Source organism: Protopterus annectens, chromosome 5.part0 (genome assembly GCF_019279795.1).
Source record: "Protopterus annectens isolate FY-2018-M chromosome 5.part0, PAN1.0, whole genome shotgun sequence".
NCBI lineage: Eukaryota > Metazoa > Chordata > Ceratodontiformes > Protopteridae > Protopterus > Protopterus annectens.
This window is the reverse complement of record NC_056735.1, coordinates 158,354,809-158,426,897: the sequence shown is the minus strand read 5'-3', so window position 1 is coordinate 158,426,897 and position 72,089 is coordinate 158,354,809.

Below are 72,089 nucleotides of genomic sequence, written 5' to 3'. Positions count from 1 at the left end.
ATAAAATCATCAAATATATATATATATATATATATATATATATATATATATATATATATATATATATATATATATATATATATATATATACTAATTCAAGCACTTGTGAACACATAAAAACATTGCTTAAAGCATGCTTAATAAAATGTGCTAAATAAAAATACACAGTATGAACATATAAAAACACATATTATTTAATATTTCTCCTTTGTCTCAATTTTGGTTTAATTGAAGGTCTTTCATTCAGCCCATGGTCTTTATCAGCTTTCAACAGAATAATCCATTCTGTTTCTTTTGCTTCAGTATAGGTTTTTATATCACCTCCCCTTGGATTAGGGACTATTACTTCCAATACTTTGAATAAAAATGTGTGCTCAGAATCATGAGTTATAAAGTGCTTAGCCAGTGCATTATGTAGAGTGCCCTTTTTCAAATGATACACATGCTCCCTCATTCGATCTCTCAATGGGCGATTGGTTTTGCCTACGTAGAATGAGGAACATGACTGACAGATAGCTAAATATATGACGTGTGATGTCATACAGTCAGCTTGGGCATATATAATAAATGTTGTTTGCAAATCAGGATGAAAGAAATGCATTGTACTGTCAATAAGTGAACAAAAATTACAGTTGCCACATGGCTTAGTGTAACCTTCATGTTTGTCTTTACAGCTAGACGTAGGATAGCAAAGCCTTCTTTTTAAATTATTCTTATTTCTATATAGAAATTTAGGTTCATCCCCAACAATCTGCTTGAGATCATTATCTACATGTAGAATGTTCCAATATTTACCAATCACTTCCCTAACCTCTGAATAATCAAAAGAATAATATGTAGAGAATTTAACATGTTCTTTATGCTTCATACGTCTATCAAAATTATCATTAAAATTTCTAGGCCCAAAATAAGGTTCTGCCTTTGAGGAACGTAATTGGTATACATCATTTAGTTCTAGATTAATTTCAGTAGTATTATATTCTCTGTCAGTTAATCTACCTTTAAGGCCCATTAATTCACTTTCAAAGCCTTCATCTAATGGGTTCAGCCTAGAGGCTCTAATAGCTTGGCCTCTCATAATATTTTTAAAAACATAATGCGGATGCATACTAGATCTATAAAGAAGGGTATTTGTATAGCATGACTTCCGATGTACCCCAGTATTAATGAGATTATCTAGCCACTCAATGTATAAATCTAAAAATTCAATTTTATACAATGAATAGTGCATAGTAAATTCAAGATATGATGTAAGATCATTCATAATAGTATACATAGATTGAAGTTCATCCAAAGAGCCTTTCCATAGTAAAAACAAATCGTCGACAAAACGTCGATAGAATATCACATGTTGTTTAAACATATCATTACAGAATAGGACATGTTCTTCCCAATATGCAAGAAACATGTTTATAGCTATTGGCACAAGGTGTGCCCATAGCCACGCCTCTCTTGCTTGTAGATGTTGTTCATAAACATAAAGAAGTTATTCTCCAGTACTAGCTCTAAAAAATGCACAATCAAGTCAATGGATACAGCAGAATAGTCACTGTGTTGCTTCAAATATTCTGTAGTATAACTTAATCCCAGTTCATTGGGAATTACAGTAAAAAGAGATTTTACATCAAAAGTGACGAAAATGTACTCCATTGTAATTGTAATGTCCTTTATACATTCATAAAAATCAATTAAAAATTGTTTAGAGTCTCTCAATACCATCATATTAGTATTCAATACAGACCTGAGATGTTTTTCAACATAAACAGAAAGATGTTCTGTTACCCAATTCTGACCTGAGACTATGGGTCTCATAGGAGGGTTGAGTGGGTCTTTATGTATTTTGGGTTGTCCATATATGACTGGTATGACTGGAGATGAAATAATAAGATAACCAAATAGGTCTTTATTTATTAAATTACTCTTAAAGATGTCATTAATTGTCTCATGCACATATTTAATAGTATGTTGTACATTCTGCATAGAAGTGGATATGTAAAAGTCATCATTTAACATATTTTCCATTTTCTCTATGTAATTAGACATGTTCATAACAACAATTTTGCCCCCTTTATCCGCAGGTCTTACTATATATAATATCAGGGTTATTCTGTAGTTTCCTGAGACTTAATCTTTCTTTAAATGTTAAACTGTCTCTTTTTCTAGCTGTTTTTTTACTACTGTGATAAATGTGTAACTCTTCTTCAATAAGTTTCATATAGGCCTCCACTAAAGGATGATTTGATGGTATAAATTCACTTAAATTCTTGAATTTATGCATTTCCTTATTATTTAAGTTACTATTACAGTCTTTATATATTCATTTAAGCATAATATTTCTACAGAATAATTTAAGATCTAAAATAGTGTCAACTAATTGACTTTGACATCTAGGAATGAAGTTCAGTCCTTTACTAAGTAATGTCATGTCATCATGTGTCAGTATAATATTAGACAAATTGTGGATTAGCGTTTGTTTGTCCACATCTTTTTGAGTGTCTTCTGAGGTACATATTCCTCTGATAACTTCCTCTTCTGTCTCCCCCTGCTCATGGAACGTGATCTGTATTGGCCCTTCTCTGTTCTCACTGGCAGGGGAAAAGACAACTGGACTGGTTCATCAGGGACTAGCCCTTTAGAATTTATAGTTGTTTTAGGTCTAACTACGACATCAGTATTATGCTTAGATTGAACTGATTTATTCTTAACAATCTGCACATCTGGGTATAAGTTAGTATCCACAGTTTCACCAGAATGTACAAGATGTATAACATCAACTGAATCTTTACTATGGTCAGTATTAGCAGCATTCACAACATTCTTAGATATATTGCTATGTATCAAATTATTATCAGTATGAGTTACATTAGAATCAATACTAGCTGTGTCTAAATCATGCTCACAAATTTCATCAGCTCTATTAATATTAACCACACAATTTTTACTCGCAGTGTTAGTAGGCAAGTTAACTCTATTTTTTAAGTTCTTATGAGCAGGTGCATCCTGTTTTTGAGCATTTAAATGCAAGGGATTATTATTATGTTCCATTAATGTATCTATTGCAGACCCTTGGTTGTACCTAGGCCACATAAAGACATGGCCTTTTTTGAAATCATTAATGTCCCTGGTGGTCTTGTGGCGTTTCTGCTGCAAGAGTTTCCTTTCAAAGGCTAAGACACTGTCCAGTAAATTTTCAAATAATGGCTGCACAATTTCAGCAGGAAAGTCTGTGAACAGCAGTCGCTGTTTGGTATTAATGTCTTCTGTTAGTTTTGCCTCTATTGGTAAAAAGTCTATCAGAAGGTTTAAATACTGACTTACCTCTATGTTAAGTCGCTGCCATTCTGCTAAAAGATCCGGATATTCCCTTCCTTGGCTAGGCATCGTAAAAATGCGTAAGCCTCTAGGAATTATATTACGATCTAAGCAGAACTGAAAGTGCATTCTTTGTGTTTGTAGGCGCTTTAATTTCATAAAGCTTCTTTCAATCTCTTCCATCAGAGTATGCAGTTTATCAGAGTCAACGGAGGCATGTATGGCATCATCATTAGCAGCCTCACTATCGAAAAACCAGGAAGTGTTAGTGTTATCTTTCAAATATAGCTGAAATCTTGCTTCTAAGGCTTTGTTTTTTTGGTATTCACTTCTTTGATCATCAATTCCATGGTGTTCACCTCTTGGAACATATTCTAGCTCTATATCAGCCATATGTATAAAAAGAATAAACAAATGTCCTGCTCCTGCACACAGAAGTAAATAAAATAGAAATAATCAGAATACAATGTCCACAACTGTGGCAGGTTAGCGCGTAGGTTCAGAAAGATGCTGAAAATAATCTTGAACAAAGGTAAACCACAGCGTTAGCAGGAACCAATCACCAAATGAAAAACTCCAAAGGTATATGATGTAAAAACTCCAGCTTTAATCCAAAATAGACAGGAAAACAGACAGGATAAGCGCTTTCGCTATGTAGCTTCTTCAGATCCAACACAGACAGGCATCAAAAGAGCTCTCACCTTGTCTCCTGCCTTGCCTACCTTTTGGGACTGCTCACAGGTCCTGCAGTACCCTGTTACATCTCTGGAAATTCCAGGCCAATAGAAGTTTTGCATAGTATGCCTCTTTGTACGTTTTATGCCCATATGACCTGCACAGGAATATCATGTGCTATGGCTAGAAGTGCCAGATGGTAAGCTCTAGGCACTACTGACTGCTGTACTCTCTCACATTCTAGCCCCCAATCAGGGGTTCACTCTCTGTACAGCAACCCTTTGTTCCAATATACAGAGTCCCCCTTCCCTTGAGAATCAGATGCCTCCCTAGCTACCTGCCTCAGGCCTTATAATGTAGGGTCTGAGAGCTGAGCCTGTCTCAAGTCTCTCCTTGTAACCCTTCCCGGCTCCCCTTCCACAGGAAGTCTGGCATCCTCTGACAGCAGTGCCTCACTGTCAGCCTGGGTAATACTACTCACCTCTACCTTTGCAGTTACCCTGTCCAAGGGAACATCAGTACCCACAAGCAGCTGTGGCTCACATTCAGTCTCACTGCTACAGTGTAACTCACTCCCTGAGGTAATCACCTCAGCAGTCCTGGCTACAAGTATGCAGTCTGTCTGGGTCTCCCCCAGGCTACCAGACCTGCATGCTTGTCTCCTAGCCTCACTGCATGTAACTGCATAAGTACACAGTACTGCCTCATCCAAATCCTTCCCTCTCAGGACATCTGCAGGATGGTAGTTCCATGCCCCTGTTGTCTCAAGACAACACACTGTTGGCATTTTGTTTTTCCCACTTACTGGCTCTTTCACCTTTGGTGGGGAACCTTGCCTCTGTGGACATCTGTATGCCATATGGCCCCACTGGTTGCATTCAAAACATTTAACCCTAGCTCCTGGATGTGTATCTGGACTACTGGCTTCCCCTGCTACTGGCAAATTCTGTTGGGTCAGTCTGTGCTGCCCACTATGGGTTCCTTTAGACCCGTGAGCAGTACTGGGGTCCCCTTCCTGTGCAAGGCTGCCCTGCTGGCCAGGTATAGGTCTCCCTCCTTCCCCAACTCATCTGAAGTAGCACATTGTCTATCAGCTAACCAGATCCTCATGTCCTCAGGCAAAGTGCTAAGGGCTTGTTCCCTCACCAAAAGGTCTGCCAGTCCTTCAAAAGTGGTGACCTGACATCCACTCACCCAGCTATGAAAATAAGTGCTCAGTTCAACAACATATTCACATACATTTTTCATCTGCCTTGTGTCTATGCTCACAAAACTTTTTCCTATACATTTCAGGTGTTAGCTTAAAACATTCCAACAAGTGTCTTTATACAGCAGTATAATCAAAACAGTCAGTGCCATGCATTTTTGCTAAAGAAGTTACAGCTTTACTATGGAGTAAGGCGGTCAGGAACCATTCCCAGAGCCCTTGGTCAACTTCATACTGTTTACATACCCGCTCAAACATATGAATGAAGCTATCAAAATTATCCCCCTCTTTAAACTGTAGAAATTTACTGACCTTTTGTGCTTCTGGGATCCAGTTACTCCCTTCCCCATTACATCCATGACTCTGGCAAAGAGTCAGCATTTCCTTCTCATGCCTTCTCTGCCATTCATTTTCCTCAGCTTGTAGACTCCTCATTTTCTTGGCTGCTTCTAGTTCCATACGCCTGGCCTCCAACTCAAGTCTCTTTAGATCCAGCTGGATTTTAAGTCCACTGCAGAAAGGTTGAGCTGTCCATTCTCTGAGGATACTGTATCTCCACTGTCAGTCTGATTGTCCTCCAGGCTGCTGTTTTCTGATGCAGCTGAAACCAAGGCTGCAATCAGGTCTACTTTTGTCATATTTCCATGCACCTGTCCCCTAGCCTGGCACATCTCCGCCAGCTGGCTCCTTGTCAGCTTTCCATACGCTTCTGCTGACATACTGCCTGCTCACCCTGACTAACACTAAGCTAACAAAAGAAATAAAACAATTGTGATCTGAACTCTGAGTATACACTGCATGGCTGTTTTAGAGTACAAAACACTTTTAGAGATCACTGTACATAAGCTACAGGAATTCGCTCTACCCACACCACTACAAGCCAATTAGTATGTGAAGTAGAGCCCACCACTGCCAAACACTTGTGATAGGATATCCCACCACTGCCACCAATATGTGATGACCGTGCCCTGGCCCATCAATCAAGGAGCCTCAATCCTCACCACTAACACCAGGGAGGTTGTCTCATAGAAGAGAAAAGGATAACTAATACACACAGTAAAGTACAATTTCCCTTAAGTGCACACAGAGATCGCAGTCAGTCTGGGGCTGGTTGCTCCTTTGCTCACCAGGTCCCCAATAAGACTCCCCACTGGCACAGCTATAGGGTCCAGGTCTCAGCCTAGCTGGGCAAGCTAGAACCTCCAGTACCCTCTCTGTTCAACCAGTGCTTCGTGTCCCTGCCAAGTAGCTGACACAACACATACACATTTTGAGATAAGTATTTATACAACTTCAGAGACACTCCTGGGAAAGGCTGACACAGATTCTCCAGCTGCGCCCCTTTACCCAGACCATACGGTAGTAATCCCTGCTACCACCCAGCTAATAATATCAGCTGCTAAAAGGCCCTTAAAAGGGTGTCCAATTATTACTGTGCAATATTATAACCCAATGGTAATGTGATAAATTCAGTCTAGGCTTTTGGAAGGGCTTAGACAGTAAACTCTATAAGTATATAATGTACTCTAAAGCATAATGTATCTCTGCATAAACCAGCCACAGGTAGAAGGTTTTAAAAATATTTAATAATAAATAATTAAAACACAAGACAAAACTACTACACCACAGAGATATCTAAGAGTTCAGAGATCACACAGAAACTTAAAATAATACAATAGGACAGGTCTGATTTCAAAGAAAAATACCCAATTAATCTTTACTAGCTTTAACTATTCCTACAAGAAATCACAGTGCTAGAAACTTACATGTGAGCTTAAGGCAGAGTGCTAAGTTGGATATCTAGATCAAAATGCATTTCAGTCTCTCACTGAATAATAGTTTTTAAACACTAACCAACAGCTCTGCTGAGGCCCTCCCAAATTACATCATTTTGACACTTAGGTTTTCCCAGTATTCATATTGCATCATCTTGACACCTGGTCTGAGTTCCCAGGCCACAAACTGCATTATTTTGCAATCTAACACCTGCTCAGAAACTTACAACAATACAAGGCATTTCACATATACACTCTAGCAGAAACCAGAGCAATAAAGCACTTTCCATATGTAAATTCTCGTCATAAACTTTAGCCTTAAAACAATGGGCATGAAACCTTCATTCAGACTCACTGGAGCAAAATTCTAACATGAAAGGGTCACAACATGCTTCACTGGGCCAGTAGAGTAAAATGTTGTCACATATTTTGCAGTTCCACATTTCACAGTATTCTTTTACACTCAAGAAAACATACCTGTATTTTTACATTTATTTACAAATGCCAGAATTATATGTCAAATTCTATTTGACTGGGCTGGCAGCCTTCGCCCATCTCTCCCCAATCGTCACACTACCATGGGGATGTAAAAGCAAATTTCCATTCTGCTGTTATGAAAAAAGTGGTCGGTTATGAAAATAACAAAATAGGCATACATTCTGCTGTTATTGAAAAAGGAAGACTGTTTTGATGTCATCATGTGTGTCTCTTGATATATTTCTACAGCTGATATTTATAGTTAATCAATACTGGGGGACATTCATTATTCTTGAGGGCCCTGATCAAGTAGAACTCCCACATTGTGAGTAAATATAAGAATTATCTGCTACCCTGCCATGCTGTACTGTTATTATAGAATGACACCATTAATGCTGAATGCACAACTAAAGAATTAAAATCCACAAAGTGAAAAGTCATGTACATTCAGAAGCCATGTAGCTGAAATACTGGTATGTCCTTAAGGGGTCATTTTTGATTATTTAATAGAGATCCACCATGGGTCCTTATCAAATAATCAAATGCTCACATGGGCATAACCCACATGCTGAGCCAAAAAACTTGAGTACTGAAACATCAAAGGTTAAAGAGAACAGAACTAATACTATGCTAGATCATTGCACAGTGGGGTATGCTATATTGTTTCCTTCCTCAATGTGGTGAGATCTTGGAGTTGGTATATATAATTAGCAAGGGGTGTGCGGCCCTGCAAAAAATGGGTGCTTTGCTTCTATTAATCATTTGATGTTTAGGTGTTTAAACTTTTTGGCTCAAGTATGTGGGTTATGCTCATGTGAGTGTTTGATTGTTTAATATTGATCCATCATATGGCTGTATATCACTAGAAATTTACTGAATTAGAAAGTGAAGAGTCTAACTTTAGTGGTTATTTTTAGAGTCACTATTAAGAAAGCGAAATCTCAGTTTATTATTTTTAATCGTACCATTGTACAGCTCACTCTTATGGGTATTTATATCTTTCTGTAGAGGTATGAATGGCTAGAAATGGCTGATGGATGCTCTACATATTCACATGCCCATAAATATGGTGACCTATTCACAGTACATTAATAAGGGAATAAGTGACTGGAAATGGCTGTTGGATGCCCTACATATTCACATGCCCATGAACATGGTGATCTATTCACTGTACATTAATAGGGGTATGACTGACTTGAACTGGCTAATGGATGCACTACATATTCACATGCCTGTGAACATGGTGAGATGTTCACTGTACATTAATAGGGGTATGAGCGACTTGAAATGGCTAATGGATGCACTACATATTCATGTGCCTGTGAACATGATGACCTATTCATTGTACATCAATAGGGATATGAGCGACTTGAAATGGCTAATGTATGCACTACATATTCACATGCCCATGAACATGGTGACCTATTCATTGTACATTAAGAGGGGTAAGAATGACTAGAAATGGCTGATGGATGCATTACATATTTACATGCCCATGAACATAGTGACATGTTCACTGTAGAAATCCAAAATGTAGCAAGCTAGCAGGACAGAAGGGACTCAGTACTCAGGCAGTAAAATTCAAGCTTTTAATGTGAGCGCTTTCGTGGAGATCAATGTCCCCACTTCTTCAGACAACTTTTACCACATAAATAGCAAGCTTTTTATATGCTTGCCTGTGATTACTTATTTAATTACCAATCATTTGCTACTCATAAAACAATTAAAAGAGCTTTCAATTAAGCTAACCTTCTAAAATTTAACAAAATATGCTTTTCATATATAAACCATCAGTATAAAACCTTTATTTACAATCTAAATATCACCAAGTTCCTACTTAAAACATTGCATGTATATGTCTACACACTCAAAAATAACACTATATTATCATATTAGGTTTTCATATTTAAATAACCATTTGTTGCTAGCTTTTAGTGGCTGCTTGCCCATCTTGCTAACATATTCTATGTATTCGACAATTATCTACATAATGCCCTAAGCTTCAAAATACACTTAACAGACGTGAACTCATTTAAACCTGGGGGGGAGTAGGCTGAGGTCCTTATATGCCAAAAAGTTTTCTGTTCTTCAAGGATAAGTTGCCACGGCCCTCCTCTTGGGTCTAATGGAATTTGTTGCAAGAGAGAGAAAGTGAATTTATGCTCAGGGTGAGCCATAACATGCTTTGCTAGTGCGTTACTCATATTGCCCTTAAGAATACCATATTAATGTTCATATATCCTTTGCTTTTTTTTTTTTTGGTGTTGCTACATGTTCACTGCACCTTAATTTGCTGTTCTGTCTGCTTTTAAGTGTTCAAGTGCTCTTATTTGATTTTTCATAAACTTGTTTTTGTCATTTTTAACGTATCTGCATTTATTTAAACTGTATTTGCCTTAATATTGCTACACACTCAAGTGTGCTAGCTTGTACTGCATTTAAAGTGTTTTTGCTACTGTCATTAGTTCATTCTTTCTAATACAGAGAAAACTTTTTGAGAAAGCCAACCCACTTAACTAAAAAAATATATATATATATATATATATATATATATATATATATATATATATATATATATATATATATATATATGTATATGTGTATATATATATATATATATATATATATATATATATATATGTATATATATATATATATATATACGTATATATATATATGTGTGTGTATATCTATATCTAAAATTAACCACACTCAAAAAAAATTGAACAAAGAGAAGAAATTTTAGCTAAGAAATGAACTTCGTGACAGTAACAGCATTCAAAAAATAGTAAATCACACTAACAACTCTTATAGTACTTTAGCGCTTTCGTCTTATTTATTATCAAGACTTCTTCAGAAAAACATGTTTCATAGCGTTATGAAACATGTCTTTCTGAAGAAGTCTTGATAATAAATAAGATGAAAGCGCTAAAGTACTACAAGAGTTGTTGGTGTGATTTACTATTTTTTAAATGCTGTTACTGTCACGAAGTTCATTTCTTAGTGTGTATATATATATATATATATATATATATATATATATATATATATATATATATATAAAAATATTCCAAGCATGTTTTCTGCCTTTCCTGTAAGTAGTTTAAACAAGATACCCATTTAATGTATCCAAGACTGTTTGTAAGCTTCTGTGCCCCAAGCCTTTCTGTGTTGGAGGGAAGACTTCTAGCTTATCAGTGGGAGTGGCCTATCTACCACAAGAGTGGTTTCTGGCCCAGAAATTGTAGTTTATTGGCTGTCTGGGCAGTTTTTCCATCTCTTTCAACTTTCTGGTTTTAAAGCCTGCAGTTGTGCTTGTTTCCCACCTTTCCTGTAACTAGTCTAGTCCAGATACAGATTTGCTGTATCCAGGACTATTTGTAAGCTTCTTTGCCCCCAAGCCTTTCTGTGTTGGAGGGAAGCCTTCTAGCTTATCAGTGGGAGTGGCAAGCACTAGGCAGCCTATCTAGAACAAGATCCAGATGCAGATTCTTAGTTTTAGCACTTGAATTTGCTTATCCGTGCTCAGCACTTTTTCAGAACTTGTTGTAATCACTAAATAAACTACAAATTACTATAGCACTCACCCTTCTTCATTACCTAGAGGAAAACAGTTTTGGTACATACTTTCCTTACTTGCTTAGAGAAAAACAGCTCTTGTACTCACTTTCCTCACTTGTCTAGAGGAAAATATATTTTTATTCAGGCATGTCCAAGGGTCAGCTCCCAGTGTTCTCTCCTGTCTATCTGATGAATCTGGGCATCTTGGGGCAATGTAGCAATTGCCTCATGTACACAGACAACCCTCTCCTCCTACCACCCAACACTACAGCCTGTGAGAGATGCACTTATCTAGCCAAACTGGAGGTAAAGCTCTCTCCAACCAAGACTGAACATGACAGTCAAAAGGAGAAGGTAAACACATGCACCACACCACACTCATCACATAGTCCCTCTAAACCTACACCACCACAATCCACACATGGAAACACAAAAACATTCACGGAGGCTCTCAATAATAATCAGCTCAAGCAACAGAGACCTCCAAAGCAGAAATGCAAGCAACCTCCCACCACCAACACAACCTAAATTACACATAGCCCACAGACTCAGTGTGCCACTCAACCACAGCCCATAAGGCAAAACAACGTACCCAACACACTAGTCATAGGTGACTCTATAGTCAGGCACACTGATGTCCCATTCACCAGGCTAAACAAGGAGAAGGTCACTGTCAACTGCCTGTTGGATGCCAGGATCTACTACATAACCCACGCACTCAGGTCACTCCACAACAAGTACAAATATGATTCTGTGATTGTCCATGTTGGTGTGAATGACCTGAGACATACCTCCCTGGACTACATGAAAAGAGACATGGAAGAACTCTCGGATCTTGTAGCCCAGGCAGGTATGACCCTAGCCCTGAGTAGCATCCTGCCATCGCCCAGAATGATACCGCAGTACAAGGACAAAATTATTGACTTCAACAATTGGCTAAGCTTCTGGTGTCATTCTAAGGGGATCCAGTATCTGTCTGCCTGGGATGACATGCTTGACAGACCACGATGCTTTGCCAGAGATGACCTGCACCTGTCACCCCTAAGATTCCGTATACTGGCAAAGGCTCTTGCCACCCCCATAGTGCCTTTTTTAGGCAAGGTTCAAATGACAAATTCACCACCATAACAGGAACAGGCAAGAAAAAACTGAGGGTAATGCTACTCAATGCTAGAAGTCTAAATCTCAAAATGCACTCACTCAAGGCACTCCTTAAAATGGAGAACATTGATGTCTGTACAGTGACTGACACCTGGTTCAGGGCTCCAGAGAGCACCCTTGCATAACTCATACCACACTTTTTGGCCATCTAACCTGGACCGGAACACCAAAGGTGGAGGTGTGTCCATATTCATTAAGGATATCCACACCTCCAGGCTAGTTGCTCAGCATAATGCATCCGAGGTTATTCAAGTGCAACTAACTCTGAGCAAAACTGCAATCCAAATTGTAGCCTGCTACAGATCCCCCACCATGCCCCAGAATTCCCACCCCTCTTTTCTTGATATCCTGGAAAATATCAGGGTTCAACCAAACACCCTAATATTGGGCGAGTTCAAATACCCCACCATTAACTGGGAAAACTACTCATGTACCAACTCCTTTGCTCAGCGCTTTCTGGGGTTCATAAATTCCAATGCCCTGGATCAACTTATCCACACCCTCACCAAGGGCAGCAATATCCTAGACCTAGTCATTACCAACATGAGTGACCGGTGTTTCACACCTGAAGTCAACTCCTCATTGGTCAGATCTGACCATAAGCTAATCACCCTAGATATCCACATCCCGCCCCCACCCCCCATTAAGGAAACCATGGTAAAAAATTTCTCCAAAGCCAACTTCATACTTCTTAAGACAGAAGTGGCAAACTTCATGACACCCATGCAGATAGACAATACAGTTATGACTGCTGAATCCTACACAAATGCACTCTATAAGCACTTACACGGGTGCATGGATCGTGCTTTCCCAAACAGAACCAAGATGTTATCCTCCAAAAAAAGGAAGCCAATCTGGTGGTCCCCTGCCATAAACAAACTCTACAACAGAAGGAAGAAATTGTTGCAAAAGAGAGTAAAATCCCATGAGTGGAGGAGCTCCCTGGTCAGCCTCAGCAAGAAGCTGAGATCCCTTATAAGATCCTCCAAAGCTAGCTATGAAAACAAGATTGCCCCTTATTCTAAGGACAACCACAAAGCATTCTATAGCTATGTCAAGAATCTCAATGGCAACACCCAAATATGCTCTGAGTTACAGCACAATGGCACAAAAATTACAGAACCAACTGATATTGCCAACATCCTGGCAGATAGGTTCAGTGCTAACTTTACCCACCCCCTCACCCCATAATGGGCCCATATCTATACAGGAAGAATGCAGAGTCCCTGTAATCACAACTTCACAGGTAAAAACAGCACTCTCTAAAGCCAAAAATACAGCATCCATGGGACCAGACAACATCCCAGGCTGGGTTTTACATGAACTTCAGAATGAACTGTCTCCCCACCTAAGCACCATGTTCAATCATAGCCTCACATCAGGCTTTGTGCCCACTAAATGGTGCATAGCAATGGTTATCCCACTCCACAAAGGGGGAGCCACCACTGATCCTGGGAACTATCGCCCTATTAGCCTGACGAGCCTGGTCTGCAAGGCCATGGAACATATCATCATGGAATTCATAAACAAAGACATTGGTAACATCCAAACTCTGGACCCCACCCAGTTCAGGTTTGTGAAAGGCAGATCATGCCTCCTGAACCTGGTTGACTTCTTTGAGGCAGTCACCAAAGCCGTAGATGAGGGTAAGGTGATTCACACAGCCTATCCTGACCTCGCCAAGGCTTTTGACACTATCCCCCATTCTGGAATTATAGCTAAACTCACTAAACTAGGTATAAATCCCTATGTCACAAGATGAGCAGCCAACTGGCTCACTGACAGAACCCACACTGTAAAAGTTGCAGACTCCAAATCTGACCTCAAAGCAGTGACAAGTGGAGTACCACAGGGTTCTGTCCTGGGACCTCTCCTGTTTGGTATCTATTTCTCTGAAGTACAGGCTAACACAGAAGGCCTCTAGCTAATGAAGTTCACAGATGACTGCAAACTAGGAGCCATAGTCAAGTCCCCAAATGATGTGGACACCCTACAGAAGGGCCTCGCTGAGACAGATGCCTGGTGTCAGAGCCATGGCCTCAAGCTCAATGCCAAAAAGTGTAGTGTCATCCTCTTTGGTAAAAACTCTGTACCCATGAACTACCACATAGGTAGCAATCTACTTAACTCCAAATGTGTGATAAGAGACCTTGAGACCCTACGTAGACAGTAGACTCTCCTTTGATAGTCACATCGCCACAGTAGTCAGGAAGTCCTTCTATATGGCACATCTCATCATAAAAGGGTTCTCATCCAGGAAGAAAGAGGTCATTGTTCCCCACTACTCGACACTCATTAGACCCATTATAGAGTACAATGCCCCTTTTGGAATGTACCTCACAAGACATCTGCAGCAGCTGGAAAGGCCACAGAAGTACCTCATAAAGAGAATTACTGGCCTCAAACAAATGCCCTACACTGACCGCTTCAAAAAACTCCAGCTTTACTCAGTAGCATATCGCCTACTCCGAGGTGATCTCTGCCTAACATATAAAGCTATGTCAAACCCAGAGTTGTTGGACATGCTACACCTAAAGAAATCCCAATCCCTCCAAGCTACACGCTCTAGGGACCTAAACCTTGTCACCACAATAAAAGTCTGGGATATGATTGCTGCACCAATGAGGGCAAGAAATAATATTCATTTATATAAGTTACAACTAAACAAATTTCTCTATGACTCCTAGCTATGTACTTGCTGCTCTCCTGGCTAAAATTTCAACTCCTTCTCCTCTAATACCTACATACATCCTCTCCCTACATTTCCTTGTTTTTATTTCTCTTAATCTTATTTCCCTTATTCTTAATCTTGTTTTTACTCATTGTTTCTCCCATACATACATCACTCTAACAAATACTCTTTCTTATCCTCCCCTCTTTTCCTCTCTTCCTTCTTATTCACTGTTTGAATTTTCCTCTCTGACATTTGCCTTCTGAGTCACCATGTCAGTGCTAAATGATATTATATTTATTTTGTTTTCATGGTGGTATATGTATGTATTATTCTACTTGTCATATATTAATATTTGCATCAATCTATGTATTTATAGCATATTGCAATATGACGTCATTTTCAGCTATTTATATGTATTTTCTGTTCTTTTATTTGCAAAACATTTCTTCTTAGGCCTCTGCTGCAAACAAATAAAATTATCCAGTCTGGCTTTCCCGGTAATCAAATGTTAATAAATAAATAAAGAAAAAAATATCTGCTACTTTACTCCTTTCACAACATGTACTTGAGAAATTCCGTTAGTTCCAGTTTGCAAAGCATGCATGACTTTTGCTGTCTTTCTTCTGAATGGCCTCTGCTTTCTGCCTTTGTAAAGAAGAGTCCTCTAGAATAGCAACCATACTTGACAGGGTCCTATGAATTTTCCATACATGCTAAAGTGCCCTGTTTTCAAATAACAATACTTAATTCCAATGGATCTCTCTATCTTACCAGACCTCAGTACTGTTTTCTCAAATCCTACTTAATTTGAAGTCTCCTGTTTTGAGTGCCCTCAGGTTTCTGTATTGTTCTTTTATGTCTCCCATAATTTTGAAGTTTAGCCAGTCATTTGTTTCCAAGTTATATTATTCTGTATATTTGTGACTCACATTTAAAGTTGTCTACTTTGTACCATTATTTCAGATTTGTACCTTATACATCCAACCCCTTCTAACATTTTCTCTTTCCTTCACACATTAGTGTTGTCCACAAAATGCACATTTCTTACTAGACCCTAGATGTGTCACTAACAAAGGCATTAAAGTAAAGTGGACCATTAATGAGGAATAATAAACAGATTACACGGAATGATAAAACAACTGTATGAATGCCAACATATTTTCCAAGTACACCAATATAATAACCAATATGATTAAAAAGCATTGGCCAATATTGACACATCATCCAGAAATAAAGAGTATAGTGGGGGATAAGCCGAACTTTCTCTTCAAAAATAAGAAATCACTTAAAAGGCTATTGCTACCTTAGAACTTATATACAAGGAGATAGTGTTAATGCTAGACAAGGAACCTTCCCATGTAATGTCTGTAACCAATGTAAATACATAGATAGATACATCTAGCAGATTTATGCATCCAGACTGGGGTACAGAGATTAAATTTAATGTAACCGCTGATTGTAGCACCTTTAACCTGGTATATCTAGCAATATGTAATACCTGTTTCTGAATTTTACATAGGAAAGACCAACAGGAAACTTAGATTCAGAATAAGGGAACACCTACTGAGCATAAAGAAAGCAAATTTAACGAACGCTTTAGCCAAGCATGTCAATATAATGGAACCCACACATACATTTAGATTTTTAGTAGTGGAAAACATCTGGGAAAATGAACAAGGAGGGGACAAAGTTAGTCAGACTGAAACATATGAGACTAGATGGATTATCAGAGTAAGGGCTAACAGACAGATGGGACTGAATGATAGGCTTCCCCTAAAACCCATTCTGAAAAACAGAAAGCTTCTCAAATAATTTGTGTTGTTTATATGAAAATGTATTTTTGGCTGTAATTCAGTTATACTATTATAGTTGATGATGTATATACATATCTCTTAAGCTTTTAAAACTTGGTAATGTATTAAATGGAATGATTGTTATAGGTTCATAGGTTAGTACTAAGCTAACTGCCCTTGCGAGCCATTTTAAGCCTAGACAATTATCCCTTGTGAGACTCAAACCCTGCACCTTGTGTTTGTAAGGCAAACACCTTAACCATTAGGCCACCCTCCCAACCCTAGATAATTATTTACTGTTCTCTGATTGGTTACTGGCTAATGAAACACAGTATATATTCCATTGTGATTTTACGTGATGTTATGGACTGAAGAAGTGGAGTGCGTCACCACAAAAGCCCTAACCTAAATAAAGCTGTTTGTCTTTTATTTCTTATTTGTGGATTGTGGCTTCCTGCATCATTGGTTGGTCCGGTGAATGCTGTTGGTGATTATTACATTAATGGGTCATGTTGAATCTCCTCTCTCAGTCATCTACTTAGTGGAATCTAGGTGTTATTGATCTATGTCTCCTACTCTCCAACCACTGGTTAACCTTAGTTTTACTATGGGATACGCTTCAAAGGATCTTAATTGCTCACTAACTGTGTTTAATTGAACCTAGTCCTCAAGTGAAATTAATACATAAAATTTGTTTGGCATGGGATTCCTCATGTGAATCTAGTTACTCTAAGCCCTCTGTCCCATTGAAATCCACATATTTCTAAAACAAATTTTCTTTCAGATGCAATTCAGTGATTTCCCTTGTGATTGTGGTCTGACCATTTCCATTCTCAGTTTTTCCTTCAACTCACGTGCTGGTAAATAATATCTGGCCTCATTTGTTCTTTAAAAAGTGTGCCTTCTATTCTCCCAGGATATGTTTTGAATTATTAGCTATAGAGGTGGCACTATTTTTCTCTAACCTACAGCTCATAGACCATATTTGCAATAGTCTGATGTTTCCACCACTCATGATGTGCCTTCTGCTATTCTGTAATGGTTTAGATTAACATTTTAGATCAACATAAATAGGACTGCATGGATCAGGCAATCCCAAATAAAACCAAGACTCTTTCCACAAAGGGCAAACGTCCAGTCTGGTGGACCCCAGCCATTAACAAACTTTACAATAAGAGGAGAAAGCTATTACATGATAGAACAAAATCCATAAAAGGGAAGTCACCCCTGATCATTATTAGTAAAAAAATATGAGCACTCATAAAATCAACTAAGGCCAATTTTGAGAGAAAAATTGCCATGGATTCAAAGGACAATCATAAGGCCTTTTTCAGCTATGTTAGGAACCTGGGTGGAAACTCCCAGATATGCTCAGAATTAGTCCAAAATGATACAAAAATCACTGAACCCACAGACATTGCCAACATACTGGCAGACAGGTTCAGTGCAAACTTCACCCCCTCTCCCCTAAAGGAGAGATAACTATCCCAGCCGAGTGTAGCCTCCCGGACATCTCAAATGCGCAGGTGAAAGCTGCTCTCTCTAAAGCTAAAAACACAGCATCAATGGGACCGGATGGTGTCCCCAGCTGTGTGCTACACGAGCTAAATGAGGAATTAAACCCGCACATAAGGCAGCTGTTTAATCTCAGCCTTACCACAGGATACGTGCCCAAGGAGTGGCGACGGCAACTGTGGTCCCACTCCACAAAGGCGCCTCACGGACCCTGGTAATTACTGCCCCATAAGCTTAACAAGTCTAGTCTGCAAAGCTATGGAGAGGATCATAATGGAGCTCATAAACAAAGATATAGGGGACTTGCAGACATTGGACCCGACCCAGTTTGGCTTTGTCAAGGGAAGATCATGCCTTTTGAACTTGGTCGACTTCTTGAAACAGTCACCAAGGCCATTGATGAGGGAAAGGCAGTCCATACAGCCTACCTTGACCTTGCAAGGCTTTGACACAATACCCCACTCGGTATTGTAGAAAAACTTACCAGCTTAAATGTAAACCCATATGTCACAAGATGGGTTGCAAACTGGCTTAAGGACAGAACCCACAGGGTTAGAGTTGCTGGCGCTATGTCAGACTCCAAGCCGGTCACAAGTGGTGTCCCATAGGGCTCGGTCCTTGGCCCCTATTGTTTGGCATCTACTTCTCAGAAGTACAGGCCAACATGGGAGGACTTTGGCTGACAAAGTTTGCAGACGACTGCAAACTGGGCCATAGTGGAAAGTGCATCGGACACGGATATCCTTCAGAAGGGACTCACGGAAACAGATAGCTGGTGCCAGAGCCATGGCCTGAAGTTAAACGCCAAAAATGTATAGTCATACCCTTCGGGAAAAACAAGGTAACCCCAAGCTACCATATAGGTGGCAATCCACTAAGCACAGAAGAGGTTATCAGGGACCTGGGAACCCAGGTTGACAGTGGCCTTTCTTTTGACACTCACATTGCTAAAGTGGTTAGAAAGACCTTCTACATTGCCCACCTGATCATGAAGGGATTCACATCCAGATCTAGTGAGGTCATTGTTCCCCTGTACTCTTCACTTATCAGACCAATGATCGAGTACAATGCCCCATTTGGGATGTATCTCACCCGACATCTGCAGCAATTGGAGAGACCCCAAAAGTTCCTCACCAAAAGGATAAAGGGACTCCAAAATCTGTCATATGCTGCCAGATTGAAGAAACTCCAGCTCTATTCAGTCGCATACCGTCTGCTCAGAGGTGACATGTGCCTGACATACAAGGCCATGTCCAACCCGGAATTAATGGACATGCTCCACCTCAAAAAATCCAAATCCACCAAAACCACTAGAGCAAGCGACTTAAACCTTAGCATTGATATAAATAGGACGTTCTGGAGGGATAGATTTATCACTCAGAGACTCCCTATGCTGTGGAATAAAATCCCGGTCCATGTGAGGCAGAGCACCTCGCTGACTCTGTTCAAGAGAAATCTAGACCTGTGGATGGGAGATCGAGGTTTACCCCGGGAATCATCTCTGTGTCACTGCTGGACAGAGGCACAACAAACTAATGGGCACAGTATTTTTTCATATAATGGGTGGCGTAAGCCACAAAAATTTGGGCTAGGCTTATAAATGCCTTAGGGCAGATAGCCTAGTATAAACCTATGAACCTATGAACCTATGAACCTATGAACCTATGAACCTATGAACCTATAAGGTTAATCTTCTGTTAACTAGCTCATTAGTACAATAACACCTTTAAAATAGTCTTCAAATACTGTTGTATGTTACTATAAGTTACTATCATAACCCTGAATTGTTCCAGTCTGCTTACACTGTTTTTGCTTGCTAATTCACTATATCTCTAATATCCTAACAACTATTTTAGTCAACATCTGTATAAGTAATTGCATGACTGTGTTTCTGTTTCATGTTTTGCTCTTCTTAGGTCTTTACTAAACATTACCATTGACCAAACCACTTACCAAGATAAAAAAAAAAACAGTTTGTACGAAAAGACATTGCACACATATATATGTTTAGGGTGAGGGTTTTGGGCAGCTATATTTTGTAGCATTGTTAGTCATATATTGCAAAACTTGCTTTTGCTGTACCAGGCTGTTACATTCAGATGGAAACTGTTTACACAGATGCATATTGATGGGTGTACTAATGAAGTTACTAAGATATAAACAGTTATTGTACCCAGATATGCAGAATAAAAGGATAATGCCCTATGATCCATGTTGGAGTAGATGCTTCAATATTGAAGGGAGGATGTGAGTGAGTGGCTAATTCTAGATAACCCATCCTTGGAGGAGGTTATGGTCAAAGTCTGCCAATCTACCATGTGGAAATAGAAAGTTGCAGGTGAAGCAACACCATAAGACTAAGAAGGTGGACATGGTTCTATAAAGCTGGTTATAGCAGCACTCATTAACATGTGTCTGAACGTATGTACAGGTGCTCATATCAGCCATCATGGGGCAGACTTGGGGTCATTAGAAATGACTTCATAGCCTGCATTGCCAGATTCAGATGAGAGAACAACATTTTCTTGGTTTGCCTGGATGGTGGATTCTTCATTTGATGCTTGCCTCTGTGCTGGTGATATTCAATATGAGAAAATGAATTGGTCCAAGACTGGTGAGAGGGTCTTGTTTTGGTAAGCAGATAAAGAAAACAAAGAGAAACTATATAGAAAATGGGAAGACAAGTTGTTGCAGCAGACTGTGTGGAGATGAACAAACAGCATGAGGCTTAGGCTACAAAATGATTATTTAGGCATATGACTAGCAAGGATATAGTCACAATCCACATCGCTCCTACCGATAAATATGTGATGACGAAGGGTATGGCCTCATTATCTGTACCATTGTGACCATAAAATATGAAAAATGAAAACAAGCATAAATATGTTCTAAATATAAATAAAAATCAGTGTTTAGCCAGGCTGAACTAGAAAGTTCCAGTATGATGCATCAAGTTACAACTTGTCATGAAATCGCTCAAGGCACAGTGAGTTATGACTTTAACCCAACTCAAGCCATCTGCACCGCAATGTGTGTGTGTGTGTGTGTGTGTGTGTGTGTGTGTGTGTGTGTGTGTGTGTGTGTGTGTGTGTGTGTGTGTGTGTGTGTGTGTGTGTGTGTGTGTGTGTGTGTGTGTGTGTGTGTGTGTGTGTGTGTGTGTGTTTGTCATCCACACAGTAAGTAAAGGAAGCTTGGCCTTAACAACATGTAGCAAATGTACACAGCTGCCTTGGGCTATGGTCTACATATATGGTTCCATAAAAAGCATCCAGCGCACAGAGTTGTAGAACCTGCCTTTCCAGGGATACACTCACCTTACTCAGAGCTCAGAGCCTTAAAGTGATACCTTATCCACATTAAATGCCGTTATACTAAACTATTGCACAGAAACACACACACACACACACACACACACACACACACACACACACACACACACACACACACACACACACACACACACACACACACACGCACACACACACACACACACACACACACACACACACACACACACACTAATTTCCCTGAGGAGCTATTTATACCTTTCAATGGTATGACCCGTTCCTGTCTACACAATAGATACTGCCACCAACCCATAACATGTCTGGTACACTAGAATTACTATCACTGTACCACATTTAGAAACAAAGTATAAAAATGTATGGTAGTTTAAGCAAAGCAATCTCTTTCTCTTTGTCTCTCTCACGCTTTCTTTCTCCCTGTCTCTGTCTCTCTTCTCTCTCTCTCTCTCTCTGGAACAGATGCCAATAGTCCTATACCAAGATCCAATATTATTTTTCTATGAATTATCAGCCAGAAGCTTCTGAAATTAAATACATCATTTGTTAAAACAAATTGCACATTACATTGAGAAAATTAACTATACACTTATATACAGTTAGGCAGTTGAAAGGGGGCATAGAAAATACATTTCAGAGACAGACAGATTACATTAGAAAAATCCTTTCTACATGAGTTGGCTAGTCCTTTTGCTCATCTCTAACTGAATTTTATTCAAATAATATCTTCTACTTCTTTTAGGAAGTGCAAAATATAAACAAGCAAGGCAAAAATAAAAAAAAACTTAGTTATGTACGGTAGCATTCCTTATGCAGTGACATCCTATCAATAACTGTTGAAAAGAGCTACCAGATCCAAAATTCCCAGGAGAGGTTTATTCCAAGTGGGTGTCCAGTATGAGTCAGTATTGGCAGCTATATTCCTAATTTAATTTTCTCAAAACAGTTTCCCCTTCAGTGAGTCAGAATCATGGGTACTTTCTTTGTCAATAGCAATTTAAATGTAAATAATGTGAAAAAAGATTAGGTAACAGAAAATGCTAACTGAGCATCCCCTTATCCTGGTGAGTACAAATTGAATGATGGTGTAACCTAGATGACTTCATTTTATTGATGTTGGAACACTCCAGTCACTGTTTTCCATAGCAAGTCACTGCCAGTGGAGTTTCTAAGTGTGCAATGATAGTGATTCATTTTTTTCACATATTTCCCTTTTCTTCATACAGGTGCAACCGTGGGGGTTGGTATAGATACGTTAGCATGCATGGGGTAAGCTCTCTCATTAGGCTGCAGTTGGGCTTATACTCAGTTTTTTCCTTCAGTTGAGCTCATTACCTGTTGTGCTCGATGAGTTGTTCCTTTATCAAATTGTAACCTGATCTGTTAAACTAGAAGCTTTTGACTCGGAGTGGTTGACAGATAATGCATTTGTGTGTATGTTTCTGTTTGCACTTTGCACATAAAAAAGTCACAGTTTCTATCTTACAGTTTACAGCATTCCTTCAGTAAAACAATTTTATGTGCTACATGGACTTTTTAAATATTTTTACAACACCCGTGTAATATATTGAATATCTTCTTGTCAAGACTGACTGTAAAATGTAGTAACTGGGCAAGCCAAAGCAGAAATGCCAGTTTTTAATAGGATGCTTCTGGGCAGTTACTAGGGATTTTTTCATACCAATGGACATTTTATAGAACTCATTTTACCCAGAAAGGTTCACAAAGTTTAACCCCTCCCTCACTGTAACTGTCAAGGGTACCTGCCAGTTACCTTTAAATCAATAGTAGTCAGATACGTAACCTCAGCCAACTGCTCTAGGACTTCCCTTACCTGAAGAATGGGGTATCCATCTGTGACTGTATGGTAATTTATTTTCCTTTAGTTTACATAGACCCTAGAGTTTCCATCTTACTTTGACCCAAACTCTACTGGATATGCCCAGGGATTGTTGGATTCCAGGATTACCCCTAGATCTAACTTATTCTGCAGTTCTTCTCACATGGTTTGCTTGATCTTTTCAGGAATGCTGTAAGCATCTGTTTGATTGGCCACTGGATCCCTTGATTCACATGATGAACTTCTTGTTGGGTGTACACAAGCTTATTAGTAAACAAGTCTTCTAACTACTTGTAGTACTGGTCAGATTTTCTGAACCTCGGTAGAATAAAACTACTATGGAATTTCCATTCCAAATCAACAGTTACTTCTATCGTGGTAAGGCTTAATCATGTTAACATTGTCATGTTTATATAACCCCCAAAATACAGACCAGAAAAATCCTATCCATACAGCTAATACCTTCAACACCTTCTTTACAGATGCTATCCAAACATTAGCTAGTCAACTATCATCTAATACCTTCACACTACTTTCTTACACCTCAACCCTACCCCCTCCTTTTCAGTTCCAACCAGTCCCAACGAAACTTATTCAAAACCTTTTGAATAAACTGAAACCATGCTCTCCTTCAGCAGACCAACTGCCTTCTGAATTTCTGCAGTTATCCTCCAATGCTATTGCCTACCCTATTTCCATATTGATAAATAGAACTATAAGCGAAGGTCACATCCCCACCTTATGGAAAGTCTCCCATGTTATCCCCCTGCATAAAGGAGGACACTCCAATGAGCTATCAAACTATCGCCCTATTCCCTGACTCTCTCCATTAGCTAAGATTATGAAGAAATGTATCCACAGGCAATTACTCCACCACTTAATTGAAAACAATTTACTTTCCAACTGTCAACATGGTTTCAGACCCTCACACAGCACTACCACTGCCATCCTTTCCTTTACTGATTACATCAACAAACAACGAAACCTAAATAATCTTTCTTCTGCTCTATTTATCGACCTGTCTAAAGCATTTGACATGGTAAACTACCAGATTCTCATAAACATACTAAAATCTCTGTCGTTAGACCCACTTTCCATAAAATGGTTCCAATCCTACCTGGACAAATGGCAGCAAGCAGTACTATGGTATAACACTCTATCTACCCATCTATCCATTACCATAGGCATCCCCCACGGGTCCATACTAGGACCTCTTCTCTTCTCCATATTTTTAAAGATCTTCATCTAGCTATCCCCCAAGTCACTTGCATGCAATATGCTGACGACTCCACACTACTGTGCTCAGCCACATCCTCCCAAGACCTTCACTCTCTCACCCAGAAGGTATTCAACATAGTAGAACAATGGTTCACTCAGCATTGCCTTCTTCTGAATCCAAAGAAAACCAAACTCCTCCTCTTCACTCCTACTCAAAAGTCCTCTCCTCTTCATTTCTCTGTGACATCCACCAATGGTACTATAATATCTCCAGACTTTACCACTAAACTTCTAGGTGTCAACATTGACAATAATCTGAACTTCGACATACATATCAACAATACTATAAAGACTGTCAACAAAAAAATCGGCATTCTCTATAGGATTACACCCTTCCTTTCTCCTACTGCCAAAATTACTATCGCTCACACTCATTTGATCTCTACACTCCTTTACGCTTCTCCTATTTTTACTAATCTATCCAAGACTGTCTTCAGCAAATTGGAATCATCCTATAATAACATTGCAAGATTTGCAACAGGAAACCCATTTAGAACACACCATTGCATAAATCTAAATCAGCTAGGATGGTTAGAACTACAACACCTGATTAAATTTCACCAACTAACCACTGCCCACAATATTCTTTACAAACCTTCTAATACTCCTGGTTTATCTAGCCTCATTACCCCCTATAAAAATCTGAAGTCTCTATGCTCCTCACACAAACCTCTTGTACACACCTCCAAATCTAATAGCAGGGCTGGGGATTCTCTCTTCTCTTATACTATAGGCAAATCCTGGAATCTTCTCCCTAATGACCTCTCCTCACTCACCTCCTTATCACTCTTCAAAAATAGACTTAAACTTTACCTCAAATCATACTAGCTACACCCCTGTACCAAACCAGACTAGCCATCTATCTCTTTATACTTGACCTTGTCTATCTTGTGCTTACTATCCACTGTTACATCTTAATTCTTACTATACTTCTCTCATAACTCCCTAGTAGGCATCATTTCACTTCTCCTTATATACCTTTTTTTCTAATAAATAAATCACTTCAAAACTAACTTCCTTTTTCCACTATTGTCTTTACCTGTTATTAGTCCCTGTACCTTCTTTTTGCACTGTTTAAGACTCTTGTCCTCTTTACAAACCCTGTGCTAACCTCTATGCCTTACTGCACATATTACCATTGTACAAACCCAGTGCTAACCTCTATGCCTTACTGCACATATTACCATTGTACAAACCCAGTGCTAACCTCTATGCCTTACTGCACATATTACCATTGTACAAACCCAGTGCTAACCTCTATGCCTTACTGCACATATTACCATTGTACAAACCCAGTGCTAACCTCTATGCCTTACTGCACATATTACCATTGTACAAACCCAGTGCTAACCTCTATGCCTTACTGCACATATTACCATTGTACAAACCCAGTGCTAACCTCTATGCCTTACTGCACATATTACCATTGTACAAACCCAGTGCTAACCTCTATGCCTTACTGCACATATTACCATTGTACAAACCCAGTGCTAACCTCTATGCCTTACTGCACATATTACCATTGTACAAACCCAGTGCTAACCTCTATGCCTTACTGCACATATTACCATTGTACAAACCCAGTGCTAACCTCTATGCCTTACTGCACATATTACCATTGTACAAACCCAGTGCTAACCTCTATGCCTTACTGCACATATTACCATTGTACAAACCCAGTGCTAACCTCTATGCCTTACTGCACATATTACCATTGTACAAACCCAGTGCTAACCTCTATGCCTTACTGCACATATTACCATTGTACAAACCCAGTGCTAACCTCTATGCCTTACTGCACATATTACCATTGTACAAACCCAGTGCTAACCTCTATGCCTTACTGCACATATTACCATTGTACAAACCCAGTGCTAACCTCTATGCCTTACTGCACATATTACCATTGTACAAACCCAGTGCTAACCTCTATGCCTTACTGCACATATTACCATTGTACAAACCCAGTGCTAACCTCTATGCCTTACTGCACATATTACCATTGTACAAACCCAGTGCTAACCTCTATGCCTTACTGCACATATTACCATTGTACAAACCCAGTGCTAACCTCTATGCCTTACTGCACATATTACCATTGTACAAACCCAGTGCTAACCTCTATGCCTTACTGCACATATTACCATTGTACAAACCCAGTGCTAACCTCTATGCCTTACTGCACATATTACCATTGTACAAACCCAGTGCTAACCTCTATGCCTTACTGCACATATTACCATTGTACAAACCCAGTGCTAACCTCTATGCCTTACTGCACATATTACCATTGTACAAACCCAGTGCTAACCTCTATGCCTTACTGCACATATTACCATTGTACAAACCCAGTGCTAACCTCTATGCCTTACTGCACATATTACCATTGTACAAACCCAGTGCTAACCTCTATGCCTTACTGCACATATTACCATTGTACAAACCCAGTGCTAACCTCTATGCCTTACTGCACATATTACCATTGTACAAACCCAGTGCTAACCTCTATGCCTTACTGCACATATTACCATTGTACAAACCCAGTGCTAACCTCTATGCCTTACTGCACATATTACCATTGTACAAACCCAGTGCTAACCTCTATGCCTTACTGCACATATTACCATTGTACAAACCCAGTGCTAACCTCTATGCCTTACTGCACATATTACCATTGTACAAACCCAGTGCTAACCTCTATGCCTTACTGCACATATTACCATTGTACAAACCCAGTTCTAACCTCTATGCCTTACTGCACATATTACCATTGTACAAACCCAGTGCTAACCTCTATGCCTTACTGCACATATTACCATTGCTTGGTTATTTTTATTATATATTTTTTACTATTTTTGCTATTTTTTTTCTTACAATATTTTTGCTTTTTGTAGTTTGTAATTTGTTATTTGTATTTGTATTTTATTCATGTCTTGGAGCTTATCTCCCCAGGCCTCTAATGAAAATGGACATATATCCAGTTAGACTAGCCCGGTCAACAAATGTAAAATAAAAATAAAATAAAATATTTCTGCCTCTTATCTGATACATCTGTCATATAATTAACATTGCATGTCTTTCTCATAATAATGAAATGTCTACAGCTTATTGCACCAAACAGGCATAAACAACATCCCATTCTACCCAACAGTATGCATTAGAGCTCTGACCATCGAGTCATGCCAGATATCTGCTAATTTATTTATTTATTTTTTTATTGACATTTGGTGACTGGAAAAGTCCGACTGTGTCACAGACCCCTTTTCAGCAGAGGCCCAGGGAGAAAAGCTCCACAATACAAACTTTAAATAATAAAAGGTTTAAGCAAACGCAATCAAAATTAGTGAATATTATACAATTGTGTCACATTTCCTAAGATATAATAATTTACAATAAGATGTTATCCATTCACAACAATTGAAATATAAATGGCAATTTGGAGAGATGAATACATATAATTGTGTTTAGAAAATAGGTTGTGTTAGATCTTTCATTGGATCTAACACTTTAAGGTTACTAGAAATGTAAATATAGGTGATGGGTTGGTATGGAGAGGAGGAGGGATAGAATGAAGGTTGTAGATTAAGGCAGAAGAAAGGTGAGTTAATGGTATAAGTGTATTAGTATGATTTATCCATGTTGTATACATGTATGTATATGTTCTGATTATGTAAGATATCCATGTGCTAACTCTATGACCTCGTTAAAACTAGTCCTAAAATTGAGGACATCCTCTACAACAGACCTCTCACATTCCCCTCCTCACTCACTAAGACTTAAATCTAGGGACCAATCTCACCACATGACCATACATTAACTCAAATGGCAGAAAGTCAATGGAGTCTTATGGCATCTCTCTCTCTCTCTCTCTCTCTCTCTCTGTATATATATATTCAAAAAGAAGATGGGGCATATACTTGTCCCATTTCTACTTAAACTGATCTGTGAATACTCACAATATAGTTTTAAAGGCAGACTTAAACCTTTCCTGCACACTGTTTATTTGTCTATGGTACAGAGCAGACATTGTGTGCTTTATCCCCAGTACTTTCACAAACAGTTCATCAGGCCTGATAAAATAATTACCTCTATCCCTCAATATTTCCTGGAGAAGTCTGCCCTGCTCTAAATCTTTAGCAGAGTATTTCCATCTTCTCTTAGTCAATAAAGGACAGAGCCACTTCCTCTGAGAATCTAGTATCACTGAGTACCATCACCACAATATAACTCTTCCCTGTGATACTTAAGATACTAACAGGCTCTACTGTAAATGTGAGATATATGGACATATTACCTTGCGGTGGTGGAATATGCAGTGGTATTGACATTTCCTCTCCCTTATCTTTTCAAAGGTCCGTCAGGTATTGGCCAAACCCATGGTCCTGCTCCTATTAAGCATGACACTGTTTTGTTATTGATGTATGTTTACAGTATTGTAATCCCTAGACTGTCATACCAGGCCTGCTGCCTGCATTGCTGTACTGTCAGCATGATTGTCAACTGCACACATATATTCTGACTGTACACATGTTAGATTCATACGTTTGCCTTGTGACCACACTGATAGATGTGATGGTATTGTCAGGACACTACAGAGTGCCATATGTGTCAACTGTGCAGAGTCTTCACAAATCTCAACAGTGCACCTCACTGTTGCTGATGAGATTGCAGTGCAATGAGATGTTATTTTGAAGTAACTACAGCTGTTAGTAGGAAGAGAACTGTCCTCATGTCCTACTCTATGAGGCTGGGTTTTCAACAGGTGTGTCATAGTGATGATAGTGTATAGAGCCTTACATGGCCTCAAACAGATGCCCTACGCAGACTGTCTCAAAAAACTACAGCTTTACTCCATCGCATACCGCCTACTCAGGGGTGATCTCTGCCTAACATACAAAGCTATGTCAAACCCAGACCTGTTGGACGTGCTCCACTTAAATAAATCCCAATCCCTCTGAGCTACAGGCTCTAGGGACCTAAAACTTGTCACCACAATAAACAGAACATGTTGGAGGGATAGATTCCTGTCCCAGAGACTTCCCATACTCTGGAACAGACTACCTATCTATGTCAAGCAGAGCTCCTCATTAGCACTCTTCAAGAAAAATCTTGATGATTGGATGGGAAATGGGAAATTCACCCCAGGGATCACTTCTGTGGCTCTGCTCGACAGGGGCAGAGGAAAATAATTTTATTGGGTGGCGAAAGCCAGGGTACATTTATGGCTAGGCTTATATAGGCTCTAGGGCCAGTAGCCTAGTACCTACCTATGAACCTATGAACCAGTATATCACAACATATTACTGCAGAATATAATAGTGTAGGTATTAATGTACTGCTTTTCTCTTTCCTATCACAGGTGACTTAGGGGGTTGTTGTCTGTCCCCTACAAAACCTGATGTCAGTGTCTCCTCAGACTCTGATGATGATGGTGGCCACATTGTGGCACAGGAGGGATGAATCTGTCTGTGATGTTGATATCCCTTTTCTGCCTTCATTGTCACTGCACACAGTCAGCATGCCCACACATACCCAGTCCCCATAGGACACAGATAGTGGAAAGTCAGATGGTGGGGACATTGAACAGGAAAGTGTAGCAACTGTGGCTCCAGTGATTGTAGGCATTGGCCATTGCCAGAAAGCTGACAAGGTCCCACACAGGTGGCTTGACAGAGGTACTTCTAGGAGGGCTGCTGTCTGTCCACCACCTGTTGCAGGTGTCACATCACAGATCACTCGGCGCATGTTTCAGGCCATCATGAAGGCACATGCACATTCTGAATGAAACACCAGATGTATGCTTAGGGTTATGGATGCAGCACAGTCTGACATCCGTGACTGCCTACACTGCATTGGGGACACCCTGGATCTATTCACTGATGAGTGGACAGAAGGTGGGCTGAGACAGTTTTTGTCTTGGACCACACATTGTCTGTGCTGGAACATGTGGTTGGAGTTAAGGGTTGGCCTCATGGATGTAGGTCAGTAACCCCATCTGCTGGGAGTCCATGTGGCCATGCACAATCATGCTCCTGTAGTGGCAATACATCCAGCACTACAAAAGGGACTGTGCTGTCCAAACCATGATGTGGCAGGCCATGGGCTCATGGTCCTGTGCATTCCTGTGAAGAACATGGTTTCAGCTGACAGCGGTCACCATCAGGTACTAGCATAACTTCTGACCTTGGGCATGGATGTGCCAGTGCAACTCCTGGCAGAGCCATTTCCCATGCTCGGGGCTGGAGACGGTAAACTGTCGACTCTACCATGTACAGTCCAAAGCAGTCCAACATGCACCCATGTAGAGGTAGCACTGAGCTTGACTGTATACACGCACACACTCACACACCATTGTTAAATGCAGGTTACCTACAGACACACATGGCACCTTTCCTTGGTCCATCTTACCTGCTTCCCTTCCTGACTAACACACATGGTGTCAAATGTTTGGGTCAGATGAGGCTTTCTGCACCCCCATACAACACCCTGTGCTAGTAATGACACCTGTGCCACATCCCTGTCATCCTTGCCATCGATGCAGGGAAATGAAGCTATGTGTCTGATGCACAGGGTGACTGTATTAGTTAACATGTACTTGTGTAATGCAATGTTGTTTTGCTATGCCACTGGTAGTGGTTGTCGACAGATACTATATGCTGGCCTTGGTTTGTCATGAGTATGCTACATACTTTTGTGTAACTTATGTTGTATGATGTTGTAATGGCTGTATAGTTAGACAATGACAGGAGTGTCACAGACATGTTTATTTTTCTGTTTCAGGAGTCTGTTAGCATAATTTATGGGTACACAGTGGCAATAAAGCAAGACAGGATGGCATGTCAGTACAGCAGAAATATGTCTTCATCAAGGTAAAGCACTATAAGTGCACGGCTCCATAGGTTCATATGTGTATAACAGGCTAACAAGAACAATGGCAGCATTCAGCATACTCATGCATCCCTAATTTGTGAAAAGATCTGCTACCCTTGATAAGTGTCACCAGGGTTTTGGGAACTAACACATCTACAAGCTGTGGTGATGGAGATAACCCATCTACAAATATCATGTGTCCAGTACAGACAGTTGACTGACACCAGTTATGATTGTCATGTTCTGCATCCCATTGTGTAACCTGCACATGATGTGTGTCACATCAGATGTATTCTTCACATACATGGTGGGGGAGCCTGTTTCATGTAGGGTGTACTGTCTGTGTTATATACCTTACCTATCTCTCCAGCATGTACTGTGCATACCACAGTGATGTTGTAGGCATGTAGAACAGGTGAGACATGTGTTAGTCCTGTCATGGATATGCACGAGGTACACAATGGGATCTGACACCTCTCTGTATGGAGCCATACGCATCCCCTCCAAAGCATTTAGGAGACATACTGCACATGTATGGCTGTGACATAAACTCCATAGGACATGTTATCTACACTGTGTATTGGTGTACCATGAAACCTCTGTGACTCCTATAGTTGTATGATATGCATGTGTAGTGACATAGCAAGGGTGCCTTTGCACACAATGATAGGTGTGATGACTGCCACATTCAGTATAGCAGTGACAGTCTGGGATTTACATCCCAAACCTGTCAGTATAAGTTGTACAACAGCGGATACATCCCCTCATCTTACCTACCAGTGAAAGTCAAAGGCTACCTTACTCTCTATGTCCATAACGTCATGTGTAATGGCTCAGCTGTGTGTGTGGTGTGCAGACACTGCAATATTTTGCTGGGATGGATGATTTCCCAAAGGATAGTATTGTGAAGTTGTTGGTATTTAGTCTTTATCAGTGGCTCAGAGAACAACTGGCTGTGTCTTAGGCCATCCTGGGTAACTGTTGGTTCTGTTTGGGATTCTGTGACAGCTCCTAATATGCAATCACCTGCTAATGTACTCAGTCAAAGGTCATTGACAGTGGCTGTGACTGCAGAAAGAGAATAGGTATACGGGGTAGGCCAATAATGGAGGATGGTGAACTCCACTGGTGACTGGCGTTATTGCAGAGTAGGTCTCCCAATGCTATCTTCCCAGATTATGACTCTCAGGCACTTGCCTATCCACCAGCTGACATAACACTCTGTACATGACATACCCAGTCTCCAGCAAGGCCTGCTGGCCTAATATTGTCAGACACCTTGTCAGCCCATGGTTGGTGGAGTGAGACATATGTCCGACATCCATTGCATAGTGTGACAGTCAATGGACTCCACCGGTTACAGTTGGTAGGCATGATCTGGCCTTGAACAAAAGTAACAGTGTTTGGTCCAGTGTCAGTATCTGTATGACAGTGTTAGAGCTCATATCTATGCTAATCCTAAAGTGGCATTTCAGGTGACACCATTTGGCACTACATGCTAGTTGTCCTCTGTGCAAGTAAGTATTGCAGTTACTACCAGCATGTTGCAAGAAGAGAGTCATGCAAGGTGTCTGTACAGAGCACAGACAAAGAGAAGTGTAATGTGTACACACTGTGTTGCTAAGTCATGCTGTGGCTCACTTGCCCAAAGGATGGTCCAGGTCCTTTCCTACAATAGCATGGAGCAGTGCCGTGAGATTCCCACATGAGGAACCAACATACTGCATCATGTGTTTACCGGGGTCACCTTCATTTGCCTGACAGTTCATTTGCCCGACAGACATTTCAGGCAGCCCATTTACCTGGCAGTTCATTAGCCTGACAGTTCACTTGTCCGACAATTGGAAAAAGGTAAGTAAAAGGTTTTTCTCCTTTTCCCCACTGTAGTGTGATCCTGGAGTTAGAATATATAGTTAGGTGGGCGTGTAGGGGCACAGCCTTTGGTTTTATAGTGAATAGTTTGTTTTTATTGTTCACTAAAATCTACATAGGTGGGGGGCTTTGTATATATAAATTTAACTGTGTGTGTGTGTGTATGATATGTGTTTGTGTTGTGCAGATATACAGGGAGAGTCTATGTATCGTTTTAATATATATTTATATCGGTATACATCTATTTGACTCTACATACAGATAGATATGCCATGTATGTGAGAGAGACAGTGAGAGGCGGATATGTATATGTATATAGTAAATCCACAAAGACCAAAAACTTATAAAAACCAAACCAATGGCAATACTGGTAAAATCCACACGTATTTATTGTTGGTTAGTGCTTTCGTGCAAACAATTTCATGTACTTCATCAGACATCTTTCTCCCAGAATGCATTCATTTTATAACCATATTAATCAAGATAAATCAATTAATCAAAATCAATCAAGTTAATTAGAGCTTAAAGAAATATACAAAAATAATTTATCATAAAAAACATTGAATAAAACTATTATATTAAATACTCAATATTCATTATATATAAATAATAAATAATTAATTAATATGTACCATAAAGACCAAGACTGCCTAAATACATACAAATAAAATATATAAACTATATATAGAGAATTGCTTTTCTAAAGCTTTTAGTTTTAGAAGGCATTTAACGAAACACATTACATTGACGCCAGGATAAATATAAGCATTAGTCTGCAATTGCCATATTAATTCACATTCTTCTAATTTCAACTCACAAGGCCTTGGTTTGAGTGATTTTGATTAACTGATTTATCTTGATTAATATGGTTACAAAATGAATGCATTCTAGGAGAAAGATGTCTGATGAAGTACATGAAATTGTTTGTACGAAAGCGCTAACCAACAATAAATACGTGTGGATTTTACCAGTATTGCCATTGGTTTGGTTTTTATATGTATACTATATGTCTGTATGCATAGACATATCACATAACATGTCATGTTGATGAAGGGGCAACAGAACTGCGCTCATTTTAACTAAGTGTATGGGCATGCCCAATGGGACTGTCAGTACTTATAAAGTGAATCCAGACCACACCTACCTGTACTTCAGCCTGGGATTTTGTGTGTTACAGACAATGACATCAGTCCCTGCTATTGCAGTACTGCACTTTACTCATAATTTCCATGACATTCTCCAGCTGTCTGCTGTACTTAATATGTGACTGATGTTCATAATGTTACACCACACACAGACTGATAGTCTGTGAAAACAACAACATAATAATACCTCACATGCAAAAGATGTGACTACTTTTAGATTAGAACCATCAACACCATCGCTCATGCTAACTTCCCTTGTTTGTTGAGCCACACAAGCTGCCAGACAGAGAGGAATCATTCATCACACAATCATCAGCATAAATATGTACATTGTTATTCCTGTGTTATGTGTGACATATAATGTGTAATCACGTTCTATGTTACAGCCCTGAGATTGCCTGGTCTGCTGATATACCATTGTTGACTTACTGTTAAAGCAGTTATGTGGGAACATTGCTGTATTGGGGGTGGGGGAACAACTGCACATGATCTGCTGGGATAAACAGCAGTCCAAATACCATGTGACCCCACTGTTTAACATCTCCCTTGACTGATGTAGTGAATATTCCAACCATGATGCCTAGTGATTATTATGGAACACATACTATTGGACTTGGTATCTGTAGTCCCATGTGGATGTTACTTCTGGTCCACTATATTTCCTTGCATAAATGCAGCAGATCCATACATACAATACTATATTATAATGATCCTTACAAGTAATGTGTAGGTTAGAGATGTACCATGGAAATGTAGCAGTTGACAGGACTGTAGGGATGACTCTGTGTGATGCAAGCAGTACATAGCCAATACCTAGATAGGTACACGTTGTGTGGGTTGCCTGGCATCAACAATTTTAATATATGTATGTGAGTAGGAGTAAGGTGTCAGTCACAAGGGCCCTAGGTTGTCAGTGAATGTGCTATGTGTTGTCTCTTAGCCAAAGCCAGGGTGTACTGGGCACACCTACATCTGCCTACAGGGACATCATCAGAGTTTCCTCCTCTGAGTTCTCCTGTGACTGTGGCTGTAGTGACCTAGGCACTGTTGGGGGGCTGTATATCCCTTCCCTTTGCTGATCCTGTTGCAGCTGATTCCGCAGGATCATATTGCGTAGCATGGCACATACTGGGAACATATGTGCACATGTGGCTGGAGAGTACTGCAGGGCTCCACCAGACATATTGAGGCACCAAAACCATGACTTCAGAAGCCCAAACACATAATCTATGATGTTGCTATTTTCTGCATGTGCCTCATTATGGAGTTCTTCCTTGGGTCTGTGTGCATTTCTGATGGGTGTCGTCATCCACGGTTCCAGTACATAGCCAGCATCCCCCAGTAAATGGCTGTGTTGGGATGTCCTACCCCTAGCAAACATCTGGTACAGCTGTGATTCATGCCAGATATGGGAGTCAGGATAACTGCCAGGGCTGCCAGCACACATATTCATGATAATCTCCTGGGCACTGCACACAACCTGGCAGTTGATGGAGTGGTACTCCTTGTGGTAGACGTAGATTCTACCCTCCTCACTGGGTGGTGCCTTAATGTGTACATGATTGCAATCTATGGCACCCTGTACCTCAGGTTAGTGTGCTACACAGTAGAAGTGTTGCATATGGCTGGCCCTCACCTTAGGCATGAGGGGAAAAGGCATGTGCTCACTGGCATGTGGTAGCATGGCATCTGAGAATTGGTGGAGTACCCTGGATGCTGATGCTTGTGAGACCCTCATGATGTTCCCAGTTGGTCTTTGGAAAGTACCTGTAGCTTGTTTCCTAATGGCTACACATACCTTTGTTTCCACTAGGATGGGTTCCCCTCTGTTGGCTCTGGGTGGGAGTTGAGGGCGTCAGAGCTCAGTGAGTTCTTGTAGTATGTCCCTGTCTACCCTGTAGTGCTCTACAATCTCCAGCACATGTAGCTACTGAAAGGTTACCCTGGGCCTGAACACTCTTATCCTTCTCAGCCTAGGTCTATTGTCAGCAACAGCAGCAGCATTGACTTCAGCATCTAACACATACAGATGTAGCAGACTTGCAGCAGCCCCTAGCTTTCTCTCAGTTAAAATTCCCAAGTCTTTACTCCAATGGTGCAGAGTATGGGGGAAAAATCAGATTGTAGGGTGTATGCATACTTTATAGTGCTCTGCTGTAGGTGTTGACTGTGCGATTACCTACCTGTGATGCATTCCACCTGCCTAGTATATCATTAACATCATTTAATGGCCCTAGTTTAAGTTAAACAGTGGTCAAAATTAATTAATATGTCATTGGGTTTTAGATACACTCAGCACTGTGGCACACTGTGCAAACACCCACCCCATAGGTAAGCAAAACTTAACACTTAGTGTACACACCTCCACCCAGACTTCACAGCTCAGCATAGCGGTCCCTAAGCTAAACAAAGCTTAGAAATTAGTGCACCCCCCCAAAAGGACACTCAGCATTGTGGTGCACCATGCAAACAGGCACAACTAAGTTGAAATAAGCTTAGAAGTCATTGGGCACACCCTCCCCTGATGTCAGCTACCTCCTCTGTAAACAACAACATGGTTCTCTGCTTACACAAAGGGGATATGCAGACACAATTGCCCCTTAAGGCTATATAGTAACTCCACCTTCTTTGCATAGGGATCCGTGCTCACAACTTAGAAACTACATGCTTCATAGCCCTACCACATTAGCAACTGCACCAATGCACCATTGTAGATACTCCACGCAAGGTCCTGTAGTACATTTCTGTCACATAATATTCATTTTTTTCCAATTTTGTTTTTATAAAGTTTATTTACGTACTGCTGCATGCCACAGAAACATGCCCAGATTATTAAAAAAATAAAATTAAACTAATTTCCTTTAATTTTTCAGACACACAAGAGGATAGTTTCATGCATATTTGCATGTGGTATGCCATTTCTGTCCATATATCTACATTTTTACAACCCCTTTTGTCTGTCTACACTCCTGTACACAAAAGTTTTCTATGTACACTACAGACACTGATACTGGATCTGAAGACCTGCCTATCTACTTGCTGGATCACTCTACCTGAGTCATTTGCATGGGATTCACCTGATTTGCATGCCACAGAACTTCCTGTGTTGGCATGTGCCACTCAACAGTGTTTACTGAATCTAAAACCTGCTTACATTCATGTAAGCAGGACAGCGCAATGCCTACATGGTAAAAAACACCAAGTAGGCTTTATTAAATTCCTCTCAATGTTTTTAGGAAGCTATGGTGGTAGGGGCATATGGGAAACAAGGCTATCCCTATGCCTGCATCTAAGTGTAGAGCCAGAGAATCATTACATCCTTAAAGCTATAGATTTTAGCCTTTGAGTGGACATAGTTGAGTAGTGGCAGGTAATTATAATGAGCCATTGGTAAGTAAACTGTGTAAGCAGCAGGAATCATATGACTCACCAGGGACCAGCTCTCCTGCCTGGATGTCCTGCTAGCTTTTTTCTAATTTAAGAGGAGACGCTATGAGAAACCATGCACATAGGAATTCTGGAGAATGTGAGTGGGAACTAGGAAGATGAGCTTGTGTTTTCAGTGCCATATATGACATACAACCAAGTCTGAGCTGACTGAAAGAATGGTACAAAGACAGTACTGCTCTTAAGGAATAACAATTTACTGACCTACATTAGAGTTGCTAAACTGTGATCTTCAGAGATGAGTTGGGACCCTTCATCTCATTCTGTTGAGCAATACCTTTCTTTTATATCTTTGATTTGTTCTGCTGTGATGTTGTCTCATGGTATATCCTATGTACTGTGCTTGCCTTGGGCATTATTGTTGTGTTTTTGCAGTATTCCTGCTAGTGTTAGAAAAAGCATGGATTATACTATGAGTGCCTTCTTCATAAGAAAACAATTTATTCCTTTCAGTTGCACATTCTGTATCATATATGAGCCTTCTCCGTATACTGTCTTCACCATGCCACATTTTGATTAAGGGCCTTAAACAATTACCCTCTGAAGCACGACTAGAAAAGCTCCAGCTCTTCTCAGTTGCTTACCGTCTGCTCAGAGGTGACCTATGCCTGACCTATAGGGCCATGTCAAACCCTGAACTAATGGACATGCTTCACCTCAAAAAAACGAGATCCATCAGAACCACTCGTTCTAGCGACTTGAACCTATGTACAACAATAAACAGGACATACTGGAGGGATAGATTCCTGTCCCAGCGACTCCCCTCACTCTGGAATAGAATCCCAATCCATATTCGACAGAGCTCCTCTCTGACCCTCTTCAAGAGAACTCTTGATGAGTGGATGGGTAATCGTAAGTTTTACCCTGGGATCACTTCAGGAGCCCTGTTGACAGAGGCCCAGGTTACTAATCTAATGGGGAGGCGAAAGCCATCACTCTGTGGCTAGGCTTATAAATGCCCATGGGCAGATAGCCTAGTACTTACCTATGAACCATTCAGTTCATCTTATGTCCTCAGATGAATACTCTGCTTTCCTCTATGGGAACATTTTGTGCAGTCTCCATTTGGCATGTTTCAACCTGCTTTTTAGATCTTTTTTCATGACAGGCTTACAAATCTATTTTCTGCTCTCTACCACATCTACTTATGTTTGAATTCTGCCCAGGTTTCCCCATCACAAATGATTAGCAGGTATATGACAGAAATCCTGCACCAAGAGCATAACAACCCTTTACATGTTGCTTGTGGGCAGACTATATAACTTACAAAAGGCATTTGCCTTAACAAATATGGTCAAGATTTTGTCCTATTTTTAATCATGAGTGGACAGTAGCATTCTAGAGTATTGCTTGATATTGTACTTCTTGAATCATTGTGACAAACATACTTTATTGCTTTATTTATAACTTAATGTATTGAATATTTAACCCTTTCTTTTTAAAAACAGCATGTTTAAAATATTGTAGAGCACTGCATCAACCATTATAAGCTAATTTGCTCAGTCAAAAGGCACTATCCAGAACTGTACATGCTCTGTTTTAATAAATGGCACAGTATTTACAGTTTATTATTCTTATGTCATTTTGTCATTTCATTTCATTTTATTTAATGCCTGCATATTGTGGGCATTTTAAATTGTTTGTTTTCTGTTATGAGCATTCTAAAAAGCATCTTAAAACATTTTTTCATTTTACTGAATTGACCAGGAAGACATTTGCAGGTTTTCTTCAGGTTATGTTTTTATTTCAGCATTTTGTTTGACTATTACACACAAACTTCATTAAGCTTAATTTGTTAATCTATTTTAATTACTCTAGCACTTTTAGTGGCAAACTATTAATAGAGCCTTCCATTGGTATGGAAAATGTTTTGATAATAGCTGTGCTTAAATCTTGACGTTGCAGTTAGTGCTGATTGTTGTATTCCCTTTGATTCTGGATTAAAAATATACACATCACATCAAAACAGATAGCCGACAAGTACATCCTGGGTCTACATTGTCTGTCTCCCACATTAAAAGAGTATCATTTTATTCTATTTTGTATTTAACTTTTCCTCTCCAAGGTTGCTTTAGGTCTGCCCCATGCCACATTTTGATGAATTAAACAGGTTTACAGAACATCATTCCATGTACTCTTGAGCGTTGTGGTGATAGTTTACTTTTGCACATCCACCCTGTGACTGCATATTCTACATATTTTATCTTGTACACTTTCTACCTGTAAAAACCCTCTCCTCCAGTATACTTTGCCCCACTTCAGATACTGGAATGTCTCTGTCACGTCTCTTGCCTCCAACTTTTTTTCATGTAGGTTTGTGTTATATCTGTTTGTTGTCTACCAGCAAGAGATACTTCAATTATTTTGAAATAAACTAAAATAACAACTGTTTTAAGGACACTAAATGCTCTTGCTTTTATACAATGCCTTGCAGCTTATGCTGTGGTCACATTTTCCTTGAGAGAATATCCTTTTAACAAATTGTTTACAGGTCGAATGCCTACTTACAATGCACATACTATAAATAATAATTTCACTTGTATTTATGATCGTATATAACATACATGTATTGTCTCTATTTTGTTACTGTAATATATTAATTTCTGTGTATTCTTTAGTACATGTATAATTTTTCTGTTTGCGTCTTGCACCATGGTACCCAGGTCATGGCTGAAAAAGCTCTCTTGACAAGTCTTACCTGGTTATCAAACTTAAATAAATAAATATCAAGCACCCCTTGTAAGCCTTGTAGCACAGACTGTACCATGTGAACAGCCATTCTATGTAGAATTTCAGTCCTATTAATATTCTAATCTTTTGTCTAGATACACTGTACATTTAGGCACTGCCTCATCTTGACAATATGACACATCTGACAGTTAACACTGTGTGGTATGTAAATGGAGAAGTAATCAGGAAACCATTGATGGTCCTAGGATGCAAAGGAGAAAGCATTTCCAGCAAAAATAATTTTCAATTCCTTTGTATGCACATTGGTCAGAATACATGTGTGTGGTAGTGTTTGTTTAGTTTTTAAGGGTTCATCTCTCCAAGGAAATTAATATTTCCATAGGCCACAAATGCAGGTAGAAACAGTGTTGTGAAGGAGGGAGGTGACATTCATCTGCAGGAACTGTGAGGGACCAACATGTGATGTAGACACCCTAGCAAAGTGAAGAACCCGTGAGTCATGACTGAAATGTACACAATAGCTCTTTGTTGATGGACAGGACTAAAACTCTCTAATTTGACTTAAACCATATCTAACTAAACCTTTTTAAATGACAACCTTGATGAAGTAATCATACCCATGACAAAAAACATGAACAAAAACAGATACGGGTTAGAATAAAAACCTGACTGCTCTCTTCTTTACTTAAACTTCATAAGCAATCGAAAGGTTTGTTCCTGTTTTACCAGTTAATTTCTTCAGCCTCTCTAAGAGAAAATAACAGCTTGTTTTAAAAAGTAACAGAATGGCAAAATCCCATGCACATTGTTCCGACATACAAGAAAGACATAAACTCTGCATTGAAAAGTGCAGCTGCTGTGAATTTTGTAAGTTTCGGCAAATATTTTCTTTCTCAACACACAACCATTTATTGCTGTAACTCCAATTTGTTTAAACTATGAAAAGAAAAACACTCAGTTATTTTTGTGCTTTCTATGCATGTATCTGAACAGAAGGGCTACTTGCCTGTAATATTTTTAGAAATTCTTTGATGCATAGTCACACGAGAAAGTGATAACCTTGGGGTAATCTCTGGAGATGAAGAAGGAATGTATTAAATCTGCATACCTCTCTGCATGGAGGCACTGTTAAATATACTGATAAGAAAAGGAAACGTCCACTCAGAAACATACTTGGTATTCATGCTGTGTGTGTGTGCACTTGTGTGTGTCTGCATGTGAAATAGTTTATTCAATGGGATTTCATACTACAATTGTAAATCAGACAGCAAACATTTTGATGTGTAAACAGTCTGCCCTGTCATTTTAACCCTTTGAATATTCATGGAATCTACAAAGACAAAGATACACTTCACAGCTAGACAGAGAATCACCAAAAATGACATGTTCGGTAGCAGTTTATTTTTAAATGCAGATTGTTATGCAATCAGGTGAGTAGCAGATGTTCGTATGACTGAGGAATAAAGAAAAAAGCATCAGAAATGCTATCATGTGAACCTAATCCTCAACATTATAATTTAAAAGAAGCTGAAGCAACTATTTGGAGCTAAAGAAGAATGTCATAGCAAGTCATCAGGTATTCTAAAAGAGATGGCTAGAAGACATGTCTCATGAACATGCCCTTGCCTGAAGCTGATGTTTAACCACCGATAAATATGATTCATAACAAATGCACTGAGAAGCCAGCCATGTATAAGGTTCTGAGGTCCCACCATGGAAGGCTACATAAAATACTCTAGATTGCTAAAGAACTTGATACTGTAGCAACTGTTACATAAGACATGAAGGAATTTGAAATTTAAGGTATAGCTTATAACTAATAAGGGATTATTAACTGGCTGAGATATGGTAAGTGTAGTGATATCATGCACATTGGGCATGAGAGTGCACATGTCCATTGAAATTTGTACTATTTATTTATGAATCCCCTTGTAAATTAAATATAGTATTTAGTGACTTTACAACACATGGTGCTACAATCATAGTAAAAGAATGTTAGAAAGTAGCTTAAAGGTCAAGTTTAATTGTTTTGTCCACAAACTACATTGTTCTCTTGCATTTGTGCACATGCAGGTTGCCTTTTAATGTTTAGTTTCCACAAACTGAGATCATGTTAATCAAATAATGTTTTAAAAAGCAACCATGAGTGGTCATTATTAGGCGTGATGTACTCATTCTATCTTTTCAAATCAAGATTATTAAGACTATGTTTTGGTTATGCCAGTTCGGGTACAATAAGGAAAGCAAGCAGTTGGAAAGAGTCAAAAGTGATGAGCATATATAATAGTTATTTTTGGTTTCCGCATGAAGTTTGAGTACATTTTGTTTTTTTAATTTTATTTCTTTCTGCACCTACCTGAGGAGAGGTTTTTATTTGTTTTATAATCATAACAAAAGTATACAGCTAGGTGGCTTTTAACCATATTTCATAAAAACACAATCAGTGTGAGTGTTATAAATCAATAAAGATGCAAAGTATACCACAGGAAGCAAAGCAGGATTAAAGCTTAAATGAAAAAAACAACAACAAAAATCAATTACTGTCTGTGGAGATTCCTAGCATGCTAATAATTGAAATGGGCTAACACAAATGAATCTATACTCCACTTGTGAAAAGTGGGTAGGTAGACATGAAAACTATGAAAAGCATTAAGGATAACAAAATATTACAAACTAATTATTTTGTTATACAAAACAGAAAAGCATGTTTAATATGACTAATTCTACAATGTACCAGACGAGCTAAACAGTCACCCTGAATGTGAGAAAATGTACAATTTGAGCTATTTAACTTTAACAGTACACTAGACTCCCTCACATCCGGCCTCCTCTTTAACTGGCCATCAAACTTTTGCCATATCCCTAGCAAAAGACAACAGAAAAGAAAAGCATGTTTACCTCCTCTAGGCTAAATGACAGACATTTGAGCTTTATTTATTTATTTTATTTATTTATTTATTTATCATTTGTTAACCGGGAAAGTCCGACTTGGAACAAAGCCAATTTTCAGCGGAGGCCCGGGAAGAAAGGCTCCAGATGCATGTCTTTGTAACTTTAGACTTCATATTCTTTAGAAAAATGCATACTAACAAAAATCATATTATTCTAGGCTATTTATAACTTATAAATGCTATTCTGTATGCTTTTTCTGATTAACCAGCCATTCATTTATCCAGCCTAAGGTCCAGTCCCAGTAACACCAGATAAGAGGGAGTCTACTGTACATGAATGAAATTAGGTGAGCTACACAGACGTACAACACAAAGATATGTGTACTGGTTCAGAATGACACCCCCTACTGTTTAATGATGGCCAGTGATACTCAGAATGTCATCTTTTTTCATATAATGGTGGTTCAACTTGGAGGACAGAGACAGCATGAGTGATTTTTTTTTTTTTTAATGAAACCAAAAGGAGCAACTAGGCTGATGCAGAGTCACAAGTAGAAATGAAAGGCAAAATCCTCAGGTTAAAATCCAAATGAAAGGCAAAATCCTCAGGTTAAAATCCAACTTTAATTCCACTGCAGGTCAGATAAGCGCTTTCACTCATTCATTTGAGCTTCATCAGATCATGTAACAAAGACCTTCAAGTACATAGGCTACATTTATACAGTTAAAACATCTCCTATTGGCTGCTTCTTGTTACATATTCATGAGTTAATCTAAGCTTAAAGATATATGCACATATAAGCATGCTGAGATGTATAAAATGAATATAAAAAAACATATAAAAACACATATAAAAACTCTCCATGAACACTCAAATGCTGTAATAAATATGTATATATAGATATATATATCAAAATAAATCTATGGCGTTTATCCTGTTTGTCAGCAAGTGGTTTGTTCCTGTTTTACTAGTTTCATTTTTTCTTGCTGACTTTGGAGCAGAGTCTACTACCAGTGAACAGCGTTTGTTTAAAGCACAACTTTTGTTTGTATCTTTACCTTGCATACAGACATTTTTGGCTATTTTTTGTGCCTTTGCACTATTTTTTCTATTATGCAGAGTCAGAGTGAAACTGTAGATATTGAGCTAGACTATGAGCCCCGAGGTGTAGACCTGGGCTCAGTCGCTCATCTACAGAAGAGGTTTGAACAGAATCTCGTCTGTTCAACAGTCACTTCCTGGCAATTGGCTTTGGGCGCTTTGATGATTGGGATCTGGCGACACCCGACCTTGATGAGCTAGCCTGTTAGACAGTCTAGAGAAAGACTTTGCACACTTGAAACGTTTGCAAACACAGCGCTTGCATTTTCGTTATTGTTTGGACACAAAAATTGTACCGAGAGGACTACGTATATTAAACATGCCCAATCAAGGGGAACATTATCCAGAGTTGCTTTCAAGGTGGCAGCGCCTGAACTTGGAGGTAAGCAAACAATACATGGAGTTACTTATTGACTTTTTTGCCTCTGAAGAGGAGAAACTCACTAATAACATTAAGAAACAACAAAAGAAAATTTTTTCTTGTTTCCCAAGTACTGTAATAGAACCACTATTTGAAAGCCTGTTGGATGGAATATCAGTCTTAGAGCGGAAACTTCTCCAACAGAAGAGAAGCAAGATTATTAGAGATCATAGAGATTTTAATTTAGGACAAGTCTTAAACATGGACATTATAGTGCTACCATTAAACCTAATGACTATACTAGTGGTAGACAACTGAGTTCTGAACCTAGTACTGGTTCTGAAAATGTTAATGTTGTTAATAATGCTTGTGAAGCTGTGGATATTACTAACTGTGTACATAACAATGTATCGCCTAATAATAGGGTACAAAATATAGCTAACATTAATAACACTACTTCCAATGATACTGATGATGTAATTACTATTTTACATAGTGAGAGTGGATCTAGCTCTATTAATACAAACAATAAAGAAGTTAGTCAGCCTACTACTGTGAATAATATTGCAGACAGAACCAACTTATATCCAGCATTTGAGTGTTCATGGAGAGTTTTTATATGTGTTTTTATATGTTTTTTATATTTTTTTTATATTCATTTTATACATCTCAGCATGCTTATATGTGCATATATCTTTAAGCTTAGATTAACTCATGAATATGTAACAAGAAGCAGCCAATAGGAGATGTTTTAACTGTATAAATGTAGCCTATGTACTTTAAGGTCTTTGTTACATGATCTGATGAAGCTCAAATGAATGAGTGAAAGCGCTTATCTGACCTGCAGTGGAATTAAAGTTGGATTTTAACCTGAGGATTTTGCCTTTCATTTGGATTTTAACCTGAGGATTTTGCCTTTCATTTCTACTTGTGACTCTGCATCAGCCTAGTTGCTCCTTTTCGTTTCATTAATATTATTCAAGTTTTTCTGGAGCACTGGGCGTTTATCCTGTATGTCAGCAAGTGGTTTGCTCCTATTTTTTTTTTTTTACTTTCTTCCTTGCTCCAGTTTGTGTGATCTTGTTGATGATATATTTGGTTTGTATATATCTCTCTCTCTGTCTCTAGCTGTCTTGTCTGTCTATAGATATATGGGGTCTATATTAGAAGCTTGACTGCTTAGCTTGTCAAACGCCGAAACATCGACAGCTAAACAACGAAAGCTTAAAATTGCGAATGGCCACTTATGAGAATTTTTTCATCGGGAAAGAATTCACTTGGCCGTCACAAATTAAAATAAACTCCCAAACACTAACAAAGTGGGGGGTTTCACCCCCCAACTAAATATACCAACTCCAAGATCGCTCTACATTGTGGAATGGGCAAATTCCTAATAACAGGCAAGCTAATTCATTCCCAATAAAAACATTTGTATAAGTGGCTGTCCACAATTTTAAGCTTTCACCGTTTAGCTGTCAATGTTTCGGCGTTTGACGAGCTAAGCAGTCGAGCTTCTAATATAGACCAAATATATGGGGGGGGGCTAACTACCAGACCAAGGTGGTTGCCCCATTGCAACAACAGCCCCATTGCAACAACAAAAAAAAGTTTTTATAATTTGACACCTTAGGAGTGTCACACTTTTGAGAAGCAGCCTTCCAGGTTTTAGAAATGTTGTGGTCAATTAAAACAGAAGAGATTATTTATGGTAAACCCACTTAAAATTGATGTATTAAAAGGGATAACCTGGTTTTGTCAAAATCATGCTTGTGTCTTGCTCCTGTCCTTATAAGGATAAAAAGGGAACACTGTTCTCTTCTTTTATTTTGTGTGATAGATGTTGTCTCTGTCACGATATGGAGCAAGATATGGAGGCAAAATCTTTTCTGCTTTCTTGCACAATCCCTGATAGAGTAGTGGTTGACTGCCTTGAGTGAGTGATTTTGCAGGCAATATAAACATCTAGAGCACTGTAAACCTGCTTCCATGTCAAGTGGACACTGATTATTTGAAGGGAAGACATGGCTTTGTGTAAATGTTCCTTGTGTCTCTCCTCCTGTTGTTAGGAAAAGAGGACGCACTGTTCTTGTTTTTTTATTTTTTTGTGTTATGCCTCTTATCTTTGTCAAGAAATGGAGGCAACACTGTGACAAGTGTGAAGAACTAGAGGGAGGTCTAGGTGTGACCCAGGGGTGACTGCTTCTTCAGCATGTTTTATTTTTTTTATGTTTGTATATATTCACTGATATTATATGACTGTCTGTTTGATGTATTTTGTATAGAGGGTTTGCTTGAGAGTGTTTCTGAGAAAATGATGCTCTTGCTGCAGCAACATTGCAACATTATGGCAAATGATAATTTGTTATTATCCAAGCTTAATATGATGTGTAAAAAAATGTGTGTATTTAATTAAATGGCTTCCTGAAAGGAACATCAAGTATTCAAATGCTCGAACTGAAATGAGTTTTGTAATCTAATTGAAAGGAATTGATTAATACGCCACTTAGTTTATCTTAAAAAACACACACACACACACACACACACACACACACACACACACACACACACAAGGGATGTGGATATGTTATGATTGATAGGGCAGATAAAGCAGTCATTAATGGAAATTTTGACTTTGTTCTAAAAACCTTTTAGTTCAGGGTCATATGCTAACAGCTGAATGTATTAAAAATAATGGGAGAGAATTCTACACTAGAATATATTACATACATTAGAACAAAGCAACATTTAAACTCTACTGAATTCTGAAGCTGGTAATATAAATTATGTAAAAAACTAGAACTTCTGAGAAAAAGCAGAGAAGAGCTTTAGATGATTTTTGGCACTCACCCAAAAAGATGGAAACAGTAGTCAAAAATTACTAATGAGTTTGTGCTAAGGATTGAAGAAGGAAAACTGATGACTGAGAGGAGCTGAGAACTTGTGATGAGAAAAGCAACTTACATGTTATTAAAATGTTGAAGTGAATGTAAATGTTTATTCTTTTTATTTTCTTTTGTTTATGTTGATCAGGAAAGTCTGAATGGGCAAGTATACACTTCATTGGAGACCCTGGGAGAAAAGCTCCAAATAATAACAGTGATGTCTCATGTGAATTTAAAACCACAAATAGAAATGCTACTATCTAAAGTAAAGTGCAAAAAACATAACAAGCCAATATCTGCTACAAACTTTAATATATTTGAGCACTGATTCAGTTTTCTTACATATCTCTAAGGAGGCTAAGTAGATTTTGTATAAATATAATTAGAATTTGTAAAGCACAAATAGCTTAGGAAAGGAAACACAGGATTATGACAGAAAGTTGTTAATTCATTCAATCAACAAAAGGATACAAGACAAAACTAGTTTATTGCATGTGTTGTCTGGTTAGTTGTTATAGAGATGTGATTGTGCAACATTATCCTTGTGCGGAGTGGGTGCATAGCCAGAATTAGACATAATTTATAGGGTTTCAGTTTCTCTGTTTGTTTTAGGTAGCATAAGATTGTATTCCAATGTCTTGTGACATCATTTTAACAGAGTCCCTTGAACTATTGTTAAATTTGATAGTTATGAGTAAGACTTGTGCACTTGAGTGTAGTTGCTGTAAAGCATTATAAAACAAAAGGCAATTTTAGGTTTATAGATGAGATTGTGGGTTGCAATTAGTTGTGTGCAGTACATGAAATGTGGAAGTTCTATCCAGTAGAGTAGTTTCAGAGTCTAATAACTGTGGGTTTTAAGAGTGGATCTGGCAGTGAATGTGGTTATTTTTTGGACATGTATCTAGTTTTGCCTTATAGATGTTGTGCAGTTCTGCAAGGAGTGGTGATGCATAAAGCAGTGATGGATACAAATAGGAAGATGCAATGTTTTTTCTACCTGTGTCTGTAAGAAAGGGCATAGCAATGTAGATAAAACCTAGTTCTTGGTGTTTTTAATGGTTTGAACAATATGTTGATCAAATCTTAGAACTTTATCTATTGTGACACCTAGTAATTTAGATGCAGTACTATTTCTGTAGTGATATTGTGTGAAAGTGATACCTTTGGTGTGTGATTTCCTTAGATATGATAGCATTGCTCATGATGTCCCTTGTCTTATTGACCAATTTAATATTTAAATTTCCCTCATTCCTCCTGAATAGATCAGTTGATAATGTGATGCCCATGTACTGGCCCAGCAAACAAGGAGCCTCAATCCTCGCCACTAACACCAGTGAGGGGCATCCATATAGGGAAAGGATAATAAATACACACACAGTAAAGTATAATTTCCCCTAAAAGCACACAGAGATCACAATCAGTCTGGGGCTGGTTTCTCCCATTTTCTCCAGGTCCCCAATAAGACTCCCCACTGGCACAGCTATAGAGTCCAAATCTCAGCATAGTGGGCAAGATAAAACCTCCAGCACCCTCTCTGTCCAACCAGTGCTCCGTGTTCCTGCCCAAGTAGCTGACACACACATACTTTGAGATAAGAGTTTATACAACCACACAGACACTTCTGGGGAAAGCTGGCACAGGTTCTCCAGCTGTGGTCCTTTTCTGCCCAGCCTAAAAGGTACTACCAGCTGCCACCACCCACTAATATCAGCTACTCAAAGGCCCTTCTGAAAGGGTGTCCAATTATTACTGTGCAATATTATTATCCAAATGGTAAGTGTGACTAACAGTCAAAGCTTATTAGAGTGACTTGGTACAGTATCACTATATACATGCAATGTACTCTAGAGCTTAAATTAACTCTACATAAAACAGCCACAGTTGAAAGGTTTCAGAATATTTAATAATAAATAATAAAAACACAAAACAGTACTTCTTACTACACAGTGATAGTCAAGAGTTCAGAGATCACTGAGAAATACTTAAAATAATACAGTAGCAACAGTTCTGACGTCACAGAAAAACAAAGTAGTCTAATCTTCCTATTTCCTAGCTATATCTAAGAGAAAACACAGTTTTACAATCCTACTTACATATAGAGCAAAGCAGTGTTGGTGATGTTGGATGTTCTCAAGACAAAATGCTCAGAGCTCTCTGATTCTCTCTCTTTAAATTTATAACACAGAGCTGCTTCACATTACATCATTCTTCACACTTCTCTGTTGTTCCCAGGCTAACAGAAACTACATTTACATTCTTTACACCTGGTCAGAAACCAGAGCAATAAAGGACATTTATACATGCAAATTCTAGCCATTAACTCTGGTCTTAAAACAATAGGCAGGATGCCTCCCTCTAAACATATTGGCTCCTAATTTTGACATCAAAGACAGTCATAAAATGCTTGACCTAGCTTTCTTACACCAGAGTGCACTGTTGTTACATTTGTGCAGTTCAATATGCAATGCAGTCTTTTCACATTTAAGAGAACAAGCCTGTGGCTTACATTAATATTTACAAATGACAGAATTATCTACAAAATTCTATCTGGCTAGGCTGGCAGCCTTCACCTATCTTCACACATCCCCGCCTCGAAGAACTCAAGCTAGTTTTTCAAGTGACCCTAGAGAAACACTGCTTGAGAAGGTTAGGTCTATCTTAGTATACCTTAATCCATTCCCTGTCTTGAGAGCCCATCTGCATTGGCATTGCTAATCCCACTGTGGTGATGCACTGACACATCATATGCTTGCAACCCTAGGCTCCATCTTAGCAACTTGGCAGTTTGCTGGCTGGCTTTGTTTAACCATGTTAGGGATTTTGATCTGTCACTACAATTAATTTTCTTCTATACAGATAAGGCTGAAGTATGCAGTATCCACACTATGGCTAGACATTCCTTTTCTACAGCTGCATGGCATTCCTCCCTGGGTTGGAACCTCTGACTGAGATAAACTACTGGGTGCTCTTCTTCCTCTGAAGAAATCTGGCTAAGTATAGCCCCCACCCCATGGTTCAAAGCATCCATCTGCACAACAAATTATTTGCTGTAATCTGGACTGGCTAACACAGGGGGTCCTCCCAGAGCTTACTTAAGCTCCTGGAATGCCTGCTTACATGCTGTGGTCTACACTACCTTATCTGGCCTGTTCTTCCCTGTCAGGTCTGTAAGGGGAACAGCTATGGTACTATAACTGGGGATGGACTTTTTGTAGTACCCTGCTGTACCTAAGAATGCCCTCACCTGCTTTTTGGTAACAGGTGCAGGCCATGCCTGAATGGCTTCTACTTTGGCAGGTTCTGCGTTGATCTTACTACTCCCCACTCTATGTCCCAGGTAGGAGACCTCTGCCATACCCACCTGACATTTGCTCAGCTTAATGGTCAACCCTGACCTCCGTAGTCTGCCCAGCACCTCCCTGACATGTTGAAGGTGCTCTTGCTAGATGGCAATATCATCTAGGTAAGCAAGGGCAAACCCTCCTGCTCCTGCTAGGATATGATCTACCAGCCTCTGGAAAGTTGCTGGGGCATTTTCCATCCAAAAGGGCACATTTGAGAACTCATACAAGCCAAAAGGAGTTACAAAGGCTGACTTCTCTTTAGCACTGGGAGTCAAGGGCACCTGCCAGTAACCATTGGTATAATCAATGGTTGTAAGATACTTAGCCCCACCCAGCTGCTCTAGAACCTCATCTGGCCTAGGCATAGGGTAAACATCTGACTCTGTGTGACTATTTAATTTCCTGTAGTCCACACAGAACCTGGTGCTGCCATCCTTCTTTGGTACCAGCACCACTATGGAGGCCCAGGTGCAGTTGGACTCTTGAATCACCCCTAATTCCAACATCTCCTGTATCTCCTCCTTCAGAATCTGTTTCACTCTCTCAGGCACCCTATAAGGGTCCTGCATAATAGGCTTTTGGGGTCCTGTATCCACCTGGTGCTGCACCAGGTGGGTGCACCCTGGTTTCCCAGTGAACATGTCCGAAAACTCCTGTAACACTGCTTGGATTTCTTGAACCTGGGTAGGAGATAGCTGCTGGGACATTGCTACCCCTTCCACTGAGGTGTCAGTTCGAGCCTCACTGAAGAGATCAGTCATCAGATCTCCCTCAGACTCCTCATGCAATTCACTACAAATGCTCAGCACAAGGCCCTCCCTATCCTGGTAAGGTTTCATCATGTTAACATGGTACAATTTGTGCCCCTGTCTTCTGCCTAGCAGTTCCACCATGTAGTTAACATCACTTACCTTTCTTACCACCTTGTAGGGTCCCTCCCAGGCTGCTTGCAGCATGTTGTGTCTGACAGGAATGAGAACCATTACCTGCTGTCCCACAGCATACTCTCTAACTCGAGCATTCCTGTCATACCACACCTTTTTCTGTTGTTAGGCTTCTGCCAGCTTCTCCTGGGCCAAGCCCATACGTTCCCTGAGCCTTGTCCTGAGGTTTAGGACATATGCCACACCAGACTCCTTGTGAGGTTCACACTCACCTTCCCACTCATCATGAATTAAATCTATAGGTCCCCCTCACCCTCTGCCCATACAACAATTCAAAGGGTGAAAACCCTGTGGATTCCTGGGGAACCTCTCTGTAAGCAAACAACAGATGGGGCAAATATTTGTCCCACTCCCTCTTAAACTGGTTTGCAAATGCCCATAGCATGGACTTGACTGTAGAGTTTAACCTTTCAACAAGACCATTAGTCTGGGGATGGTAGGGGTTGGTCTTCAGGTGCATCACCCCACAGTACTTCCACAGACAAGCCAGCAGGTCTGACATGAAATTGGCACCTCTGTCAATCAGTATTTCTTTTGGGAAACCTACCCTGCTTAAAATCTCTAACAAAGCATTTGCCACATTTTCTGCCTCAATGGAGGACAAGAGCTACTGCCTCAAGTATCATGTAGCATAATCCACTACCATTAGGATATACTTTTTCCCAGTGAAACTTGGGGTACTCAGAGGCTCCACAATATCCATAGCTACCCTCTGAAATGGCTCCTCAATCACAGGCAAAGTTATCAAAGGAGCTCTCACCTTGTCTCCTGCCTTGCCTACCTTTTGGCACTGCTCACAGGTCCTGCAGTACCCTGTTACATGTCTGGAAATTCCAGGCCAATAGAAGTTCTGCATAATACCTCTCTTTGTACGTTTTATGCCCATATGACCTGCAAAGGGAATATCATGGGCTATGGCTAGAAGTGCCAGATGGTAGGTTCTAGGCACTACCAACTGCTGTACCCTGTCACCTTCTAGCCCTCCCTCAGGGGTCCACTCTCTATACAGTAACCCTTTGTCCCAATATACAGAATCTCCATTCCCGTGATAATCAGATGCCTCCTTAGCTACCTGCCTCAGGCCTTGCAATGTAGGGTCTGAGAACTGAAGTTGTCTTGACTCTCTCTTTGTAACCCTTCCCAGCTCCCCTTCCACAGGAAGTCTGGCATCCTTTAACAGTGGTGCCTCACTATCACCCTGGGTACTACTAATCACCTCTACCTTTGCAGTGACTCTGTCCAAAGGAACATCAGTACCCACAAGCAGCTGTGTCTCACCTTCAGTCTCACTGCTACAGAGTAGCTCCCTCCCTGAAGTAACCACCTCACCAGTCCTGGCTGCAAGTATGCAGTCTGTCTGGGTCTCCCCCAGACTACCAGACCTACATCGAAAAAAATGAAAAGACCAATGGTTAGACCACAGCTGAAGATAAAAATGGAATAATCCACATCAGGAAATAAATCACTTGCAGCTTCACAGTAGTGCCCTTTATAAAACCAAAAGTTGTAACTGAGATGTAGTAGTCAAGGTAGGAAACGGTTCACTTGCAGTTTCACACTACTTTATTAAACAAGAGTAAGCGCTTTCGCGATCTAAGTCAGCTGATCGCTTCTTCAGACTCATAAAAACAGTTAAAATAATGGTATTTAAAATATGGTTCAACCAATGAAAACACATATAGAACTATGACATAGACTAATTAAAATTGCATACATCAGTACATTAATTTGCCTTATATTCTGCATAAGATGAAATAAAATATACATATAACAGACACATTTTATGTAATAATCCATATTACTTAATGTTTTAGTGGTCTGGATTTTAAAAAAGAACTATGACATAGACTAATTAAAATTGCATACATCAGTACATTAATTTGCCTTATATTCTGCATAAGATGAAATAAAATATACATATAACAGACACATTTTATGTAATAATCCATATTACTTAATGTTTTAGTGGTCTGGATTTTAAAAAAGGTTTCAAGGAAACAGCATTGTTCAATCCAGGAGACCTATCTGCCTGAAGTAGTAAAATCCATCTTTGTTCGGCTTCCTCTACCTTATTCCTTATATCACCTCCCCTCTTACTTTTATTTATTATTTCTAAAACCATGACATTAAAAATATGTTTCCTATCTTCTTCATCCACATGTTTTGCTAAAGCACTTGTGTCTTTTTTATTTCTTATATCTCTAAGGTGTTCAAGGATACGTTCCTTTAGACAGCTATTGGTTTTGCCTATATAAAAGGCATGACAGACAGTGCTGTCAAAATTTACAAATAGTCCTAAAATCATGTGAGACTATACTAAGGGATACAAAGGCATTTATGCGACTGTTATATAATAAGACCAGGAATATTAATAGAAATTATATGTTTGTGACAATGGATGTCACTTCACTGTTCACAGTGATACCGAATAAATGGGGTATTGAGAAAATACGTGATATTCTGACCTTGAAACAAGTTTTTCAAAGCACTAAGATTAATTTGATATGTGAGTTGCTTGATATTGTCCTAGAAAATAATGTCTTTATATTCAGTGACAAGTTTTATCTACAGAAAGTTGGTGTAGCAATGGGCACGGCTTGTGCTAACAGCCAACTTAGCATTGGCTGCATGGGAAAAAGATCATGTATTAAGTGCTAGCAATAAATATGCTGGCAAAATTGTATGGTATATACGTTTTGTAGATGACGTCTTCCTGTTATGGGATGGTACTAGTGAAGAGTTGCAAGAGATGGTGGAGTACTTACATAGCACCACTGAATTTTTAAGATTCACTAGTCAACATTCCAGGGACTCTATTGAGTTCCTAGATGTTTTGGTTAAGAAGACAGCGTTAGACAAACTTACAACAGGGATGTATAGAAAATCTACATGGAGAAATAGTATCTTACATAAGACTAGTATGCATCCAACATTTGTACACAAAAATGTAGTGAAAGGACAATATATGAGAATAAGCCGCTTACATAATACAGATGAAGGCTTTGTGAAGACAATGACTATATTAGAGAAAGACTTCTTAAACAGAGGTTATAGTAAGAAAGACATAAATGAAAGCTCTAAATATACCATTGAAAATAGGGATGGGAGATGTAAACCGCTCTTCTCAAATACTATAATAGATGTTAAAAGCAAGGAAGGTCATGATTTTAAAGTTAGATTCCCTATAACTTATTCAAGTGACATCAGAAGGTTCTGTAATATTTTTGAGAAGGATTGGAATGTTTTATTGTCGGATCCTGACTTGAGAGAATTGTTAAAAGATAGACCCAGCTTTTCTTTTAGAAATAAGAGGTCCTTAAAAAGGCAACTCTGTTATAAATCCAGAAACAATGAAAGAATGATCCTATCTGATAGGCAGGGGACTTTTCCTTGCAGAAATTGTACAGCATGTGACTATTTATATAATAAATCTACATATAAACATCCTACACTAGGATTTATAATTGATATAGATTTTTATGCTGACTGCAGAACACAAAATTTGGTTTATTTCAGCTTCTGCACTGTCTGTCATGCCTTTTATATAGGCAAAACCAATAGGTGTCTAAAGGAACGTATCCTTGAACACCTTAAAGATATAAGAAATAAAAAGGACACAAGTGCCTTAGCAAAACATGTGGAAGAAGAAGATAGGAAACATATTTTTAATTTCATGGTTTTAGAAATAATAAATAAAAGTAAGAGGGAGGTGATATAAGGAACAAGGTAGAGGAAGCCGAACAAAGATGGATTTTACTACTTCAGGCAGATAGGTCTCCTGGATTGAACAATGCTGTTTCCTTGAAACCTTTTTAAAATCCAGACCACTAAAACATTAAGTAATATGGATTATTACATAAAATGTGTCTGTTATATGTATATTTTATTTCATCTTATGCAGAATATAAGGCAAATTAATGTACTGATGTATGCAATTTTAATTAGTCTATGTCATAGTTCTATATGTGTTTTCATTGGTTGAACCATATTTTAAATACCATTATTTTAACTGTTTTTATGAGTCTGAAGAAGTGATCAGCTGACTTAGATCGCTTACTCTTGTTTAATAAAGTAGTGTGAAACTGCAAGTGAACCGTTTCCTACCTTGACTACTACATCTCAGTTACAACTTTTGGTTTTATAAAGGGCACTACTGTGAAGCTGCAAGTGATTTATTTCCTGACGTGGATTATTCCATTTTTATCTTCAGCTGTGGTCTAACCATTGGTCTTTTCATTTTTTTCGCTTGAGGTGTATACCAGGCGTTTATCCAGCTTTTGTTTTCTTTCACGTGTACCAGACCTACATGATTGTCTCCTAGCGTGATTGCGTGTAACTGCATAAACACCTGGTACTTCCTCATCCAAATCCTTCTCTATCAGGACATCTGCAGGATGGTAGTTTGGTACCCTGGTTGTCTCAAAACAACCTACTATTGGCATTTTGTCTTTCCCACTTACTTGGTCTCTCACCTTTTGCTCCTCACCTTGCCTCCATGGACACCTATATGCCACATGGCCCCACTGGTCACATTCAAAACATTTAACCCTAGATCCTGGATGTGTACCTGGACTAGTGGCTTCCCCTGCTAGTGGCAGATTCTGTTGGGGTAGTCTGTGCTGCCCACGATGGGTTTCTTTAGACCCATGATCAGTACTGAGGGTCCCTTTTCTGTTCAGCAATGCCCTGCTTGCTAGGTGTAGGTCTCCCTTCCTCCCCAACTCATCTGAAGTAGCACATTGTCTATCAGCTAACCAGATCCTCATGTCCTTAGGCAACATGCTAAGGGCTTGTTCCCTCAGCAAAAGGTTTGCCAGCCCTTCAAAGGTGGTGACCTGACATCCACTCACTCACCTATGAAAATAAGTGTTCAGTTCAGCAACATATTCACACACACTTTCATCTGCCTTGCGTCTATGCTTATGAAATGTTTCCTATACGTTTCAGGTGTTAGCTTAAAATGATCTAACAAGTGATTTTCAACAGCAGTATAATCAAAATATTCACAATCATCAAGTTTAGACAACACAGTTGCAGCTTTACCATGGAGTAAGTGGGTTAGGAACTGTACCCAGTTCCTTTGGTCAACATCATACTGTTTACATACCCTCTCAAACATATGAATACAACTATCAAAATTATCCCCCTCTTTAAACTGTTGAAGATATTTACTGACCTTTTGTGCTTCTGGGGTCTAGTTACTCCCTTCTCCATGACCTCCATGACTCTAGCAAAGAGTCAGCATCTCCATCTCATGCTGCCTCTGCTTCTCCTTTACCTCAGCTTCCAGGCATAGCAGTTTCTCATACTCTGCAGCCTGCAGACATCTCAGCCTCTCAGCTGCTTCTATTTCCAAACACCTGGCCTCCAACTCAAGTCTCTTTAGCTCCAGGTGGATTTTTAAGTACCCTGCAGAAAGGTTGAGCTGTCCATTCTCTGAGGGTGGTACATCTCCACTGCCAGTCTGATTGTCCTTCTAGTTGCTGTTTTCTGATGCAGCTGTGACCAAGGCTGCAATCAGGTTTGCCTTAGGTTTCCATGCACCAGTCCCCTAGCCTGGCACTTCTCAGCCAGCTGGTTCCTTGTCAGCTTTCCATACTCCTCTGCTAACATGCTGCCTGCTCTCCCTGAATAACTAAGCCAACAAAAGAAATAAAACAATTGTGATCTGAACTCTGAGTATTCACTCCATGGCTGATGCAGAGTACAAAACACCTTCAGTGATCACTGTATACAAGCTACAGGAATTCACTCTACCCACACCACTACAAGCCAGATAGTATTTGCCAACCAATTAATATGTGATGTGGATATGCTACCACTGCCAAACAATTAATATGCGATGCCCATGCACTGGCCCAGCAATCAAGGAGCCTCAATCCTTACCACTAACAACAGCCATGGACGTCCATATAGGGAAAGAATATTAAATACACACACAGTAAAGTACAATTTCCCTTAAGAACATACAGAGATCACAGTCAGTCTGGGGCTGGTTTCTCCCTTTCTCTATAGGTCCCCAATAAGACACCCCGCTGGCACAGCTATAGGGTCCAGATCTCAGTCTAGTGGGCAAGCTAAAACCTCCAGCGCCTCTCTGTCCAACCAGTACTAAATGTCCCTGCCCAAGTAGCACACACACACACACACACACACACACACACACACACACACACACACACACGCACACGCACACGCACACGCACACGCACACACACACACACACACACACTTTGAGATAAGAGTTTATACAACCACACCGACACTCCTGAGGAAGGCTGGCACAGGTTCTCCAGCTGTGCCCCTTTTCTGCCCAGTCTAAAAGGTAGTACCAGCTGCCACCACCCAGTAATATCAGCTACTCAAAGGCCCTTCTTAATGGGTGTCCAATTATTACTGTGAAATAGTATTATCCAAATGGTAAGTGTGACTGAACAGTCAAGGCTTATTAGAGTGACTTGGTACAGTATCACTTTATGCATGCAATGTACTCTAGAGCTTAAATTAACTCTACATAAAACAGCCACAGTTGAAAAGTTTCAAAATATTTAATAATAAATAATAAAAACACAAGACAATTCTTCTTACTACACAGTGCTAGTCAAGAGTTCAGAGACCACAGAGAAATACTTAAAATAATACAGTAGCAAAAGTTCTGACATCACAGAAAAACAAGCTAGTCTAATCTTCTTAGTTCCTAGGTATATCTAAGAGAAAGCACAGTTCTACAATCCTACTTACATACAGAGTAAAGCAGTGCTGGTGATAGATGTTCTCAAGACAAAATGCTCAGAGTTCTCTGATTCTCTCTCTTTAAATTGATAACACAGAGCTGCTTTACATGACATCATTCTTCACACTTTTCTGCTGTTCCCAGGCTAACAGAAATTACATTTACATTCTTTCCACCTGGTCAGAAACCAGAGCAATAAAGAACATTTATACATCAAGGTCTAGCCATTAACTCTGGTCTTAAAACATTAGGCAGGATGTCTCCCTCTAGACATATTGGCTCTGAATTTTGAAATCAAAGACAGTCATAAAATGCTTGACTTAGCTTTCTTACAGCAGAGTGTAATATTGCTACATTTTTACAGTTCAATATCCAATGCAGTCTTTTCACATTTAAGAGAACAAGCCTGTGGCTTACATTAATATTTACAAATGACAGAATTATCTACAAAATTCTATCTGGCTAGGCTGGCAGCCTTCACCTACTTTCACAGATATGCACTTTCCAACTCTTATTGTGGCCAGTCTGGTTGAGATGGGTATTCTGAGGCATTGTACTAATCGCTTCATGTACACTGACAACCCACTTATTCTTAATAAAACAGATAAAGTACGCAAGAGGTGTAAATACACTTCAATGCTGGAGGCAAAACTCTCTCATACAAGCATGACTAATCCTATAGAGGTTGTCAGTGACTATCTGCTCAGTACAATCAAAGTAAGGATCCGCATACATCATGTAAACACTCTGTTAAAGCACCACCCACAGCTCACAGAGTAATACTGTATCCAATACCTCTACTGCTAAGCCCTTTAGGTAAACCAGTGCACAACCAAATTTCCTGGTCATTGATGATTCTCTAGAAAGGCACACCAATGCCCCCCTCACCAGACTGAGAAAGGAGAAAGTCACAGTTATCAGCCTTTCTAGGGTTAGGGATTGTCAAGTCACACAGACACTCATGTCATTGAACCACAGGTACCAGTCTGTCATAGTCCATGGAGGTGTTAATGACTTGAGAGGTTCCTCCCTTGACTACATGAAGTGAGACATGATCAAGATTGCTGATTTTGTGTTTAGGCAGGTAGGTGCCAAGCACTGAGAGCCATACCCCCTTCTCCAAGGATGATGCCACATTACCAACAGAAAATTATTGATTTTAACAATTGGCTTAGCTTTTGGTGTCAGTCCAAGGGGTTACAATATTTGATGTCCTGGGAGGATATGGTTGACAGACCATATTGCTTTACCAGGGTTGGTCTGCACTTATCTCTTCTAGGCTTTTGGATATTGGCAAAGACATTTTCCACCTCCATAGTGCTTTTCTAGACAATGCCAAAGTGATAAACCTACTGACTTAACTGAAGCTGTGAAGGAATATCTGAAGGTGGTACTGCTCAGTACTTGAAATCCTAGCAATAAACTCCACTCCCTGCAAGCCTTCCTCTCCCTGTAGAGTATAGACATCTGTGTAGTAACGGAGACATGGTTTAAAGTCACAGAGAGTACCTCCAGCAATGCAAGGTTATAAGCCCTTTCACACCTTTAGACCAGCTACTGCACAGGAGAGAACTAAAGGTGGAGGAGTCTCACTCTGTATTAAAGCCAACCTCACATCCAGACTAGTTAAAGTGTATGATCCACTGGAACTCATACATGTGCAACTCACAATAAACAAGGTCTCATACCATATCCTTGCAACTTATACATCCTCCTCCTTGTCCCAGGAGACCCACACTACCTATCTCAACATACTAGGGTCCCTCACCATTCAACCTAATATGATATTCATGGGGGCTCTCAGCTAGCTTCTATAGATTGGGAATGATGCACCACTTCTAATGCACACGCCCAGTGATCCCTAAACTTTGTTAATATCAGCATCCTGGAACTGTTGGTCTATTCTCCTACCAGGGATACAAATATCCTTGACCTTATACTCATGAACATTGGGGGGGGGGGTAATGCACTTCACTCAATCAAATGTCTTTGCTCATGAGATCTGACCATAAAGCCATAGTACTTGAAATAAAAATTAAATACAGGGATCCAGCAAAGCCAAAAACCTTTAGGAACTATTCCAAGGCTAACCTCTCTCTACTAGGTGAGACCTTGGCTAAATTCTAAGCATCCCAACACCATAGCATATGTTGAGCTATTTACAAAAATCTCTGTATAGCCATATTGATAGGTGTATAGAGTGAGCTGTGCCCACTTATTTTAAAAATAAGTCAAAATGAAAAGACAAACTGCCCTGGTGGAATCACACTATCAATCGGTTATACAACAAAAGAAAAAAAATTATTGGCCAAGTGTAGGAGGAATAAAGTCATACATACAAAAAGTCCCTGACTAATCTAAACAGCCAGCTAAGATGACTAATTAATACTTCAAAGACGAAATTTGAAGAAAAAATGGCTTCTCAGGTAAAGGACAACCACAAAGCTTTCTACAGCTATGTCTGTAACCTCACAGGAAATACACAACAATGCTCAGAAGTTATTATAAGTGGCATCACCCACACTGAAGAGGAGACCATTGTCAGCCTTTTGGTTTACAGGTTCAGCTCAAATTTCTCTCCCCAATCCCCCTGATAGTCCAAAGGAAATACTGCAGACCACAATCCCTCCATACATCACTAGGGAATATGTCATCAATGCAGTTTCCAAGCAAAAAACATTGCCCCAATGGGCCCTGATAACATTCTGGGATGTTTAACAAATAGCATGAAACACAATCTCTCTGGTCCACTTGAATCACTTTTCATCTGAGCCTTCAGTCAGGTTTTGTGCCCAAGGAATGGAAGATGACTACAGTCATTCCCCTGCACAAAGGACGTTCAACTACTTATCTGGGTAACTACAGGTTCATAAGTCTTACCAGCCTCATAAATAAGGCTATGGAAAGAATCATCATGGACATGATAAATCAGGACATAGGTAGCCTGAAAATGCTGGACCCATCACAGTTCAGCTTTGTTAAAGGAAGTTCATGCCTATTAAATCTGGAGGACTTTTTTGAGTGGGTCACCAAAGCATTGGATGAAGGTAAGACTGTGTACACAGCTTACAACATACCTCGATCTGGCCAAGGCTTTTGATACAATACCCCACTTAGGCATTATAGACAAGCTCACTAATTTAAGTATAAAGCCTTTTAGTACCTGCAGGATAGCCAAATGGCTCAAAATAGGTGAAGTCAAAAATAGGTGAGGCCATCTCCACCAATAGACTAGTCAATAGCTGAGTCCCTCAGGGCTCTGTACTGGGCCTATTCATTTTTGGCATCTGTTTCTCTGAAATGGAAGCACATTCTAAAGGTTTAATGTAGATAATTAGAAGCTGGGGATTATTATCAACTCCTCTGCAGACACTAGCATTCCTCAAAAAGGTCTGTCTCTGACTAACAAATGGTGCTAAAACCATATTCTTAAACTCAATGCAAAGAAATGCAGAAGTGTGCCTTTTGGGAAGTCAACCATCCCAGCTAATTACCATGTTGAAAGTATGGCCCTGAGGGTTGACCCAGTGGTCAAGGATCTAGGTACACACATATATAGTAGCCTTGCCTTTGACCACCATGTGGCAACAGTACTGAGAAAATCCTTTTATGTTGCGAAACTTATAAGTAAGGGCATGGCATCTAGGTCAAAAGAGGTCATTATTCCACTGTACTCTGCCCTTATCAGACCAATCAGAGAACAATGCTCCCTTTGATATATACCTGACCAGGCATATGCAACAACTAGAGCATCCTCAGACGTTCCTTACAAAAAGAATACAAGGCATAACAAACTTGCCTTATATAGAGTGCCTTAAAGCCCTTTCCCTCTACTCAGTCTTCTATAGATTGTTGAAGTGTGATCACTGCCTGGCTTATAAGCACCCACAAATCCCACACGTATGAATCTCCTACATATTCGGAAGTCAAAGAGTACAAGAAATAATGGTCTAGGGACCTACAGTTTGTCTGTGACTTAAACAGTACATGCTGAAGAGATAGATTTGTGTCCTAGAGCCTGCTCCTCCTGTGGAACAGGCTTCCCATCCATATGAAGCTGAGTTTGTGTATTACCCAGTTTAACCACAATCTAGACCAGTGGATGATGAATAGGAAATTTAAATCGGTCCTTGCACCCGTGTCTCTTATGGTCAGAGGTAATCTGGTCCTCAATATCCTACTTGAATACAGGCCATTATTCTTTTGGGAAAACTTGGCTAGACTTAGAAAGCCCCCCCCCCCCGGGTTGTTAGCATAGTAGCAATCTATGAATCTATGAATCTGTGAATCGATTAGCTTAGTTTTCTTTGCATTTAGAAACCATTGGGAGTTGGTAAGCCCTTTATACCTGGATGAGAATGAGTTTTGGGCAATTTCTTTTAGCTTTGCTTGATTTAGATCTGCGCATATAAGTGCAGAGTCATCTTTATACTGTACTCTGTGAACTTGTTTGGTTGTAATATGGAGATTATTTATACAAATGTTAAATTGCAGAGGTTTTATGATACATCCCTCTGGCTTACTGGCTGAGACAGACAGAAAAGTTGACAAATCTTGTTGGCACTTAGCAGTTTGCTGTCTCTTTTATAAATAACTGTGGAATCAGGAGAGACTTGAGTGATTGAGGCCTAATGAAGAGAATTCTGATAGGAGCATAAGTGTCGAATGCCTTGGACAGATAGGTTCATAGGTTCATACTAGGCTATCTGCCCTAGGGCATTTATAAGCCTAGCCAGAATGTGTTTGGCTTTCGCCACCCATTTTAAATTTATTTTGCTATGCCCTTTTTCGAGGTTAGTATACTGTGCCTCTGTCTAACAGTGACACAGAAGTGATACCCGGGGTAAACCTACGATCTCCCATCCACTCATCAAGATTCCTCTTGAAGAGAGTCAATGAGGGACTCTGCCTAACCTGGACTGGGATTTTATTCCAGAGTAAAGGGAGCCTCTGGGTTATGAATCTGTCCCTCCAGCATGTCCTATTTATTTCAGTGCTGAGGTTCAAGTCTCTCGAGCACGTAGCTCGATGGGATTTGGATTTTCTGAGGTGCAGCATGTACATTAATTCCGGGTTGGACATGGCTTTATACGTCAGGCACAGATCGCCTCTGAACAGGCGGTATGCCACTGAGTAGAGCTGGAGTTTCTTTAACCAGGCAGCATATGGCATTTGTTTGAGCCCTTTGATCCTCTTGGTGAGGTACTTTTGGGGTCTTTCCAGTTGCTGCAGGTGTCTGGTAAGGTACATCCCAAAAGGGCATTGTACTCAATTATGGGCCTGATGAGGGATGAGTAAAGAGGCATGATGACCTCCCTGATCTAGATGTGAATCCCTTCATGATAAGGTGGGCTATATAAAATGTTTTTCTAACCACTTTGGCCACGTGGTTGTCAAATGAGAGATTGCTATCAACTTGGGTCCCCAGGTCCCTAATTATTTCTTCTGTACTTAATGGATTACCACCTATGTGGTAATTTGTGGGCACTTTTTTTTGCCAAAGGGGATGACTATACACTTTTGGCATTTAGCTTGAGGCCATGGCTCTGGCACCAGTTGTCTGTTTCTATGAGGCCCTTTTGGAGGATGCTTGTGTCGGCTGGAGAGTCGATTATGGTGCCCAGTTTGCAGTCATCTGCGAACTTGGTCAGCCACAGTCCTTCCGTGTTGGCCTGTACCTCCGAGAAATATATACCGAACAAGAGAGGTCCCAGGACTGAGCCTTGTGGGACACCACTTGTAACTGGTTTGGAGTCTGACATGGCTCCAGCAATTCTAACCATGTGAGTTCTGTCCTTGAGCCAGTTTGCAATCCATCTAGTGACATAGGGGTTTATATTTAAGCTGGTGAGCTTATCTATAATGCCCGAGTGGGGTATTGTATCGAAGGCTTTGCGAGGTCCAGGTAGGCTGTGTGGACCACCTTCCCCTCGTCAATGGCCTTGGTGACTGTTTCAAAGAAATCAACCAGGTTTAAGAGGCAGGATCTGCCCTTAACAAAGCTGAACTGGGTAGGATACAGTGTCTGTAGGTCCCCAATATCTTTATTTATGAGGTCCATGATGATCCTTTCCATAGCTTTGCAGACCAAGCTAGTCAGGCTTATGGGGCGATAGTTTCCAGGATCCGTTGAGGCACCACCTTTATGGAGAGGGACCACTGTTGCTGTACGCCACTCTTTGGGCACATATCCTGTAGTAAGGCTGAGATTGAACAGTAGTTTTATGTTTGGGTTTAGCTCTTCTTGGAGTTATGTAGGACGCAGCCCGGGACACCGTCTGGTCCAATTGATGCTGTGTTTTTGCTTTGGAGAGGGCTCTTACCTGAGCATCTGAGATGTCAGGGGCAGCACTCTGCTGGGATAGATATTTGCCCTTTTGGTGGGGAGGGTTTGCTGAACCTGTCAGCTAGGATGTTGGCAATGTCTGTGGGTTCAGTGTATTTTTGTCATTTTGGAATAATTCTGAGCATATCTGGGAATTACCACCCAGGTTCCTAACATAACTAAAGAAAGCCTTGTGATTATCCTTAGTGTCCTGTGCAATTTTTCTCTCAAAGCTGGCCTTAGACAATTTTATGAGTGCCCGTAGTTTTTTGCTAATATTGATCAGTGATGCCTTCCCTTTTTGGGATTTTGCTCTATCATTTAGTAGCTTCCTCCTTCTATTGTATAGTTTGTTTATGGCTGGGGTCCACCAGACAGGACGTCTGCCTTTGGAGGATTGGGTCTTGGTTTTATTTGGGTTCGCATGATTCATGCATTCCTGAAGGTGTTCATAGAATGCGTTTATAAAGGATTTTGACAAGTCTTAATTACCACCATTGCTGTTGGTGTTGATATGAAAGTTAAGAAAGAAGTTGTGCTATGCTGTCTCTTGAAAAGGGCATTATTATCAGTGACATGTTTGAGGAGTTATGTGTGTATGCATTTTTCCAGATATTTAACAGAGGGATAAGATAACTATTGATCTGTAGACTGAGAAATCAAAAGAGATTCCTTATTTATGTAAGGATATAATTAATTATTTTTCAAAAGATATGGACATTGTGGTATTTGATAAAACAGTTAATCAGGATGGAGATTGGGTAGGCTGGTAGTTTTAAACCCACATACAGCTGGAAGGTTGCATGTGTCTAGGCTGACTGGTTTCAGATTTTTAAGATATTTCTAGATTACTGAAGTTGTGACAGGTTGGAAGATTAATACAGCTTTCTATAAAAAGATATAGGAAAGAAACATAACAAACTATTTTATAGGCATACCAGGCCACTGTCATTATTTATAGGAGGGCTGGTTGTGTTGTTGTGTTCAAAAAGAAGTAAAGCATTTATTGATGCCCACAATTGTTTCAAATTATTTTGATGTTTACACTGAAGTGTGGAGTAGTAGGAGTATTTGTTGGTTTAACTGTTTAGCCAGGTTTCTCAAATGTATACATTTTATAGTGCATATTGTATTTTGTTTTTTGACCAATATTTACAGACTTGATCTCTTTGTAAAATAATTTGATTTTTTCTTTCATTAGTGATGGTGCTGGGTTAATCTTAACTCATTTGTTATCTTTCTGGAGCTAAGTTCATTTAGTATGTTAAGAAATATTGTGTTGAATTTGGAAACTGGATCATCTAGGGGTATCTTCAATAAAACATTCCAGTTAATAAATTGCTTGGGTAGAGAAAAAAAGTGTCTTTGTTAAATGTAGCTTGGTTGTATACCTGGTTGTATAGTACATTTTTGCTTTATAGGGTCGTGTTGTTGGAATGTGGTCAGTGATGGTGTTTAGTAGTCACACCATGATGGATCTTTGCTTTGTTTGGTATTGAGTAGCCAGTCTACTGTTGATTGTCTTTTGTTGCTTTTGTTGACGTTTTGGGTGTGTAGGTTTAGTTAACACCTCAGTGGTATACTGTGTATATGGTATCACTACAACACCCTCAGAAAGAGGACATTTATAACTGTAGACTACTGGACAAACTCAAAAGTAGTAGGGGGGAGGCAGGCAAAGTATCAAGGACAGTTGTCAGATGTTGCTTTAAGTCAGCTACCTAGGTAATAGAGCACATGGTTTTGTATTAACATGCATTTTGTGAACAATACATAGTAAAAAACTCTAATGCTTGGCATTATTGACTTGGAAAGCCAAAACGTTTATTTGGAACAGGTCACAATACATGCAGAAATATCAGATATTCTGCAAAATCTGGGACTGTTGAGATGTAGGGGATCTTATACAAAACAAAGCTGAGTGTTCTGTTTCTGCAGGAAAAAAAAAAACAGCTTTCCTGCACACTGTCTATCTGAAACTACAACCAGAGTGTGCTGTGGTAGTCTTGCCTATCGTTTGGTCTGCATGCTTACAATAGTATTCCCTTGCTTTGCTAGTGATGCAAATTGTTTGAGTTATGTGGATAACAGAAATGAATAAGGACTTTTTAGATAAAGACCTTATAACATTATATGAAAGGTTAGTTGATGGGAAGGATCTTACAGTGTTGCTATGCAAGGCAACGAGTCTCAATAGGAAAGTGCATGAGCTAAAGATAGAAATGGTAGAAAACTGTATTGATTTGGCAATAAATTCAGAGAAAAAGTTTAATGACAAAAACATACTTAAATAAATTATAATAATTATCATAATGATAGGAATAGGGTGGCTGCGGTGGTGCAGCGGTTAGCGTTGCTGCCTCACAGCAAGAGGTTCTCCGGTTCGATTCTTGGCTGGGGTGCCTTCTGTGCGGAGTCTGCATGTCCTCCCTGTGGTCGCGTGGGTTTCCTCCCACATCCCAAAGACATGTAGTAGGTGGATTGGACACTCTAAATTGGCCCTAGGTGTGAGTGTGTGCATGTGTGTGCCTTCTGTGGAGGGTTGGGCACCGGGCTGGCCACTCGGCACTGTGAAACTCCACTGCCAATCATGAGCGGACAGATGATCCACTGTGGCAACCCCTAACCAGGAAAAGCCAAAAGAAGAAGAAGATCATAATGACAGGAATGGTGACAACATTTACATTTATGTAAGTGGTGAACTCATATCAGTGTTATTCTTTAACAGGTTCAAAGCAGAGATAATCTCAGTTGCAGATAATAACATTTTACAGAAATCAATCTCTCATCCATGATGAACTGGACACTTTTATTAGTGAATATATTGATTGGAAGTGATGAGCAGCTGGCTGGGGATCTAAATGCTCCTACAATCTGCTGGGATTCTGTGAAAGGCATGAGTATGGCAGGGTGAACTGTTCTCTAACTCCCACACCCTAAGGCAGAGACACAGCAGGTTCAGTCTAATACAAGGCTGAGCAATATGCAGGAAATGGTAATGTCCATGGAGGGGCTTGCTGTGAGGGATGTTACTACATGGAGTCCTTTAGGAGATTCTGATCACATAACCATGTTGTAAAATATCTGGTTAACTGCTGAACATTCAAATGATATTAATGAGAATCGAAAGATCTATTACAGAACATACTATGCAAGCTGTCAATGCTCAGTTAGATGAATATAACTGGGAAAGTCTCTTTCAGAACAGTCCAGTTAATACAAACTTTAATAGTTTCTATGAAAGGTTAAAATGTGTAAAAAAACGTGCTTTAAGTTAAGGAAGGGTACACATGTGGTGTTAATACCCATAGTATAATAGCAGTTTGTTAAAATTATCCAGGCTTAAAAAAAGAAAATGACAAATGATGATATACAATCCCTCTTATGAAATGGAATGGAATAGAAGGCATTTGTGAGACAGCTATGGCAGGCTGTTAGGAAGACCAAAAGGAATAATGAATATAGATTGACAGCATTTGTGGCACATAATAAAAAGTCTTTCAAGAAAAGTGAGTCTAAAAACACAAGAAAATATGGTGAATGACTTGCTGGTGGTTGAGATATTCTCAAACTAATGCTAAAACAGAGGGGCACGTTGCTCTGATCCAATGCAGCCTCATTAATCCCTGCCTTAAAATTAAGGGGTAATGGGTTGTATACACCCTGAATAAAATAAGAAAGTATTCAGCTCCAGGTTTGGATGGCCTTAGTGTTTTCTTTTGTTTAACATCTAAGAATCACATTTCTATCTATTGTTGATATTATTCTAACAGACTCTGAGCAGTGGCTATGTGTCCATGTAATGGAAACTGGCCAATGTTACAAAGTTTATATGGGTGGCCCCTTTCATTTGGTAGATAATTATAGACAAATAAGTTTAACTAGTATTTATGAAAGGCCCAAGAAGTGGTACTAATGCAAAGGTTGCTGGATACAGATATTGGTACTTCATGAAGGGAAGATTGTGTATGATTAACTTGAACTCCTTTTATTTAGATGTGGTTAAGGCACTGGGTGTGAATATTCTGTTTGATAGCATTTTTTATTCTGTTTCACATACTTTCATTATAGAAGATCTGAAAACATGAAATTTTAGCAATTTCAGTATTAAATGGATAGCTATAGGAGTTGATCATAGAAGATTTACAGTCTTTCTGGGGTAAATAATGTTTATAATGGAGTACCCAAGGGTTCATTTTTCAATTCCATGAGTTTGTGTCTGAGTGAAATAATGCTGGCTGACAATATCTGTGGATAATGTCAAAAATATATTAATTATTTATCTCATTGGGCTATATACAATAAAGCATCATTCAGTGTTAAAATGTGGAATTATATACATGGGAGAGAAAAAATAAAAGTTATCCTTATGGATAAAATGAAGCTATAATTTCTGCTTATGATCTTTATAATCATCTAGGGAATAAGGAAATACTGTTGTTTCAGTCTTCCATTTTAAAAATTAGATTAGCAAGGTAACTAATAACTCAGATAACCTACCTCATCAATTTCTAAAAATTGCTGCAAATTCTATTGCTCTCCCTATCTCCATTTTGATCAACAGATCCATCAAGGAAAATATAGTCCTTGACATCTGGAAAAAGTTCTATATCATACCTCTACATAAAGATGGAAGTGAAACAGACCCTTCCAATTTTAGACCCATTGCTATACTATTTCCGTTATCAAAAATCCTAGAAAAGTGCATTCACCAACAACTCCTTGATTACTTAGTTAAAGAAAACCTTCTAACTCCCATACAGCAAGGCTTTCACCCTAAACACAGCACTACTACTGCTCTGACATCCTTTACTAACACAATAGCCACATCTCGTGATAATAACATGCTCATCTCCTGCTTATTTCTCAATTTATACAAAGCCTTCAACACTGTCTCTCATAGTTTACTCCTTGCAAAGCTCGAATGTCTCAACCTCTCTAATTCTTCTCTCTTCTGGTTTTCCAGCCACCCTACTAACAGATTCCAAGCTGTGAAATGGCAATCTAACTTCTCCTTCTTATTACCTGTTCACACTGGGGTTCCCAAAGGCTCCATCCTTGGACCCTTTCTATTTAACATCTTCATTAATAACCCTTCACTCTGCTTGTCCACTCTCAACTGTTATTCAATATGCTGATGATTCCGCAATCATCTCCTGGTCCAAAGATATCACTCACCTTCACAACCTTACCTAAGAGTCTCTTCACTCTATTGAAAAATGATGGACTGGAAAAAGTGCGGAAATATTATACTAAGAGGATATGGAATGTACAGGAGATAATTTCTGAATTTAAATCAAGGTCATTAGGTCATTTTTGTATTCACTGCTGTCTCCTTAGAGAGGATCTTATTTATATTTATAAATGTTATCATGATGATGCTACTCAGCTTACCCTGGGAATCGTTTTTTTTTTTTTGGATGATGCTATAAATACAAGAAAAATCAGGTATTAGTAAATCCCAATGAGGTGAAAATATAAAGAGTAATATTTTTCCATAACAGGGCAGACTGCAAGCTAAGACATTGAAATGATTAGAAAGAAAAATTGAAGTTGTTTGGGGACAATGTATTCATTGAGTCAGACTTGTAAAGATCTCTTAGGAGTTCCTTAGCCATATACAGAAATGAAACATTGAAAATGTTGAATTCCCTAACATTGCCAAAGGAAAAAAATAGATAAAATAATCAAGTAGTAGTTATACATTAAGGAAGAAACCACTGGCTAAACTGATTCTGATGTTAGACAAGCTATTGGACTTTTACACAACGCTTGAGATTTTAAAAATGCACATACGAAAGTTGGAGAGATATAAAGATAAATACATTATTCAAGTAGAACCAAAATTAGCGATAGTAAACAAAAAAAAATCAAATCAAGTGGGAGGTGCATACAGGGAAGAAGCATGTATGAATGCCACAGAAAAGAGTCAGAGTTCCTAAAGACAATGTGAGTACTATGGAAGAAAGCATTTAATTAACAGACAATGTCTCACCTTTGGAAATGTGAGCAAAATGAAGAAAAGGATCATTTTGCTACAATACTGAATGAGAACTGAGAACCATCAAGACAGAGTGGGCGAACATGTCACAAACCAATGATAAAGAAGTAGAAAATTAAAATAGTGATAAAGCAGTAATTCAATGTAAATGACAAAGTAGAAAGGCCAGAAATAACACTGTGCATATAAAATAAATAAATAATTGTATATAAGAATTATAGGCAATGACACATAATAGATCATAAATAACAGGAAAATAGAACAGATTTAGGTGAACACCAAAATTGCAAAAGCAAAGAGAAATGTTTGTAGATTTCAAAAGGATTACTTTCCGTTGTCACAGTAAGTACACCTTACCTTCTCCATTTATCTATCTATCTATCTATCTATCTATCTATCTATCTATCTATCTATCTATCTATCTATCTATCTATCTAATCAGTCTATCTACCCATCTATCTGCCTGTCTATATATTCATCTAGCTTTATTTTTTATTTATTTATTCAATGTTGTATGTGTTTGTTATAAATGCATTTGTAGCATTTTCATTGCAGCATGCTATAAACAATTATGCTGTTAGTGCAATCATAAAAGATGTCCTTATATTACGTTATTATACTAAGTTTGAAATGAGATACCAATAACTAGGCTTCCAAAGATAATTTAAATAAAATTATTCATATATGCTATAGATCACTTTGCAATATATGTTATATTCTATGCTTGAGTTTTTGTTTGCATTTGAACTTAGATGTCATCTACAGCCTAGGCCATGGATTAACAGATTCCTTGGAACCAGCCTACTCACATGCTTTTAACGGTATAAACATATACATTCATGCACTTCCCAAAGAGATAAATGCATGAGTAAGTTTGTTATAAAAAGTAATTGATCAAGTCTTCATTT